This window comes from Heteronotia binoei, chromosome 2 (assembly GCF_032191835.1).
Source record: "Heteronotia binoei isolate CCM8104 ecotype False Entrance Well chromosome 2, APGP_CSIRO_Hbin_v1, whole genome shotgun sequence".
NCBI lineage: Eukaryota > Metazoa > Chordata > Lepidosauria > Squamata > Gekkonidae > Heteronotia > Heteronotia binoei.
This window is the reverse complement of record NC_083224.1, coordinates 126,502,871-126,568,446: the sequence shown is the minus strand read 5'-3', so window position 1 is coordinate 126,568,446 and position 65,576 is coordinate 126,502,871. Positions and strand designations below refer to the sequence as shown.

Sequence of the window (65,576 nt, the reverse complement as noted above, 5' to 3'; positions counted from 1 at the left end):
GCCCTTTCAATGACAACCTCTACCAGAGCTATGGCTAACCGAAGGCTATTCCAGCAGGTGCAAGTGGAGGAGTGGGGAATCAAACCTGGTTCTCCTAGATAAGAGTCTGCACACTTAACCATTACACCAAACTGGAAGAAGAGGGAGCTCAGCATGGATGCCGTGCTGTTAAGTCTACCCTCTGAAGCTTCCATTTTTCTCCAGGGGAACTGATCTCCGTGGCCTGGAGATGTTGTAATTCCAGGAGAAATTGAGACCTGACCTAGAGGTTGGTCAAACTTGGAGATCAAACTTGAAATATATATTTGTGTCCTGAAAATGAATGCCATTGTTATAAAGCTGACACTTGGGCTGATGAATCAACCACAAATCACTGGTTAAATATTCAAGGAACAGTTTCTCATACAAAGCTCTCAGTGAAATACTGTCTGTGCTTAAATAAGTACTGCAAAGCTTTGGATAAATACTGTGCACATGAATCTCATCTTGAATCTGCAGCCCGCTCTATGAGAAATGTAATTTGCCTTCTTCAAACTGATAATGCTAGAAGCAAAACTGTCAAAGTCAATGAAAACTATTCCACTCATAAGTTGTTTGAAGACTGCAACTCATCTTCTTTTTCAGAACAACACTACATGAGACTACCAACTGAAAATTCTGGGGAAAAAGAAATTCAGTGAAAGAACAAATAACAATAGGAAAGTTTGTAAGGAAATAGAATATACACTCAATAGAAGCTTCACCAGATGGTAACAATAACAGTTCAAGATGTAAGTTTTTTATATGTACTTCACAAGTGTAATTATGAGACCAATAGTGCATGGAGAGGAAATAGCTTTTTGCACAAAAAGGAAGACCACTATTTTGCTTGTCTCCTTTGGCAGTAATACAGCCCTTTCCTTGACGTTGCTTGTGAGGGCTGTCCAAAACTTTAAAACTTATTTATATTGGACATAACAGCAATTAACAAAAGAAACCTTGCATTTCATGAAGCCTCAGAATGGAATGAACTTCACAGAAAAACATGACAAATAACCAGCATGAGATATTTAGCATACATATGCAAGATGAACAGATACACAAATGGAATAAAACAAAATGCCTGCCTAGAGCGTCACATTCAAACACCTGAAATACTTGTTCACGATTGGATGTGAAATACATAACTGGAGCAATGAAGATATACTTCCTTGGCAAGCAACTTGGAAAATGACTGATATTCCTATTTGTTGGAAGTGGCAGAGGAAAGGTAGAATTTAGTGCTGAAGGCTTGTTGAATCCCTGGAAGCATGCCATACAGCTCTGCAGTGTGTCTTTGCTACACTGCTGCTAGCTAAGCATGAGTTCAGTCTAGAGAAAGTGAAAGGCCAGTTACCTCCGTTCAAAGCAATTACTTTTAAGATGAGCCACCTCAATATATTTCATGCCGTGCTCAATTCTTTCCCTGAATGATGCAGTGAGACTGGGGGTGGATTATTGAGCCTGTCATGTTCTCAGGGTGCAGGTAGGCAGGAGTCCAAAGCCAGCCCAAGGTCAAAGTTCAGGAAGTCAAGCAGGAGCCAAGTCACCAATGCAGAATCACAAACTGGAATCAGAAGTCAATGTCCAAAAGCCAAAAGGTCAGTGTGCCAAGGAAATCAAGCAGGTCAGGATCAGGAAGGAGCATGGATGCAAGCCAGAGAATAGATCTGTTGCTTCCACAAGGTTACCAGGTCCTGGGTGGGAGCTAGATGGGAGTCTCAATCAGCCTGCTCCCTGGGTGGCAGTGACTCTGCAAGAACTCAGGGCTGAGAGATCTGAAGCATCGGCGTGCCTCATGTCTTCGCTCTGAAAGTTCTTTCCAAAGCCTGTTTCAAACTCTTGAGATGGGAGGAGGAGAGCTTGGAGGAGATTGATTGTCAACAGCTGACACTGGTGCCTGGAGAGTGATTGATGGGTCAGCTGCTGTTTGTTCAGCTGAGGAACTGACTGGCAACTCTTCCAGGTCTGTTAACCCTTCCAGCTCCTCCTCGTCAGGGCATCCACCCACCCACCCACCCATCCGCCCGCCCGTCCGTCCATCCATCCATCCATCCATCCATCCATCCATCCATCCATCCATCCATCCATCCATCCATCCATCCATCCATCCATTATATAAGGAGAACACAAGACAATGCTGTGGCAACTTTATTGCATTCTACCACTTTATCTATTGCTGATCCATCCCCACCCCCCCTTGACTTGTGAAATTACAGGGCCAAAGTGCCAAAGCCACAAGCAAAGTGTTTTAAGGTGCCCAAAGTCCATGGTGGTGTTCTTTTGTTTTAAAGTTTCTGCTCACTACATTTTTTCTTTTCTTATAGATCAATGATGCAACTATAGGAAAGAAAATGAAGAGCAATTGCTATGGCTTCAAAGAAGAAATATGTAAGAAAGTAAGTAAGATTCCCTTCTACCACAGAAAGCAGGAAATGATTAATTAAAAGCCAGGGCCCAGATTTACCATTGGGCCTGCTTGTGGCCCTGTAGGGAGGGTGGGGGAGAGCAAAGAGGGCAATGGTGGCCACGGCAGCTCTTACCAGCAGAATGGGGAGGAGGCTGGGCCACAACAAGCATGGGAAGCTTGGTCCCTTCCTGACCAAACACTGGGTCTATCTCACAGGAGAGGGCTGAGGGCTGGGGGCAGCCAATAAGGCCACTTAAAGCGCTGTGCTACCACATCTCACCATTTGGGTTTTTGGCCATCCACGCTCCCCTTCTTTCTTGTTGCTTCTGTCAGAGGAAGGAATTTCTGCTTCTGTTCATTTTCATACCTGTGTCAAGTACTGCAAGTTCTTCACCAATCAACACACCTTTAATTCCATTAAAGGTATTTAATGAATAAGCAAAGACATGACAGTCAAGCAGGTCTTGCTGAAACGGGAGCCAATGGTTCCTGTCCATACAGATATACTTCGGGTCTTTCCGTTACATAGTTCAAAAGCCAAAGTGCCAAAATCTACCAATCATCTCCCCCCCCCCCCCCTAAATAATGCAAGCCCCCTTAACCTAGCAGAAATGAAACTTGTGAGAGTCTGTGAGACTCTCTGTGAACCAGATAACTTCCGTGGCCTTGGAGGCTCAATAGCTAGTTTGTGTCGGTGTAGAAGTTAGCAGATTTGTGAACTGGCTGTGTCTGCCTCTGCCAGTTCATTCGATGAGAAATAGTTCAACACAGCCAACTCACACTGTGCTTCTTAAACTATTTACAAGGTTTATTATACAATATATACAGCTCTCCAACATAATGCTCCACCAGACGATCAATAATAGTGAGAGGATATTTGGTTCAGCACAGTCCGTTGTAATGTGGAAGCCAGTGTGTGACTTCTCAGCAGGGGCATTTTAGACACAAACCAGCAGCAAGACCTACCATGCAAAGTGCTCTGCAACTCTAATGTTTTTCCCTGTAAGATAGCAATTGTCAAAGATGACAAATGAAGCCATGATTTGTGTTGTATTTTGAATATTCTTTGAGTGACACACATAAGCACAGTCTGCCAAGCTGCATTTGTTGAGTCTCAGTAATCTCTGTACCTAATAAAATGGATATTAAATAGAGAAAAGCTGGGCAAGACAATGGGATCTCTCACTCAAAACTGCCAACCTGCTAGGTCCTTTCCTGAATCACTTTCGTATGAGGCTGAAGTTAGCCATAGTTACCATCAGACTGTCACACCGCTGAACCGCAGACAAGAGACCTTGTCTTCCACTTGCTCCAGGCCAGGTGCTTTGGCATCATAGTAGATCCTTATAGAAATCCACACCCATGACTAATACCAGGCTAACTCCCATCTAGACATCCTGAATCAAAAGTTACAGAAGTGGGACCATAATAACATGATGATGTAGCAGTATTCTTTAGCAGTGGGTCTCATTGGGTTTTATTGTGATTGAAATGGGAATTCAGCTCAGAAATAAATCTATGTATGGAAAAATCAACTGGTACAGAAAAGTAAAATAAATACAAGTGAATGCAACAATGAAAATACTGCTAGAATACACAAAAAGGACAGGAACTGATATCTGTTATCTAATTTTGAGGTTGATTCACACTCCCTATCCCATATATCTGATGTGGTCGTTCATTTTAGATTCCATTAAAATAGTTAAGCTTCAGGTATGAACTATTTGGACTTTTCAGACAGTGGCTCATTTCAGACATAATGTGAAACTGTTGCTTGTTTCAACTATAGTTAGTTTATGAAACCAGGATTCAGCAGATGATCCCATAGATTCTGGTTTGCTTTAGCAAAAACTAGCTTCAGACCTTTACCTTCCCCTACATATAACTTAACAGACCTGACTGCTGTCCCAATCTGCATTTCAGAGCCCGACAAAGGGCAAAGGTCTCACTGTGACCCAGACTCTTATCATTATCAGTAAGTTTATTAACATTTTAGTCCAATTTTATCAGAATTTATTAATTTAATTAATTTATATTTATTAGATGCCTTTTTTCCTTAAAGAGCTCAAGGCAGCTTACAACATAGAAAAAATACATAAAATAGAATATATACAAAACATGAAAACCAAAAATTACAATTATAGTTTAGGACTGCTAGTAACCTTAACTAAAGGTGTTCATAAATAAAACCTCATTCAACTGCCTCCTAAAGACTGAAAGTGAGGGAGCCAGCCCTGGGGAGGTTGTTTTATAATTGTGGGGCTGCTACTAAAAAAGACCTATTTGCTGTACCTACCAAACAAGCTCTTTTGGTTTATGGGAGAGTCAGGAGGGGTTCTCCCTGGGACTTTTAATTCCTGGCAGGAAATTATGGGGCAAAATGTTCCCTCAGATACCCCAGCCCCAAGCCATGCAGGACTATAAAGATTAAAGCCAACACCTGGAATTGGGCTTAAGTGTGAATCAGTGTAATTGCTTGTGACATTGGGGTTACATGTTCCCAATAGCTGCCCCCAACTAACAATCTAGCTGGAGCATTATGCAGCTTCCAAAAAAGGAAAATTAAATTCAGTAATCATTGCAGAATCTTAAGGTTTGTATAAAGCTAAGAGACCACATTGTGAAAAGGAGTCATCAACTGCAAGGGTACACTAGTGTTTGGTGACTTTGCAAGAAAACCAGTCTTTTCTTGATTACATCTATTCTGATTGGTGCTTTAATGACTGAAAAAGAGTTACTCTAAAATTTGCTCCAGTAGCTGGACTTTATGGTCAACAGCATGTTATAGTCATTAAGAGCACATCAGACTGATTCACAAAGTAGCAATTTTTTTTTGCTATATCTATGTTAAGTTTGACCTAAATTCCATGAAAAGGCCTCTTTTCAGCACATTACAGAAATTATAGTAGTGTCAGATCTATCACAAATGTAAGTAGTTTTCTTGAGTTATATATGAAAATGTAATCAGTGTTGTATTTAACTATAACTATTCTATGGTTTCCCTAATTTAATATAAAACTTGGTACTGCAGAATACTAAATCAGAAACTTCAAAATCCAGCTGCAAACATTGGGAAAATAGAAAAATAAAAGAGCCTGCAGCTAGGTCTGCATATTCTTTCATTCATTTATTTGATGATGGGAAGAAAGAATAATTGTGAGGAACATCTCAGGAAGAAGCTCTGTTTAACAGGGTGGCTTTAAAAATGAATATATTGCTAACAATATTTTCTTGCATACACACAGCTTACCTTCAGTAATGCAGGAAAAATCCTTGTGCTTTGGGGATAGCTGCTGATGGCAGCAACTTAAAAAAACCTGCACAGCTAGTCAGGTGTCCTTCTGTGCACAACTCCTGCCTGGCACTGCCCACTTTCTAAAAACACATAGAGGGTATCAGGAAAGGTACCAGTGAGCACCATGGTGCCCATGGGCATCACACTGGGGATCCTTGATCTATAGGGAGGGAAAAGCCAAATTCTCAAACATATTGCAATAACACAGACTGTCCCGCATCCCCATCCAACAGATGTTTGGCCATTTTTTTCTGAATACATCCAAAGGAATAGATCTTAAAATTGGTTCTTTGGTGAGCATTTAAGATTAATGATTAAACTTAATGCACATTTTAAAATTTACAATCCAGCTCTGCCTTGTTGATCATATTTAAAAAATCCCTCATATCCCTTGCTTTCTACCTATTATTCAAATTAGGGCCTATTCAAATATAGTATTTCTGAATTATCATGACTCTGAATGGTAGTTGTACAGAATCAAGCTTATTATGACTATGAATACTGACTGCAAACTGGTGCAAACACATTTGGCAGGCGAAATATACTTCTGCTGCAATCACTTGTTTAATTCAGTATCTTATATCACAGTAGAATGGCTTGGGCTTGTCAGATACTTAAACTGTAGGCCAGAGTGACCACTTGAGCAACTGTGGAAGGCTTTACTGTTCCATAAAAATTATTGGTGAGGAGGAAATCCTAGCCCTTAGAAAAGACCTTACTTGTCAGGTGATGGACCCCAGGAGCAAGAGACTTCAGCATCTTTCTAAGAGTTTTATTTTCTTCCAGAGTTTTTTGTCTTGTTAAATAATTTCTTGAGCACTCTGTTTGAAGGACTTTTGTTTTGTAGAGTGGACTTGTTTAATGAGATGTGGATTGAGTAATTTACCAGTACTTGCTACTGCCGGAGACATAGGATTTGAACGTTTTGTATTAATAGAGTAATTGCATATAACTTCACATTTACTGTTGTACAATATATATAAAGTTCACTGTGATATAAGATATTGAATTGTATGAGGAGTGCATTTCCCTGTGTTTTATATAGCTGAGTACACAGGAGCCCATATTTGCTATTGTTTGCAATCACTTGTGTGGCATGCCTTGGCTCTCAGCCCATAGCCACTATCAGACGCAGGCAGCTATTGAATGGCATTGGGGCTAAACAGTAACTGTAATATTCATTTCATTCTGCCCTTGTAAGCCATTTTTGTACCTGCCCAGTAGGTAAAATCAATTCTTCCCCAGGGTTAGGTCAGATTGTTGGGTCAGATAATTAATGGTGCAAGGAGGTACTGACTTCCATAAGGTTGTCTGAAAATGTACATGCACAAAATAACCTCATCTACAACAGGAACTTAAACACCAAAAAATAATACTGTTTTCAAAAATATACTGCTTATTTATAATCACTAGCAGACTGATTAATTTGCTCGCTGCTTATTTATACAATTGGCTGCCAAGCAGAATGTAGTGACTATAGGTACATAGGGGGAGGGGGAAACTAGATTTCCCAGTGCCTGGTGAGAACAAAGATGTGTGAATACTATCAACTGCCATCTACTGAGCTGCCTGAATATACTAAATGTAATCTGATTAACAGGTTCAAGTCGCTCATAAACAGTCAAACCTCTAGATAAGAAATCAGTTCCATACCTGTGAGCAGCAAGCAGAATCTGAGGGGAACTGCCTGTGTTAGAGGACCTCTTTATGACATTGGGCAACCTGACTGGGAACACAGTCTTCAGACTAGTGACATAAAGTGTTGCTTTACTCTGATGGAGAGACTCTCCATACAGTCCACCTGAGCCATGTGGTATGGTATCTTATTTATTTATTTATTTATATTTAGACTTATATCCCGCCCTTCTCACCGAAGTGGCTCAGGGCGGCTTACAACATTGTAATTCACATAAATTCAGCTTAAAAACATTTACATAGTGTAACGTACTCGAAGCGGAGATGAGAGTAGGGCAACATAGTTTATTAGGAGCACGTTGCAAGAGAGAGAGCACGCGGGCCAGGCCCCGCTTATATACAATTCCCGGTACAGCCTACTGGGTCGGTCAGGCCAATCCTGACCTGTTGAACTACCCACCGCAACTGTTGATTGGCGGGTGATTCCGCGCCCTGCGCTGGAGGCTTCTGGGACAGCCCAGTTGCCTCTGCGCGGGGCGCATGTTGTTACTGATACACTACACCCCTCCCCCCCTAGTTAAGGAACATAGTCCTTGAGATACGCGGGAGGTCGGCGCTCCCGGGTGGACCGTCTAGGGAGGTCCGGTGGGGGAGGCGCTGCTTCCGCGGTTGGTGCTTCGGTGGCCCATGGTGTGGCCGGAGGCGGCGGGGCTGGCTCAGCGGGTCTTTCGGGCTCGGACCGTTCTGGTGTTCCCTGCGTCGGCGTGATGGGCGTTGGGGCCTCGTCCTCAGGTCGGCTCTCGGTTGGCCCCTCCCCAGACCACGCCTCTTCTGTGTCCGCCGGCTCCTCCGGTAGCGTGCGGCGGCGCAACTGGTCTATGTGCCGCCGTAATACCTGGCCCCCCTCGGTTGATATATCATAGTGGCGGGACCCCGTCACTCGTAGCACTCGGCCCGCCACCCAATCAGGCCCCCTTGCATAGTTCCGGGCATAAACTGGGTCGCCCGCAAAGAACCCCCTGACTGCGTCCCGAACCTCGGGGCTCTCGCGGGTGTCTGACGCCCGGTCGGGGTGTAGTCTGTCCAGTCGGGTTGTCAGCTTGCGTCCCATTAGGAGCTCTGCCGGGCTCACCCCTGTGACCGGGTTGGGGGTGACCCTATTGTCGAAAAGGAATGCCGCTAATCGGTGGTCCCAGTCACCCTGCACAATTCGGCCCAGGGCTTCTTTCGTGGTGCGGACCATCCGCTCCGCCTGGCCGTTGGTGGCTGGGTGGAAGGGGGCAGATCTTATGTGCCTAATCAGGTATCTATGGAGGAACGCCTGGAAGTCTGCAGACGTGAACGCGGTCCCGTTGTCTGAGACTATGGTGTCCGGGATACCGTGTGTGCATAAGACCCTGCGCAGCGCTCGGATTGCGGCGGCGGATGAAGTGGACCCTACGGGGATGACCTCCAACCACTTGGTGTAGGCGTCCACTATTATCATGAAGATCTGCCCCTGGAATGGCCCCGCGAAATCGAGGTGGAGTCTCGACCATGGTTTCCGGGTTGACTCCCACCTAGTGGTGGGGGCGCTGGGAGGCTCGGGCCGCGACTCTTGACACGTTTGGCACCGTCGGACCCAGCTCTCTATCTCCCCATCCATCCCCGGCCACCAGACGTAGCTTCTGGCCAAGGCCTTCATTCGGACTATGCCGGGATGGGTCTCATGTAAGGATTCTAGGACACGCTTTTGCAGCGGGGGCGGAATCACCACCCTACTTCCCCATAACAGGCACCCCTTGTGGGCTGCTAGTTCCTCCCTCCTGGTCTTATATGGCTTGAATTCTTCCCCCATGTTCCCCTCCGGCCAGCCCCTCACCACCCAGTCGAGCACCCGTGCTAGTGTCTTGTGTTTCTGGGTGGCCTTGGCGACCTCCGCTGCGTGTAGGGGCGGCTCCGGGAGGCTCTCCATTAGCATGACCTGGTGTGCGGGGGCGGGGTCTGGACCCGTTTCCGGAAGCGGCAAGCGGCTGAGTGCGTCCGCGTGACCCATAGCCTTGCCGGCCCTGTGTACCAGTGTGTAAGTGTAGGAGTTGAGGAATTGGTTCCACCTCAACACGCGCTGCGACAGTATTTGGGGGGTTTGACGGTCGGGGGCCAGCAGACCTAAGAGGGGCTTGTGGTCTGTAGCTATGGTGAACCTCCACCCATACAGGTATTCATGGAACTTGCGGACCCCCGCCACGATTGCCAGAGCCTCCTTGTCTATTTGCGCGTAGTTGCGCTCGGCTGGTGTCAGTGTGCGGGAGTAGTATGCGACCGGTACCTCCCTCCCGTCGGGGAGTTGGTGCCCCAGGACTGCTCCCACCCCGTATGGCGACGCATCGCAAGCCAGGATGATGGGGAGGCCCTCGTCAAAATGGTGGAGCACCGCATTAGACACCAAAACATCCTTGACTGCCTGAAACGCGGCTGCTTGGCGTTTGCCCCAAACCCAAGGGGCTTTTTTGTCCAGCAGGCGGTGCAGGGGCTCTGCTAGGGCCGCCTTGTGGGGGAGAAATGAATGGTAAAAGTTAAGCACCCCCAAGAAGCTTTGTAGCTCCGCTTTGCAGGTGGGGGCTGGCGCTTTCACAATGGCTCGGGTCTTTTCTTCCGTTGGGTGGATTCCCACTGCGTCTACGGCGAACCCCAGGAACTCCACCCGTGGGACCCCCAGCAGGCATTTCTCCCTCTTGACTTTGAGCCCCGCTGCCTGGAACCGGCGGAGTACCTCTCTTAGGCGGTTGCCGAATTCTTCGGGGTCCGGGGCGGCGACTAGCACGTCATCAAAAAACGGCTGGACTCCGGGGATCCCTTTCAGGAGAGCGTCCATTATACTCTGGAAGATCCCGGGAGCGACGCTAACCCCGAATTGAAGCCTCCTCACCCGGAAGGCCCCCCTGTGTGTCACTATAGTTTGGGCTTCCGCCGTCTTAGCATCTACCGGGAGCTGTTGGTAGGCCTGTGCCAGGTCCAGCTTCCCGAAGATCTTGGACCCCGCTAGGGCAGCCAGAACGTGGCTCACCACCGGCACTGGGTAGGGGTTATCCTGCAGTGCCTTGTTTATCGTGCATTTATAGTCTGCACAGATCCGCACCTCCCCGTTTGGCTTGATAGGGGTTACGATGGGGGTCTCCCAGGTGGCGTAGTCCACGGGCTCCAGGACTCCCTGGGCTGTGAGGCGGTCTAGTTCGGCCTCTATTTTTGGCTTTAAAGCGAACGGGACCCTCCTCGCCTTGAGCCGAATCGGCCTGACCGTGGGGTCTAGCGGTAGGGAGATGGCCGGCCCTTTGTAGCTCCCTAGAGAACCATCGAACACGTCAGGGAACTCTTGGCATATCTCCCCGAACCCCCTGGGTGTTAGGGTTTGCCCCACCCCTTCCAACCGGATCCCCAAGGGTTTGAACCACACCAGTCCTAGCAGGGTGGTAAGCTGGCGCTTTACCACCAGGATGTCCAGCGGGCCGTAGAAGGACCCCCGCTTGACTTGCACCCACGCCCACCCCGCGATTTGCACCGGATTCTTCTGAAAGTCCCGGAGTATGAAGATCGCCGGCCTTAGTTGCAGCCGCTGGGGGGGACACAGCTTCCTCAGGGTTTCCTCCGCTATAATGGAGATGGAGGAACCAGAGTCCACTTCCATTTGGCAGGGGTTCCCTTCGATGAGGACCGCCATTTTGATTTTATCGGGGGTGGAGAGGGGCAAGTTCAGTACCTGCAGGGACGTGGAGTCCGTGGAGTGGAACTCCGCCGACTCGTGATGCGTGGTCGGCCTCCGTCGGTTGGGCTTGGCTCGGCAAGCCCTCGCAATGTGGCCCATTTTTCCGCAGCTCCGGCAGTCCCAGGTCCGGTACCGGCAGTCCCGCCTGTCGTGGGGGTCGCCGCAGCTGGCGCACTTGGTGGCCGGGACCCTCTCCGTCGCTGGGGGTCGTTCGGCCGCTCGGGGGTGTTGGGCGGCTCTGCTGGGTGGCCCGGCTGGGCGGCGCAGCTGGTGGGCTTCTTCCTCCTCTGGGCAGTCGTGGTCCAGCTCCCCGTGGTGGGCGGCTTCTGTCCGGGCCTTGGGGAAGGTCCTGGAGGTTCTCTCGAATGCCACCGCCTCGCTGAAGGCGCTCTGGAGGGTGAGCTCTTCTTTGGCGAAGAGCTTCTGCTGGAGCCTCTCGTCGCGGAGGCCCCACGTGAATCGGTCGGCCAGGGTGTCTTCCAGCTGGGGGAAGTTGCAGTTCCCGGCGATCTTGCGGAGGGCCGCCAGGTAGTCGGCGGCCGATTCCTCCACTGCCTGGTCCCTTCTGTGGAACAGGAACCGACGGGCCACCCGCGAAGGCTGTGGCGAGAAATGGCCGGTGAGGAGTCTGATGATCTCCTCGTAGGACTTCTCCGTGAGGCGGAAGGGAGCCGAGAGACCCTTGGCAATCTCGAACGTGGCTGGCCTGCAGACGCTCAGGAGAACGTCCCTCTTCGTGCCGGCGTCGGTGACCTTGTTGGCCCTGAGGTAGAACTCGACCCGCTCCGCGTAGGACTCCCAGCCCTCGGGATTGGCGGGGTCGAATGTCTCGATGCAGCCGGTGGTTCCGTTCTGTGTGGCCATGGCGGCGGCGGTCAGGACTCGTGGTTGCCCTAGATCTCAGTGGTAGCCGCTGAGGCTAAGATCCCATCCTCGTCGCCAGTGTAACATACTCGAAGCGGAGATGAGAGTAGGGCAACATAGTTTATTAGGAGCACGTTGCAAGAGAGAGAGCACGCGGGCCGGGCCCCGCTTATATACAATTCCCGGTACAGCCTACTGGGTCGGTCAGGCCAATCCTGACCTGTTGAACTACCCACCGCAACTGTTGATTGGCGGGTGATTCCGCGCCCTGCGCTGGAGGCTTCTGGGACAGCCCAGTTGCCTCTGCGCGGGGCGCATGTTGTTACTGATACACTACACATAGTAAAGTTAAAACCATAATTAATAAAACAGAACAAAAGTAGGAATAAAAAACCAGCGGTCTGTAAATACATTTTTAGTGCCATCCAGAAAATATTCTCATTGTCAGTTAGATGTTATAGGCCTGCCGGAAGAGGGCTGTCTTACAGGCTGAGCTATCTTACTGTGCTGAGTCACTGTCATGTAGAATCAGGGAGGTTCCACGCCTAAGTTATGATACTCGAATTCATATGTATACGTGCCATGGTCTGCTATGTTTATTATTATTAGCTTTACAGCAGATAAATATACTAGTACAGTCAGACTACAAATGTTCTTAGGAATTAATATGATAACCAAGAAATCATTTATGTTAAGAAACTGGAGAATATTCCACACAGATTAGTAATTGCAATACACATCAATCTGCATGCTATTTTATCTGTTGTGTTAAAAAAAAATTGGTAGTCATGGAAACATGCTCACATTCAATCTGCTTCTTTTTTAATGCCACTTCTTATACCATTACACCATTTGTCCTTTTCTACTAGTGAAGAAACTCTGTTTTCTTTCAGCCAAAGAGGCTCATTAACTGCTGGATGAAATGTCAAATCATAGGATTTTATAACGATCCTATTCCAGCCTCTTCTAGGATGACTCACTGGAAAATCTTTGCCTGTGCTCTTTGCAAGTAAACTTGCTCGTTTGTGTTTAAAAAAAAAAAAAAAAAAAAAACAGGAGGAAAGGTAACTTCCAGCCATTTCCATTCAAACATTTGATGAGCAAGAGAGATACACTAGCATCCAAACATCCTATAGAATCTTACCTTCATTGTAGAAGTGTTACTTATTTGACAGCCCAATATTAAAACATTATAGTGGCAAACCCCACTCCCAAGAACAACTTAGGAGACTAAAAGTTATCTAACACATGCTTCACAGGTTAAATTGATACTTACCCATCAGCTCTGCTGCAATTTTCAATTTTTATGTCAAAAGCCCTAAAATTTATCATTTAGTTACATCAACCAGGGCTAATATAATAGGAAAAAACCTGAGCTAAACCTACCAGGTTCAATACTTATTTTGATATCTAATGCATTTCTATACTGAAGTCTCACATCCAGGGCTTTTTTTCAAGCAGTAACGCACAGGAATGCAGTTCCAGCTGGCATGGTGTCAGGGGTGTGTGACCTAATATGCAAATTAGTTCCTACCGGGCTTTTTCTACAAAAAATTGTGCAACACAATGGTGATGTCAGGGGTGTGGCCTAATATGTAAATGAGTTCCTGCTGGGCTTTTCTACAAAAAAAGCCCTGCTCACATCTATTCAATATTCATTGTAAAACCAATACAAAAGTCTACAAAAACACTAAGGTCACTTCATTTATTGAAATCTTTAATAGCAGTAATACAAAAGCAAATCTATAATTTAAACACATCATATAGTAATTAACCTGAGTAACTGCTATCAAACAGAGAGAAAGGAAGAAGTTTGAAGAAGCTAATCCTTCTGAAAAAGCTGAGCAAATAAAAATGTCTTTACTAGAGCTGAAAAATTATCCAATTCAAAGCCAAGAGAGGATTATAGTGAAGGTGCCACAATGGGGAAAAAAGCTCTGCCTTTGTTAGTCACTCAACTCCCTTCTGAGGGTATTGGTAGTGGTTATAACATAACAATTGGGCAAACTTCTATGGGAGCAGGCAGTCCTACATGATACATCCTTTTAGATCTGGGAGTAAACACTGCCATGAATATTTGCTGAATAAAAATGCTGACTAAAGATCAGGGGCCAGCTGGAAGAAGGGGAAACACCCCGATGAATTTCAGAGTCACTTCTAGTCTGGCTAGTTGACAGTGAATAACCAACAGCTTAATCCTGAGCTCTGGATACCAGCACATAGCCAGTGCAGCAATGGGAATAGGTAGTCACTCTCCTAAACTCTCTTAATCAGGGGTCATTTTGTAGAAAAATAGGTTGTGGAGCTCATCCAGGGATTGTTATGCAGCTGCACATACTATTCAATGGACAGGGAGGTAGAACTCTCAGAAGGACGAGGTGGAACTCTCAGAAAGGCTCAGGAGCTGTGCTCCTGTGAGCTTCCACTGAATCTGAGGCCTGCTCTTAATAGAGAAAAGTAATGGCAAAACAAAAAACCCAACTCCAGGAAGTCAAGATAGCCTCAGAGTACTAGTGCAGAGCGCATGCTTACTTCACGCCAGCCATTTGTAACTTTTTTGGACAGCTGGTCTGGTGTAGTGGTTTAGAGTGTCAGACTAGGATGTGGGAGACCCAGATTTGAATCCCTATTCTGCCATGGCAGCTTACAGAGTGATTTTGGGCCAGTCACATGCTTTCAGCCTGACCTACCTCACAAGGTTGTTATTGCTGGAGTGAGCACATCAGCATGCCTGGATATTGCGAGTATACGTCACTCTAGGTGTGTATAGATATAGGAGTTACCTCCTTGAAGGGGATGCCTCTCTTTGTCTTAACTTAGGAGCTGTCCTCTGATCCCTCTGCTCTTTCTTGTCCTTTCACTCTCTCTTAGCACTATTAGATTATATTTTTAGACTGTTTTTAGATTATTTAAATACTTAATTGTTAACTGTATTGAACTGTATAATCTTGTTTTATTGTTTTAATATGGCTCTTGCCATGTCCTGTAAGCCACCCTGAGCCTGCCTCGGCAGAGAGGGCAGGGTATAAATAAATTATTATTATTATTATTATTATTATTATTATTATTATTATTATTATTATTATTATTATTATTATTATTATTATTATCTTCACATGGCCTTCCATGAAGACACATCTCTCTTCAGTCTCTCCTGTAGATACAATGCCCTCATACTCCCAAACACACAATGCTGGATGTTGGCCATTTGTGATGGAGAAATTTTCTTTAAATTAGGCTTCTTTCTCTTCCTTTGACTGCAACCTGAATGTGAACTGGATCTACTTGAATCAATGTAAATTTACTTTTTTTTTGCAAGGTACTTCTTGGGAGATTTATTTACTGCACTCAGTAAACTTCTATAACTCGGCAAAACTCTACTATATTAACCAAATATCCCAATAGTTGTTAGGAGAGGAAAACAAGTATGCAGCTTTGGGTTTCCATTGGGAAGAAAGGAAGTATATAAATGAAATACTGGAGTATAAATTAAGTAAATAAATAAACAGATATTTTTGCTCTGCCCCTGGTGTAATACATCTTCAAGCCTTCAGAGCCCTCCATGCTTTTGCCAGGACTGTTACCTCAAGGTCTCTTGACCTCTCTGTGTGTTATTGCTAAGTTCAAGCTATCTGCTTTTAAAACTAGAAGAAGGTTTACCAGGTTTTTTTAACCCTCCCAGCAAGGAGCTTCTGTCTATTTCCTGGCTGTTCCTCCTGTTAAGCGCTTCTGTGCTAAAAAAAATTTTCCTGTTTGAGCCAATTTCCTTCCAGGTTGGCCTGAATGGTTGGTTCTGAGGTTTCTCTGACAGCTTCTATGGGGCTAGGGGAATACAGTGTGCCACTAGGATTCCCAACTCCAGATTCCCAACTTCCCGGGAAGGGACAGCACTGGAGCATAATGCCATAGAGTCTACCCAACATACCAGCAATTTTCTCCAGAGGAACATCCTCAGTATAGTCTGGTGATCAGTTGTAATTCTGGGAGATCTCCTCGTCTCACCTTGGGGTTGGCCATCCTATGTGCCACAGCCACCTTGCACCCACCTATGCATCCATAGAACATAAGGGGAGAAAGAAATACAACAAGAAATACAACAGCTTCTATTATAAGAAGGACATCGTAGTAGGAATCCTGTAATATGTTAGATGCAGAGATATTAAAGAAAACATTTGGCTGAGGTCTCACAAAAACAAGGAGAAAAAGATATGGACACCCTTGCTGGTCTCTGTAGTACCAAAAGAACATTATGATCAGGTGCACCCAGGAAATATAAGGCTCCTTGCTCCTTCCTATTGAAAGAGATAATGGCATTGGTCTTTGACATACTTCCTAATATTGCACCAAACCCTTCCCCACCACTGCTTTTGGCTATTTTGAAATGCAACATTTTGCAGTGAAAATGAAGGTCTTGTTATGACTGCTTTAACCGATTCTATATTTAGTTCAAACAGCTGTATACAAAGGAAATAGGACAAGACAAGCTAAGAAAGGAATGAAGTTAGGAAAAATAATGATGGAGACACAGTTAAGGCAGATCAGTGGGGAGGCATCATTTAAATCAGTGTTATATTTTTAAGAAACCATTTGGCCTGGACTTGGGGCAAGAAAGAAAGTGGGGAAAAACTAGAATCAAGGGATTCACTGACTTCCTGAATCCCATGTAGAATTTAGGAATCCCCCTTCTCCTGGACATTGCAGTGGACTTCTGTGTTGGAAATCAATAAGTTCTTGCCGCAAGATGCTAGATGCTTTATGGTTCATTTATTATTCTCAATTATACGTTGAAGTACAACATCATGGAAACTGATAATGTTGTTAACAATTATCCTTAAGGATAATTATCCTCAAGGTTGTTACAGTTCTTCTCAAATTAAACATTTGTGCTGTTGGATTCCACAATCCCTGTTGACTTTATTAATGTAACTTTTGGGTGGTTTCCCTTCTAAAGACTAACATATTCTTTTTCAATATTAACAAAAAATAACCTGCACACTGTCCATCCATTTTTATACACTTACTTCTAAATACACTTGGTTACAACTGCCCCACAAGTCCAACTGATTTCAGTATGAATTACTTCCAAGTAAGTATGCTTGTAAGTATTTAGTTGGTCACATTACTGACACTGAGAAGTACCAGCATAATAGTCAAATGAGTGGGAGAAAAAGGGTTCATTCATACACACACTAAATAACGTGCTTTGCAACTGGACTTTTACTGTGTAAAAACAGCAAAATCCACTTGAAAGCAGACACCATATGAAAGCACCCAAAGAGAGAAAGGTGTGATAAGTATCCAAATAGCTTTCGTCTCCCCCCCCCCTTTTTTCTTTATCAAAATGCAGCTCTAAGGGGTTGCAAATCTGATTGAAGCTCGGATGGGGGATTCACCTCTGTGTGTAAAAAAGATAGGGTAGACTTTAAGCTTTCATTTCTGCCATTTTTCCAAAGGAAGTTGCTCACCAGCTGCTTTCCCATCCAGATATGGTGGGGGAGAGACATATGAGTAGCTAGGAAGCAATTTGTATCAGAAAAGTAGAAGAATGGGAATGGAAACCCCCCCTTTCCACACCCCTGCTTCAGTTAGATCTAAAATTTCATTTTTTAAAAAAGTTCTGCATTTCATTATTTCAAAAGCTATCCAGGGGTTGATCATGCATCTCCCAGTGTCTGGCTCTTAGCTTATATTCAGACTGCAGAGTGGTTCTCAAAATGCATGATTCATAAGAACATAAGAAGAGCCCTGTTGCATCAGAAAAATAGCCTATCTAGTCCAGCATCCTGTTCCTCTGGATGGCCAACAACAGGGCACAGAGGCCGAGGACTTCCTTCTATGTTGCCTCTTGGTTCTGGGATTCAGAGTCTTAGTGTCTCTGAATATGGAAGTTCCCTTGAGTCCTTATGGCTAGTAACCATGATAGACTTACCTTCCATGAATCCCCTTTTAAAGCTGTTTATTCCTATGGCCATTACTATATCCTCTGGCAGTGAATTCCACATTTTAATAACTCTCTGTGTAAAGTAGTAATTCCTTTTGCCTGTCCTGAACCTACTGCCCATTAACTTCATTGGATGTATTTCAACAGAATTTGAGTTAGTAAATCATCTTAAAAACCATGCTTTTTGGATATCAATGTGCACATGACATAGATCATTTCCCATATTTACAGAGTCAATACGAAACATGATGAGAAATGTCTAATTTATGAAGCTATTCCTGATACTTCACCAGCATATCTTGTGAGAGGGAGGCAAGAAGATTAACTTCTGAATCTTAGCTTTCTTGAAATGTTGCCTTTTAAAATGTAAACTGTTCATAAGGGTAAGAAAGGACTTTTACTGCATAATTATTTCCCCCCTAAATGTGTGTGCATATGTTTAAAAGCGCTGTGAAGCCTCAATAGGTTTTTGATTTGTTATTTTTATGAACAAGCCTGGGTACATTATCTCCTAAAACAATCTACCAGCTGTTAAATGTTTGCTTTTACGATTCAGAGAGCTTCAGCTATAGAAGAGACATTTAGCTGCTTTTTGTGTAGCAAGGCTGAGAACTGCAAGTAAAATAAAAACCCAAGGCATTTGGTTTGCCAAGAGATCAAAGAAACTGTGGAACTTTGATGCAAAGGATCTACATCACTAATTTTTTCAAAGGTGGCATTACATGAAGAAAATGGAGGAGGGATAGTATGTTGTTCTTACCTTATTGAGGTCTACACATGAAAATACCCTAGACAATATGGAAGTGCAAAGAGAATGGTAAGAAGTGCACAGTTCCTAAGGGGCTTGTCAACAACCATGATCTTTTACAACTCAGAAATAATATTTGTTTGTGCCCATAGCTCGCAATGTCAATTTGGTAGGCATTGGGCAGTTGTATCAGGCTTCAGTGGTTCCAAGTGCATTACCAATGCCACCGTCTCCTATATATATAGCTGTAATGTGTCTGAATCTGTTGACTGTTAGACAAAGTACTACAATTGGGATTGGGCTATCAGGTAGTTTTTACACTAGCAATGAAAAGTTATTAAGCAATATGTTCATAAAATGAAGTGTGCTTCTGTGCCTTTCAAATAGCCGAAATATAGTATTAAATTCTGGCATTTGCTGTTCTTTATAAATACCCTGTATTTGTGAGGTAATTCTGCAGAACATTAAGTCCTGTGTTTCTTTAGTTGCCATGGTGAAATTTCATTTTCTCCCTTCAGTTACAGAATAAGAAGTTGTTTCTGAAACTCACATTAATTGTTGCAGTGCATTCTAAGATGCTAAAAAATATCTGTGAAGAGACAATGATCTCAGCTTGCAATAAACAAAATCCTTTTATCAAAACTTCAACAAATCAAATATTATCTTTTTAAAGCATCTAAGAATGTTAGGCTATCTGGCAACAGTCATGCAATTACTGCACTCCAAAGGTTGTTCTCATTGCTAATCAAGCTAAGTCCCTTTCAGCATTTCTCAAGCCACAGACACAGAGCCTAGGGACACAACTATCTCTTCCAAGAGTGCAGCCCCGCAGGGCTGGCTCGCCCACTAGGCAAACTAGGCAGTTGCCTAGGGTGTCAGCAGGGTGGGGGTGCTGAAATTGGCCCTCCCCCCTCCCCATACCTTAGACAAATCCCTAGTTTGCCTCTTCCTCTGCTTGCCCTCATCTTCCCCTCACCCATAGCTTCAGCAATGGAGAAAATAGAGGCTTTGCTCTGCAGCTGCTATGCGACTGAGCAAGCCTTTCAAAGCAAGCTGTAATGCCAAAGGAAGCAAGAAAGAGGGAGAAGGAAGCAGATCAGCCAGTTGCTCGGGGACCTGATAGGAGCCCTCCAGGGCCTGATTCAGCCCCTGGGCTGCATGTTTGACACCCCTGATCTAGAGGCCAATCACTATCTATTGTGACACCTAAGCTTGCACAATGGGGATGATCTCTGGAGCTGGAACAGGTTTCTGCAAAACAATCCTTCTGGCTTGGACTGTATTGTGTAAGTTATTGCTTTGGCTGTCTGGCAAGATGAGTCTTTTGTCCAAGTGTGAAGATGTGACTGTGCTTCTATCATTGATCATTGGCTCCTCCATGGCATGTTCAGAGTATGTGGGGCTCGTGTCTCACCCTCATGGCACTGGACAAGAACCAAAGTTGTTGTTTTAGGACATTACAGGAACATGGCTTCTAGGGATGCTGCTTACTAGCACTGTCTTCAGACGACAGGGACACAGTTTTGGGCAGCTCTGCTTGGAAGCGCGACCTGGAGTCCTTTCCTGGTAGTAGAAGCTCAAGCGGTCATACCAACATCAGGAACAGACACATGAACTGTCTGGAGGCTGGTTTTCTGGAACTGCTGCATAGTTCACACAAGGCAATTGTCCATACTGGGCTGCCTTTAGCCCCAATACTTGGTGTCCAGAAAAGCTGAATGTCCATATAGTTTTGTCTTTCAGTCCATGGTAACCAAAAATCCTGCAAACCTAGCACTAAGGCCAGAGTGAACACAGTCCATTAAGAGTGATAACAAGGGGGTCTAGGGCTAACAACATTGGCCAGCCAGATGTGTCTGTGAATCCAACTAGCAGTGGGGAAAGCAGCAGCTACCTCATATAATTGTCTCCAAAAACTGGAATTCAGACATCTCCCTCTGAACATGGAGGTTCTATATAGCCATTATATCTAATGGACCTATATCTAATCACTCATGGACCTATACAGCTCCATGAATCTATTTAATCCTTTTAAAAAAAGTATTATAAGCCACTGGATGTTACCTCTTATAGTAGTTTATTCAGAAATTAATGATGCAGTGTGTGTACTTCCTTTTGTCTGTCCAGAAACTATTGCTGATCAAGTTCCCTATGGATGAACTGTAATAGTGAGGAAGAAAAAAGTCACCTTTCATTGTCTTGACACAATTTGTTACTTTATGCCTCTACCTTTGCATAGTTTACATATCTACACAAGCCATTATAGTTGTGTAAAAGAAGGAGGGGCAGCTTTCCTCACCTCTTCTCAGAAAAACTGTTCCTGCCAAAAATGCCCTTTTCTTCTGTCTATTATATTCTGGAAAACCCCCTTGTTCATTGAATAAGCCCCCAAGGATTCCCTAGATCATCTATTCAGTTTGCATAGCTTGTGCCTCTCAATATTTGTCTATAGCCATGAGTCTAATTTGGCAATTTTCTATTTATATTTGCATATACATGCACTACTATAGCATACACTTTTTTATATCGGATTAACTGGGCTTTAATGGAAGTTTGATACCCACAGCAGTGAAGTTGTATTTAAACAAAAACCCATTGCTTGAACAGTGCTTAAAATGTAATTAAATCACTTCTAATTATTGTGAGGGAGTAGTCACTAATTTCTGATCTCTATTTTCATATGTGCTTTAGCAAAACATAAAACAAGTTATGTTTTAAAACCACAAATACAAATTATAGTCACATACTTAAGTTTGAGTATCATCTTTTTAAATATACTATTCTGTCCACAGTATGAATAACAGTTTTCTATTCTGCATTTAAGTATATTTTAACTCCCCAGTCAGGATAGGGGTGAAGAGGAATGAGATTTGAAGGGGGGGGCACAGAAGAATTAGAAGGTGGTACAAGAGAGAAATGAAGGCATCTTAGATTGATTGATGGGCTGGGCTTAGCAACATCTCACGATTGACAAGTGCCTTGTCTCTGTTGTAGCTACAAAAGTCTGCAGCCATGGAAAGCATTCTACAAAGTTGCTACTTTAGAAAACACAGCAAATGGTACCAGAAAATAAGAGTTTTTGACTATTTGCTGTGATCTGCCTTCCCTGCACTGCTAGTGGTTGCAGTGCTGTACTGAAAGTAAAATAAAATGCATTCACTTACTGCAGGATGATCCCATCAAAATGACCTGAGCTCAAAATTTTGTACCTCCAGTTTGCTCCCCTTTCAGCAGTCCTGGCTTTTCCCTAGCAGAGCCAACTGCTTGCCAGTGAGAATTTTGGGGAAGGCCCAGTGCTAGATCCTCCATGTAATACATGAAGGCTAGTTCATCTGCTGACAATGCAATCCTAAACAGTTACATCTTTTAAAGGATAAGGCCCTGCTGTGGATGCAGTACTGGGAAGGACTGGGACTTTCCCCTGAAGCAAGATAAAAAAAATTTCCTTCACATTGTGATGGTATTGAAATTGTCCCTTTTCTCTGTAATAAAGGCCACAGAGACTAGGGGAAGCATCACCTGGAAGTGACATCACATCCTCTCCAAACTCTGTAACCCCCCTCTCCTGGTATTTGCTAAGGTAGTGTTGGGAACTCTACTTGGGGCACTAGATCAATAGGTGTATTTTGGTGCAGGAATAGTAGAGTGTGAGCAAAAAATATGGACATTTGCAAAACATTACAGCCACTCTTTTGTCACTGAAATTACATCCGCACCTTAGAATAAAATTGCAAAAATGTTTGAATATTGAGCCCTGACTTGCAGAATGGTGGTTTGAAGAAAAACCACCTTAGATACACCTACAATAACTTCTGGCACTATAGACATAATTGTTAGTTATCTGAAAATATCTAAAGGTAGGTGGTTAAAAGCACTTGCTTTCATGCTGCTTGTTCAATGTGGCTTATTGTCACAGCAACGGTGGCCCCAATCACAAAACCTCTTTCAGTACCATGGAGACTGTCAAAAATAACCATAGAAGCTGTGCAAATGGGAGGGGGAAATCTACTCTTTGCGACTGAAATTAATTATTTTGTATGAAATATAAATCAAGAAAGTAAAAGGTATAGAGTTCAGATATATGTATACACTTTCACAAAATATATTGAAGTGCAAGACTAGAAATCCCAGCAGGGTCCAGTCAGCCTGGCATCTATACGTTTGGTATTGGTATCAAGGAATTTGAAATGTTCAATGCTATGCCTGGCTAACTCATTAAAAAACAGAGCTGATGCTTTAAATTTATACTAACTCATGAATTGATACCAAGAGCAACAATCAATACTTGTTGCTACTTAACTATGGCAACAATGTTAATGATAGCATTAAAAGGAATCCAGTTTCATCAACTATTCCAAAATAAAAATAAATCCAGGCTTCAAATCACAACTTTAAAATACAGGATTTCCAAACATACATAGCATTCATAAATATTCCATAAAATGTTTAGATGTTTCCCTGGTTGGATTGATTGGCTGATTTTCCATAACTGAGAGTCTTGTATGGAGGAAGCAAGTCTTTCTCTAGTGGAAAGAATCTTCCTCCAGCAGAAGGATGCAAACTGTTATCTTTAAAAATGTGCTCGCTTTATTATTTTAAAAACATCAACTTATTTTACAATGTTGCCCTAAAGTAATTGTAATTTCTAATCCCTTGATCATTGTAAATGTTATCAATGGCCTATTATGCATGGGTGTTTTCCTTCACTTTCACTGTGCATGTCCATCAGGTTTTCTTTGCTGTTCTGCATTGATTTTCCTCTCTTCAGTGTCCAGTTTGGTTTCTGGTCACTGTTTTCCTGGATTTTCCAAGACTGCTTTTGTACTGATTTCCCCATATTTCATTTCATTTCCAAGGTAATTCAAAAGCATACAGATTCCTTTGGATTCTTTTCTTTTGCTGCCCCTCAAAGGTCACTCCCCTGCCCACATTGAGGTCATTCCACCCACTCTGTGCCTTCCACCATCCTCCTCCCTTCCTTAGTGTGCGAGCTTCATTTTAAAGCAACAGGGGAAGGGGAGTTTAAAAGGAGCTGCATTAGGTTTAGTTCCCTGCTGGTATTGAATGAGGGATTGGAGAGGAGATAAATCGCAGTGTCCCCAGGGCCAAAAAAAAAAAAAGGATTTCAGTGCTGCATTCAAACAAAATAAAGGGGAGAGGATCATCAGTGTAGAATGAAATTGACATGAGATATAAAGGGGAACAGATACTGGGATGGTAAACCTAAAGGTTTGAAAACATTTTTCCCTTTTATGTTTCAGTGAACAAAGTTCAGGGGCAGAACCATTTTGGTAGCCTCTGGAAGCCTAACATTAAAATGGCAGCTGAGCCACATGGATTTTCTTCAAACTGCCAGACTTAGGAATTGCTTGGTATCAATCCATCAGTGAAAATACCCCACACACTTTTTTAAAATTTAGTGGTACAACTGTAAGATAGCTCTCCAGAGCTTCTGCCTGAGGACTCCTCCCCCATACAAATTGCAGCCCTGTGCAAAGCATGCTGGAATTGAAGACAACTTTACACAGGCGCATGGGCACACACACTGCCAACAACACAGCTTGCAATGCCAGCATCAGTGAGTTCTACCATGCATTCTGTGCCCTTAACATGTTCACCCAGATTATGAGATTGTGGGACTTTCCCCCCACCCGTTAAATCACAGCTTTTCTTCCCACCCACAGCAAGCAAAACCACTACAAAATACTCATTTTGGTAAAACATCTTTTTGATGATACAGCATATTTACAAAGAACAAAACAGTGCATTTTTAGCTGCAACAGCTGCACTTATTTGACAGAGGATCTTTGCAGACACAGCCCTTGGCACAGTTGGTGCAGCCAGTTGGGCAACAGGAATGACCTTTTTTTTTTTTTTGCAGCAAGTACATTTGCAATTTTTGCATTTGCAGGAACCAGCACAGCTACAAGAACTACCAGTAGTGCATGGGCAGTCCTGAGAATGAATCACGCTTAGGGGCTGTTTTGCAGTCACTGTTGGCGGCTTATACAAGATGAGCAGAGCAATCAGCTGTTCGAGATTGTGTGGTTCTTTCTCATTTTCATAGTGGCTGATAACACAGCAGAGAACTCCCTAGTGCTTGGCAATATGGAAAACAGGGCTTTGCAGCTGCTTGTCAGTTTAAAAAAAAAGTTTCATCAGGTTTCCCCCACTTTGCCTGCATTCCTTTTTGTTCCCTTTCATTCAACAAACTAACACTAAAATGCAGATGTAAAACCTGAACCACAAGGATTTAAATGAAAGCTGTTTGCTGGACACTACTGTGAAGCAGCGATAGGGTAACTGCATAATTTAAAAACAACAACTTTGGATGCCACCCCCAACAGTCACAAGTGCGTTTTTAAAAAATTGTAGCTGCAGAATAAATACATCAGAGAAAAAAGAATGGTGTATAAGGCCAGCACACAATCCGAAGTCAAGTTTACAGGCTTGCTGCTTGGATAATCTGCAGAAAATTGTGTGTGCATAATGGGCCAATTCCTTTTTAATTCTGCAGTGCTGCATCTTTAAGATCTTTTTTCCAGCTTGATTTAACAATTATGACATAACATGGTTGTTGCTGTAAGGTTTTGCCTAGAATCTATCACAGGACTTCTTGAGTAAATGCAAAAGAAGCTCTTAATGAGAAATCATTCAGCAAACACTTGTAGCAGGTGCATGCAAGACTACTTGTATTACCAGGCTAACAATAAGTGAAAGATACAGTCCAGATATAGGCTACAGGTTAAAGGCTCATCATTTCTCTTGCCTAACTCTTTCCCACTCAAAAGTCTTTGAATTGGTTCCTAAACCGTGGTGTTATTTTTCTCCAAGGTCACATTCCAGCTTTTCAGACATTTTCAGTTGGTACCAATCTTCCGTTCTCAGAAATAAGAGATTAGGCCTTTGCTTCCCACAATAAGTTGCCCCTATTTATGGTCTTATACATTACCACTCCTAGTCTACATAAACTTATAAAAATATAATTAATATTTAAGGTTAGTAAATATTGACATAACACAAATGTTAGTACAGTCATGAATACATGTACATAAATGCATATCTGGATACATGGAATGATGGGATAGTGAATATATGGAATAATGGAATAGTAATTATATGAATATGTTTTGGAACAGTCAGCAATGACAATAATATTAAGAAAATCAATAAGCTGTTACTGAACCACAAGACTGAAAAAAATCCTTGTAAGGAACTTGTACCTGACAGTTGCAGACTTTAATCATTTAGCACAATTCTGTTTGAAAATCCATCGATTTGAAAGCATTAATCTATATGCAAAACTTTCCAGTACCCCTCCCCAAATTTTCAATATGTATTGCAATGTACACACACATTGTTGTTGTTAAGTCGCAAAGTTGAGTCCGACTCTTTGCGACCCCATGGACAAAGACAAGCTAGGCCCTCCTCTCTTCCACCATCCTACTAAGTCTGCTCAAATTCGTAGTTGTTACATCAGTAATGCTGTCCAGCCATCTCATCCTTCCCAGCAACATGATCTTTTCCAGGGGTGCTCCCTTCTCATTTGGTGGCCAAAGTGTTTGAGCTTCAGCTTTAGCATCTGTTCTTCCAGGGAACAGTCAGGGTTGATTTCCCTTAGGACTGATTTGATCTTCTTGCAGTCCAAGGGACTCTCAAGATTCTTCTCCAGCACCACATCTCAAAAGCATCTGTTCTTCTGTGCTCGGCCTTCCTTATGGTCCAGCTCTCACAGCCATATAGTACTACTGGGAATACCATCGCTTTGACTATACAGACTTTTGTTGGCAGGGTGATGTCTCTACTTTTTTTTATACTGCCCAGATTCACCATAGCTGTCCTCCCAAGGAGCAAATGTCTTTTAATTTCATGGCTACAGTCACATCTGCAGTGATCTTGGATCCCAGAAATGTGAAGTCTGTCACTACTTCTGTGTCTTCCCCTTCTATTTGCCAAGGTGTGATGGGGCCAGATGCCATCATCTTCGTTTCTTTGATGTTGAGTTTCAAGCCTACTTTTGTGCTCTCCTCTTTCACCCTCAACAAGAGGTTCTTTAGGTTCTCCTCACTTTCTGCCATTAGAGTGGTATCATCTGCATATCTGAGGTTGTTGATGTTTTTCCCAGCAATCTTAATTCCGGCTTCTGCTTCATCTAGGCCAGCATTCCTCATGATGTACTCTGCATATAAATTAAATAAGCAGGGTGACAATATACATCCTTGTCAAACTCCTTTTCCTATTCTAGACCAATCAGTTGTTCCCTATCCCGTTCTGACTGTTGCTTCTTGACCCTTATACAGGTTTCTCAGGAGACATGTGAGGTGGTTTGTTGGGTTCACACACAATCAAAGGCTTTAGTGTTTGTTGGGTTCCACACAATCAAAGGCTTTAGTGTAGTCAATGAAACAGAAATGGATGTTTTCCTGATACTCCCATGCTTTCTCCATAATCCAGCGCATGTTGGCAATATGATCCCTAATTCCTCTACCTCTCCGAAAACTCTCCGAAATTTCTGGTAGTTCCCAATCTACATACTGCTGAAGCCTAGCTTATAGGATCTTTAACATGATCTTGCTGGCATGTGAAATGAGTGTAATGGTGCGATAGTTTGAACATTCTTTGGCATTACCCTTCTTTGGGATTGGAATATAAACTGACCTTTTCCAATCCTGTGACCACTGTTGCGTTTTCCAAATTTGTTGACATAATGTGTGCATCACGTACATACACATGGTACACACACATACCAAGTATAATTCTGTTACTACAGTTGCCAATAGATGCAGAGTGAAATAAGACCATAAGAGCCCTCTTGGCTGAAAGTGAAAGTCTTACATTACGTTTCCCAAAGTATATAGCCAACTAGATAGCAGCAGCTCCATCCTATGCCCCTTTGCTATTGTTGGTTAGAGACTTCAACTACCATTCCTTCTGCTCACAGTAAGCTGCCCAGAGCCCGCTTTGGAGGGGAGGGTGGGGTATAAACCTTATAAATAAATAAATATACTGCCAGCACACCATGGTGGGCAAACATTTTCACTCAGTTGCAGCCCTTTCCCCCCACAAAAAAACATCCACAGGAGATCCTTCACAGTGCAAAAACATCTTCACAAAAATTATTCCATTTTACCCAACCAGTATAGGTACATACAAGAAGGTGGTGCCTTCTACTTTGCAGACCCTGAAAATATACGACAAAGAATTCCTTGAATCCTTTGGGCCTTTCAACTAGCCAGTTGTGCTAGAAATACTGCAAAATTGCCAATCATATTAATTGATAGTGGCCATGGAATTTTGCAGCCAAATATATATTAATATTGGCTCCATTTCTGTGAATAATCATATTAGTTTTCTTAAAAACACTTATTGAAGGTTTATGGCCTTTAATTTTTATGGTAAGGATTTTTACTTTTACTAGTGAATGGAACATTACAATAAAAAGTTTACAACCCAATTAAAAAACACCCAGTGATAAGAGATTAACAGTTTTATTATTTGAGGTCTAGTAATAAAGGAGTTTTTCCTCTATGTTGATAGGGCTGTCTTTGAAAACAGTCCAGAAGCTTTTGTTTGTCCCAGAGGCAGCAGTCAGGCTATTGTAAAGGGCAAGGATGCAATGCAGTGCTGAAAGATCTGTCCTGACTGCTCATTTCTTTCTGGGCACTATTCTAAGTGTTGGTTCTTACCATTAAAGTTCTAAATGGCTTGGAGCCATGGTATTTGAGGGACTGCCTTCTCCCATATTATCCAGCCTTAGCTCAAAAGTCCTGCTCTCTGTGCCTCTGCCTTCAAAGGTGACAATCAAATTATGTTATGCAGATCTGGGAGAATGAACAATAGTTGGAGCATTTCTGGGTGTCAAGGTTAACCTTCTTCTGCCTGGCAGATTCTCTGAGGCCAAGACTCCAGTAAGCAAGCCATGACTATGAGGGATCCCATTCCAGTGGATGAACGCATGGCTATTGCAATCTGGTGGCTCTCCAACACAGTCAGCTATAGGTTTGTGGGCCAACAGTTTGGCATAGCAAGGTCTACTATTGCTGGGATTGTTGTTGAGGTGTGTCTGGCAATGGAGTTAGAGCTACTGAGTTGAATAGTTTGTCCTGGACCACCAGAAAGTATGTCCTTTATTAATCCAATGTGACTGACTGCCATCTCTTCCCCTGACAGAAACTGGGTTGAGTAGATGGCAGTGTGCAGTCTGCCCTCCAGATGCCACTACTTGGCAATAATGCTTAAGTTGTTATTTGATGTGTGGGCTGGGTAAAGATACAATCTCCTTTATTTGTATGCTCTTAGCACTCATCCTCTCTTCCATTTTCATTGTGCAGGTGATGAGAGACTTTGCTGCGTTTGGTTTCCCACAATCTGTGGGGGCTACAGACAAGTGCCACATTGTGACCAGCAGGCACCAGTAGAGCAAATGGAGGCCTTCATAAACTAGAAGAACTTCTACTCAGTGCTCCTACAGGGGATAGTAGACCATCATAGCCACTTCATCGACATGTGATGCCCACATTCTTCATTGCTCCAGTATCTTCAACATAATGGAGTCTATGTTCCTGGAAACCCAATAGTGATCATAGCAGGTGTCCAGATCCCACAGCTCATAGTGGCTGATGTGGCCTACCCAATCCATAGGTGGCTCATCATGCCATACACCAGTGCTTTGAATCTCCAACAGGCCCATTTCAACCTTTAAGTAGGGGCAAGTTACCCTGTTAGAACTGGATTTCATATTGTGGCCCAGCATTCTGTTGTGCTTGAGCCATAGGCCCTAGGCCTTGGTGTGGCACTCATAAGCTTTGTGGTTATGTCCCCTTTCAGCCATGGGCCATGTTCTCATAAATGTTTATGTTCCAGTGACTCTGCCTGAGGGACTCTTGGACCTTCTTCTCACCCCATACCGCTAACAAGTTCAGGGTTTCATCACAATGCCAAGAGACTCCATGAATAGTCACCATTTTAAGATTTTTTCCCACTGCAGGAAGGCTTCACATTACACTGGGCCCAGATGAGGAACATGGCCTCAAAGGGAAGCCTGGGCTAGGGACTATTTTCAAAGCTGCCCCACTGACACAAACAAGAGAAAGGGTTGTTTGGAGTTTACCCTTGAACCACATCCCCCCCCCCGGCTCCTGATTCCCACCCACCCCCCAAAAGGCACAGAAGTGCACAGGTGTACATGTATGTGGTTATGTGCATATAGCTTAGGCGGTGGGGAAAAAATGGCACCAAAAAGGGACACTTCCCTTCTGTTGCAGCTTGATTGTACGGTGGAATGATCAGACATCATGAAAGATATGGTAGATCTGTCTACCCCAGACATTTGCCATTGTCAAGGAATTCATGCCAAGAGAGAGTTGAATATAAGAGGCTGATCAATGGAGAATGGGAGGCAGATGTTGCTGTCTGTGCATTTCGGATATGGCAGGGAACAGCGACGCTGCCAGATCAAACAGCTCATCTGATTGCAACCCAGATCTCATTGTCAAAGGGAGAAAACTTGTGATAGCAACAAGTATCATGCACTTGATTTTTCTGGCTGCACAGATAGCAGTGGTAATGTCTGAAGCTGTACTATGTGATGAATATTCTAGAAAGGTTTCTTACAGTGCAATCCTGAACAGAATTACACCCTTCTAAGTCCCTTTAAGTCAATGGGCTTAGAAGGATGTAACTCTGTTTAGAACTGCACTGTTAATTATTAGTTAGGGAATTTATGCAATTTTAAAAATGACATTCAAACATCTTTTGAAATCTCTTCCTACCTTAACTTCAAAGGATAGCAGATTCCTTAGAGAAAGGGATGTGGATATATTTTGAATGAGAGGCTGGAAATTTAGGCAGATGATTCAGACTAGAGAAACAAACTGGTTTTAAAAATCTGGCACCAAGACTGAATCTGCTTCATCAGGGACTGTCCCATTGCTCTATGGTAAGTGGAACAATGTGGCCCAAGTGAAATACCCAGCCATGATGCCATAACCATACGACAGCATGAGGAATATAAACAGGATCCCCAGGAGTCACCTAAAGTGCTTTAAGCATGAAATCCATCTGTCTAAGTAAGTGAATGGGGAATGTGTGCCAATGTTTGCCAAGGCACAGTCTATTTGCTTTTGGCATCATTTAACAGTTGTATTTGATAGACAAGATACAGCTAGAAAAAATGAATTGCAATTTTTTGACTATGGATCACATGCCTAAATATACACCTTGGTTGGCAGTTTCTTTACTGTATAATCCTGTGCAGAGTTACTCCAGACTAAATCCATTGATTTATTCATGAACTGCAGTGTTAATTAGATTCATAAGTATGAATCTATCTATTCTGGAGGCCCCCAGAAGGGATGTGGACAGAATAAAGCAGGTTCAGAAAATAATTACAAAGATGATCAGGGGCCTGGAGACCAACCCTTACGAGGAAAGGCTCAGAGACTTGTGAACGTTCAGTCTGGAGAAGATGAGGTTGAGGCAAGACATGATTGCTCTCTTTAAGTATTTGAAAGGCTCCTACTTAATAGAGGGCAGGGAGCTGTTCCTGTTGACAGCAGTAATGGGTTTAAATTACAGGCAGAGAGGTATCAGCTAGATATTAGGCTTTTTTGTGTGTTTTTTACAGTAAGAGTCGTTCAACATTGGAATTGGTGGGCTGGGAAGGTGGTGAGCTCACGCTTACTGATAGTTTTCAACAGGGCTTTGTTTGTAGAACAAGCCCAGCAGGAATTCATTTGCATATTAGGCCACACTGCCTGATATCACCTTTGTTTTACATAGGGCTTTATTGTAAAAAATCCCAGCAGGGACTGATTTGCATGTTAGGCCACACCCTGTGACACCAAGCCAGCCGGAACTGCGTTCCTGTGTGTTCCTGCTCAAAAAAAGCCCTGGTTTTCAAGCAGTGGCTGCACAAACACTTGTCAGTAATGCTTTATGCTGAATCTTCATTGAGCAGGAAGTTGGACTAGATGGTCAGTATGGCCCCTTCCAAGTTTATGATTCCACTACTCTATCAATTTATATGTTCACAAGAAACTCTAGAGAACTGGGATTTATTCCCCACTCCTCCACATGCAGCTGCTGGGTGATCTTGGGTCAGTCAGTTTTCTAAGTAGAGTTGCCAGGTCCAACTCAGGAAATATCCAGGGACTTTGGAGTGAAGTCAGGAGACTTTGGGGGTGGAGTCAAGAGCAAAGTTGTGACAAGCACAACTGAATTCCGAGGGAAGTTCTGGTCATCATGTTTAAAGGGATTGTGCTCCTTCCCTTCCCTTGAAATAATGGAGGATGAGTACCTCCTGTAGGGGCCCATAGAATTGGACCCCCAGTCCAATCTTTTTGAAATGGGGGTGGGGTTGAGGAGATGCACCAGATGCTATGCTAAAAATTTGGTGCCCCTACTTCAAACAACAGCCCTTCCTGAGCCCCAGATGGAGACCAGTCTTCATAGAGTATAACGGAGTGCCTAGCAGACATTCGACCCCCCCCCTCCTTCTGATAATTCTAAAGGGGGTGTGTGTCTCCAAACCAGGGGATTCCCTGTCCCCAACTGGGAATTGGGAACTCTATCTCTTTCAAGAGCAGTTTTCAAAGAGCTCTCAGCCCCATTTACCTCACAGGGTGTCTGTTGTGGGGAGAGGAAGGAAAGGAGATTGTAAATTGCTCTGAGACTCTGAGTGAAGGGCAGGGTAGGACCAGAACCAATGGATTGAAATTAAACTAGAAGAATTTCTGGCTCAACCTTAGAAAGAACTTCCTGACAGAGTGGTTCCTCAGTGGAACAGGCTTCCTCGGGAGGTGGTAGGCTCTCCTTCCTTGGAGGTTTTAAAATGAAAGCTAGATGGACATCTGACAGAAATGCTGATCCTGTGAATATAGGGGGAGGTATTTGTGAATTTCTTGTATTATGCAGGGGGTTGAACTAGATGACCCTGGGGGTCCCTTCCAACTCTATGATTCTATTATTCTAAATACAATCTCTTCTTCTCTTAAAGTGTCCAGTACAGAAAAGCTACACTAGATAATATTTACAGACATGACAAGCTGCAGGAACTTAATGCTTAATCTGGGTTGTGGAACTCAAGCTATATTTATGGAATAGGTATTTAAAATAATCCAAAGGATGTAAACAGTATCTTTAGTGCCTTACGGTATGCCACTGCGTTTATTATATGAGGATGATATTAAAGCAGGACATCTTTTACTTGCTCAAGCTTTGTAATGATCAAATGCCACTCATCTTTGAAGGATTTTCTGGTTTTCTTAACAATAGGTCCTCTTTGCTCGGGGGGGGGGGGGAAGGATTAACAGGAAATGATCAGAGAGTGTGAAATCCATGCAACCAGGTTCATAGCACAGATAATGGTAGCTTGTGACATATCTGCACAGGAGAGGAGAAAGCCCATTGGCCTGGTTAGGGCACTGTCAGGCCTCTTCTCCACTCCTTCCTTTTTGTCTAGGATTGTGCTGCTGCACAGTAAAACCATCCCAAAGGGAAAAGAATATTGTATATAAACTAGAAGTGCAATATCCTCTGGCTTTGACATGTGGCACAGTTGGCAAAAATGCTGCTACAAATGTATGTACTCTGATCATAGATGGCAAAGAGCTAGGCCCACTATTGAGAGCAGTAAATTATCTGATACCGATTTCACACACAACTTACCCCACGGTCACGTTGCTGTTCTCTGCGCAGCATCCGTCAGATTTCCCACTATCTGTGCTGGAGTTACAGGAAGTGTCGCAGCTTTCGCGTAGCAAACGTAAACTGCTAAAACCCAGTTTACGTTTGCTACGCAAAAGTCACGACACTTCCTGTATCTCCAGCGCAGATAGTGGGAAATCCGACGGACGCTGCACAGAAAATAGGAACGTGACCGTGGGGTAAGCTGTGTGTGAAATCGGTCAGAGTCTCACAGCAGAGGGTGCCCACTGCCCAGTACAGAGCTGTAGATGGAAACGCAAGTTCTAACAATCTCCTTGATATCTCCTTGGACTTATTGTTTAGGCACACCTAAAACAAAAATCCTTGTATGTATAGTGTCCAGGAGACACTGGGGCTCAGCCATTGTTTAAACTCAAGTAGGAAATTAGATATTTTATTATTTGAAATTGGCTCATCCTCCTATAGAATAGTTGCTAAATAAGCTAATGATGGAAGACATGAAGAATTTCTTCACTAGGCATTTCCATTTGCCAGGCATCAATTATCAACAAAGACCACTGAATTTTAAAGTATGAGTTTACTGCCTCATCTGCCACAGTGACTGAACTTGACAGAAGGTGGGCATGAAAGTCTTCAACAGAAAAAGGACAATTACTTAAAGTTCAGTTTGAAGCTTTTATATTGCATAGCATCACAAAGACACAGTAGGAGAGAATAAAGCTCTGCATTAATAGTACACTGGCAGAAGTAGTAGGCTGACAGAGCTCAAGACTGAGAATATTCTAACCATATATATCTCACAAGAGCTAGTGTGGTTTGCCAGTTAATTACTGGAGGTGGACCAGGGATAGTGCCATTCAGACATAAAGATCACTCACTACTGCTCAGTCTAATCAGCCTTGCATGGTTGGTCGTAGAACTGGGATAATCCCCAGGAGTGGATGGATCCTTTTACTTACTTGAAAACTCCCCAGTGGACTGCTACTCTGAGGGCTGCTGGTGGTCACAAAGGAGTAAAGCTGAGCCCCAGATGTGCTGGTGGTGCAGTGGGGGATGCTCAGTGTGGACCCAGCCAATGATCAACATGGACTTGTCCAATGCCTCTCCCCATGCTGCCACGCAGGTAGGCCTACATGGTCATCACCACTGGCTGAGTCAAAACCTTGAAGACTGAGTATGCTGCCAGTGTTGCAGGGTCTGTTTGTCTCAGCATTCCCCTATGCTGTTTTAACATTGCAATCTGCTCCTGTGACTACAAGCACAAAGCCGGTAAAGTAGGATTGTTCTTCCCCCAATCTAGGAGTCTGTTTTCTGCAATATACTTTTTGTATTTCCTGTTCTCATTTACACTGTGTTAACTCAAACCATTTTGCACATCACTTCACATTGTGCAAATGGTACTGGAGAGCAGAACTGTTATTATTATTTATTGAATTTATAAACAGCCCTCCCCCAAAGGGCTCAAGATAGTGTGCATCATTATGAAACAGTTTGTTGTTGTTCAGTCGCACAGTCGAGTCCGACTCTTTGCGACCCCATGGACAAAGTCACGCCAGGCCCTCCTGTCTTCCATCATCCTCCACAGTCTGCTCAAATTCGTGTTTGTTACATCAGTAACGCTGTCCAGCCATCTCATCTTTTGCTGTCCCCTTCTTCTTTTGCCTTCTGTCATTCCCAGCATCAAGGTCTTCTCCAGTGAGTGCTTCCTTCTCATTTGGTGGCCAAAGTATTTGAGCTTCAGTTTCAGCATCTGACCTTTTCAATATGTATTGCAATGTACACACACATTGTTGTTCAGCTGCACAGTTGAGTCTGACTCTTTGCGACCCCATGGACAAAGTCAAGCTAGGCCCTCCTCTCTTCCACCATCCTACTAAGTCTGATCAAATTCATAGTTGTTACATCAGTAATGCTTTCCAGCCATCTCATCTTTTGCCGTCCCCTTCTTATTTTGTCTTCGGTCTTTCCCAGCATCAGGATCTTCTCCAGGGAGTGCTCCCTTCTCATTTGGTGGCCAAAGTGTTTGAGCTTCAGCTTTAGCATCTGTCCTTCCAGGGAACAGTCAGGGTTGATTTCCCTTAGGACTGATTTGATCTTCTTGCAGTCCAAGGGACTCTCAAGATTCTTCTCCAGCACCACATCTCAAAAGCTCTATTCTTCTGCGCTCGGCCTTCCTTATGGTCCAGCTCTCACAGCCATACATTACTACTGGGAATACCATGACTTTGACTATACAGACTTTTGTTGACAGGGTGACGTCTCTACTTTTTACTGCCCAGGTTCACCATAGCTGTCCTCCCAAGGAGCAAATGTCTTTTAATTGCATGGCTACGGTCACATCTGCAGTGATCTTGGATCCCAGAAATGTAAAGTCTGTCACTACTTCCATGTCTTCCCCTTCTATTTGCCAAGGTGTGATGGGGCCAGATGCCATCATCTTCGTTTCTTTGATGTTGAGTTTCAAGCCTACTTTTGTGCTCTCCTCTTTCACCCTCAACAAGAGGTTCTTTAGGTTCTCCTCACTTTCTGCCATTAGAGTGGTATCATCTGCATATCTGAGGTTGTTGATGTTTTCCCCAGCAATCTTAATTCCGGCTTCTGCTTCATCTAGGCCAGCATTCCGCATGATGTACTCTGCATATAAATTAAATAAGCAGGTTGACAATATACATCCTTGTCGAACTCCTTTTCCTATTCTAGATCAATCAGTTGTTCCCTATCCCGTTCTGACCGTTGCTTCTTGACCCTTATACAGGTTTCTCAGGAGACATATGAGGTGGGACTCCCATCTCTTTAAGGACTTGCCATAGTTTGTTGTGATCAAAGGCTTTAGCGTAGTCAATGAAACAGAAATGGATGTTTTTCTGATACTCCCGTGCTTTCTCCATAATCCACCGCATGTTGGCAATTTGATCTCTAGTTCCTCTACCTCTCTGAAACCCAGCTTGAACTTCTGGTAGTTCCCGATCTACATACTGCTCTAAATCCTAGCTTGTAGGATCTTTAACATGACCTTGCTGGCATGTGAAATGGTTGTAATGGTGCGATAGTTTGAACATTCTTTGGCATTACCCTTCTTTGGGATTGGATTATAAACTGATCTTTTCCAATCCTGTGACCACTGTTGCATTTTCCAAATTTTTTGACACAGTGTTTGCATCACTTTAACAGCATCATCTTTTAGGACTTTGAATAGCTCATCTGGGATACCGTCATCTCCTCTCGCTTTGTTGTTAGTAATGCTTTCTAAAGCCCATTTGACTTCACACTCCAGGATGTCTGGCTCAAGGTCAGCGATATCACTGTCATTGTTGTCAAGGTCATTGAGATCCTTCTTGTATAATTCTTCTGTGTATTCTTGCCACCTCTTCCTGATTTCTTCTGCTTCTGTTAGGTCCCTACTGTTTTTGTCCTTTATCATGGCCATCTTTGCATGAAACGTTCCCTTGATTTCTTCAATTTTCTTGAAGAGATGTCGTGTCTTCCTATTCTATTATTTTCCTCTATTGCTTTATCAAACATACAGCAGAGTAAAACATACAATAAATAATTAATTGAAAATAAAATCAATAAATCATCAACATCATCCAGACAGTTGATGGTGTGCATTGTATTTCTCTCCTTCCATAGGGCAGACATAGACCAGACATGGTAAAGGCCATGGTAAAAAGGCCATGGTAGAAGGCTGTCGCTGTCCTCAGCTGTAGGCCTGGTAACATCTCTGGCTTAACATGCCCTGTGGAACTGAGCTAGGTCCCACAGGGCAGGGATGTCACTAGGCAGAGAGAGGGCCAAAAAAGCCTTGGCTCTAGCTGATGATAACAGGATGTCTTTTGAGTCAGGGATCACCAGTAAATTTTGGCACAGCTCTTCACATTCTGGCACAATATGTGGCACAGCTCTTCACATTAAATCCAAAAGTTTAAGAAGTGTCTGCTGATGACTGCACATCTGAAAAGGGACATCCTTTAGTATGACACAAGTAGAAGCTGGGCATAGTTTCAGAAGCCGTTGCTGACTTTCAATTTAGCTTTAATTGAAACAATTAAGGTACAGCTTGGAAATGCCTGGTCACAACAGCCTGGAGAGACTCATAGTGACACTCTGCATGCTGGCTTGTCACTGGTGATGTAGTCAGACAGCTCTGGAAAGGCCTCCTCCATATGGAATCATTTATTTATATTCTCATGCCATAAGCCCACACAGGCCTTTTTGGAGACAACCCTCCTGTTGATCATTCCTCTGACTATAGAAGAGCAGAAGGCTTTAGCCAAAGCTAATAGTTAGATGTTTGTGACAAGAGAATTACTTTTTCATTTGTTGAAGCCAGCATATGTTCCACATGCTGGCCCCCACAGTAAGCATTACTTGAATATCAGAAGAAGATGGACCAAACACCACTGAATGGGCTTTCATTTACTATATTTATTTATTTACCTTAGATTTATATCCCGCCCTCTTTGCAAGCAGACTCAGGGCGGCTTAACAATCATATTAAAAACAACAATTTTCAGTTACAAATTTTAAAAACGATAAAACTTAAACAATTAAACAATTTAAAACTACATATTTGGTGCTATTCAAGAATTTTGGTATAGGTGAGTCAGATTATGATGAAGTCATAGTTCTTCTGATGATCTGTAAGTGATCCTTCTGATGGTATTGCTCAGTAGCATAGAGTGGCAGCCTTCTCCCACTTAGTTGTTATAGGTCTATCAAAAAAGTTCAGTTTTACAGGCCCTGTGGAATTGGAAGAGATCCCACTGGGCTCTTATGGCCTCTGGGAGAGCATTCCACAGCATTGGTGCTGCCACTGAGAAGGCCCTGGCCTTAATTTCCCAGTGCCTCTGGATCTGGTAGTGCATCTATGACAGTTGTTAAGAGTGGCATGCCAATTTGGTGTAGGGTTGTTTCATGCACAATGAGAGCCACCATGGTACAACTCCTAGTGCCTTGCTTGTGGGAAGCCTGGACTCACTCAAAGTCCTGTGCAGCTATGTGGTTTGCATGTATTTTATAATTTTATTAATTTTAACTACAAAAGAAAAGAGCAAAAGCAATGATACATAAAAAGGGGGGTGGGAAAGGGCATTTACAGAGTGTGAAAAAACCGAAACAGAGAGAAGTACAAATATATCAATTATAATTAGTACCCAAATAAAGTACCCAGATCATTCTACCTGCAAGTATAAAGTTCTCCCTATATTTTACCATCTTTGTCTTTCATTATAGAAATTTTTTACTAAACTAATACTAGCAATATAAATCTAAACAATTCTTCTTGAACACAAATAGGTATATATATATAAAAAATCAAGCCATCTCAACACAAAGCTGTCTGATTTAGCTTAACCATGTTATAAGGACAAACTAATTTGTTGGTTTAACAATATCCTTATTAAAATAAGCACATAAAAATCATATCTTTATCCTTAACAAATTAAAAAAGATACAACATAATAATTTATCTCAATATAAACAGTTTCTCCAAAGGAGCATATTAGAGACAAATCTACCAGATTACAAAATAATTGTGCTATCTGCCTTTTTAATAATTAATCCAACTCTTATATCAATATGAGCAATTTCACCAAATAAACATACTAAGACTATATCTGCTATGTAAAAATAAATGTGTTGTCTGCACTCTTTAGCATTAATCCAAATTAACTGTATGTTTAACTAAAATTGTAACAACACCCTTTCTTCCTTAGGATCTCCCTTAGTCTTTTAAAATCACATACCAATTCATTATTAATAATTCCATATTTGTTTACCCACAAGGAAAAGAATCCTTCTTCCCAAAATTTTAAAACTTTTGGATTCCTTTAGTTTCTATAGCCATATTACACCAGAGAAAACCAATTTAGTGTAACCCAGACCTCACACTTTGCCTTTTAAAATTGCATGCCAGTTCTTATTGAGAGTTCCATATCCAACTATACATGAAAAGGGGAAAAGTTCAAGACTCCTTCTTCCTGAAAGATTTCCACATCTTAATTTGTTGGCCGGGATGCACCTTGTCTCGTCTCAATGTGGCCTGCCCTCTCGTTAATGGGAAGAAGAATTCAGCACCATTTCCTCCTCTCAGCATGACTTCGCTCAATCTTAATTTCCGGTCTTGTTTTGTAACTGCGCCATAAGGATCCATTTTGGTTTTCTTTTGTTCGTTTCAGAGCGGCTCACTTCCCCATTCTAATTTCACAGATGTCACCAGAATCTCTTTAGCACTCAGCTCCTGTAGATTTGAGAGTTCGCTAGCTTTCAGCATAAAAGCTCCTATTTGCTTTCTAATTAGCTGCATTAATGAGCCAAGATCCTGTTTCAGATAAGTGATATTCCATAAGATATCTTTTTTATAAGACATTTCGCTTGGCAGTGTCATTTTTCTCTGTCAGCAAACTCAGTCTCTTAATTCAAGTTGAAAAGTAGCTTAAAGATCCAGTTAAATCATCATTCCAAATCAGCTCCAGCTGAGATTTCAAATGTTATCATTTCAATTGCAGTCAGACGATAGGGACAGATCTCTCTAGAATATATCTCATTTATGTTCAGATCATATTGCAGCCAAATAACAGTCTCTTTAATATCTATCCAATTATAATCCGGGTCAATTTAAGTATTTAATTACCCATACTTAAGATTGCTCATAGACTTTTTGAGGCCTCATTTACAAGAGAAGTAGGCGTATAATCAGCCTCTATCCCTTCCTTTGAGCTAGCCGCTTGTTGTTATGCGAAACGACCCATCCAGTGGTATTGAAAGCTTACTTACTTGCCAAGAAGAATTGTCACGCTAGAAGTAGAAAGGCGATACATCAAAGGCTTACTGAAAAGAGCGGAAGAAAGCAGTCGGGCATTCATCTTTTTCTGCTGCTGTGCCAGCTATCATGGCGGCAGAGCCTCAGGACATGCAAGAAGCACAGGAGCAGCTGCCTCTGTACCCCTAGCTCCCTGCAAAAGTTCCATGCCAAAGAAAAACCCCTCCAAAGTCTTCCTATGGGGACGCCACATCTGTGGCGCCCCTCCAACCACCTGATTCAAAGGTGCCGCAGGAGGACGATTTGTGGACACCCCTGAAGGCAAGATGACGTAACCTGGAAGCTCGTGGTTTGCTAGTTCTGCTGCTGAACTTCAAATGAAAGATTCATAGTAAAAATATCTGCAGTTTGAATCAGAGGCCAGAATCTTTCAGAATTACAGAACAACTTCATGGTGGCTTGTTTTAGCTCCTCTTCCTTCCATAAGCCCTTACTACAACCTTCTTTTTCTCTCCCAAACTTGCACAGTGGTGGCAGTGGCAAGAACTCCTGCTGCTGCTAAACCATAGATGATACTGCTCTCATGCATAACTGTATCCAGGGCTGCTGGGAACTCAGCAAACTAATTGCCTTAGATGCCACTGATTTAGGCCCAATGGAGGAAAAATGATAGGCATTCCCAACTACTCAGTAAGTTTTGGAAGGAAAAGTGTACAGTGGTGAAAAATCTGCAGACTCTTTCATTCCCACTATGTCATTTATGATATCCTTAGGAACATTACGGTGCCTTGATTCTTAGTAGGTGCAGATTTTAAATGATTTAATTTTGAGCATCCATTATACACTCATCAAATTAAACTGTGTTAATCAGAGGTGCAAAGTATTGAGTTGAGGGGAATTCTCCTGCTACTGAAACTTGTCTAGTCTAGCTGACCTTCTGAGGAAAGACAAATACACTGGTAAGAAATAAGTATCGGCACCCACACATCTGCCTTCAATTTTAGTTATGGGAGAACTCATGTTCAGGGATTATTGGGTTGGATGCAAACAGATTTTCTGGGACCTGCACAAAGAAAAGGCTTGTGAGCCAGGGGTTGTAGTAAATAGGGAGAATGGGTGAGACTGAGTGAAAAAGCTGGCTGGATCCAACCCATCTCCTCCTCTTCCATTATCTACTACATTCTAGTTTTGATCTCATAATCTCATGGTTCTCCCTACACTACTTGTATAATTTCCTGCTCACTTTTTTTTTTGGAAACATGGAAAGCTGACTAGGGATATCAAGTCACCTTTTGGAGAGACTGGAAAATACTTCAAGATACTCAAGCATCTGATCTGAAAAATAGTTGAAATGTCTTTCTCTTTGGCTCATAAAACCACCAAGCATATTGTTCTTGTTCTGCAATTCCTTTGCCTTTTACCCAGCATGACTCTTTATCATACTATCTGAAAACATTGGCTCATGGTACATCTACAGGTTCACCTTTGTCTACCCTAAGAGGAGCAGCCTTATATAACTTTGGCAAGTGAGGAAGGGGAATATTCTGTTCCCTTAAACCACAGTGACTGCACTTGATCAAACTTTTCTGTGCTATATTTTTTGCATTTGAAGTGCTTAACCTACTTTCTAACTTTTCCTAAGCCTAATGCTGAACTGAATGTCCTGGTGATGCTTTTACTCTTTTCCACCTTCAACAGTATACTAGGTTTAATTGGGACTCCTCTGAGACTTTAGAAATTGCCTGTGAACTGAATGGTGCTTAAACATGAAGCATGATTCCTTCCTGATTGAAAATACTCTATTGGGTTTTCAGCTGTAACTAGGTATTTCAGAGTTCTATGCTAACTTTAACTTTGGGTTTAGTCTTTTTAATTACTAAGTTGATGCAAGCATGCACTTAATGGAATTCAAAAGCAAAACCATACCTCACTCAAATAATTTAGTTCCATATATTCCCTGAGTTGGATCCAAAGGTGTTGCTTTTGGATGAGTGGTGGAGTCTTCCCCCACACGAGACTTCCACTGGCTTCTTGCACTAGAAGTCTCTTTGCACCAGAGAAGGGCTTCATTGTGAGCAGAATGGAGACTATGGATCCAGCCCAGTACCTGTCATTCTGCAACTCTCAGTTTTACTAGGCTGACCTGGTAAAAATGAAACATGTTATTGGAGGAAAATAATTGGAAAGATGTTACTGGAGAGTCTAAATTAATGTACTGACCATTTTGTTCTTCTCATCATGAACCTGGCAATTCATCTGACATTATGATGCCCCTGTCCACTTCCCTCCCTTAGAGGTAAGGTTTTCCTTCTGTTTTTCTTTCCTGACTGAGCCACATTTGTCTGTTTTCATCTTTCCTGAAGAACTCTGGCTATCCCACCTTGTCAAAGTATAATATTTTGGCTGTTTGCTCAGCCCAGGAACCTGAAGGAAGGAATAGGAACCCCCTTTAACTTATACAAGTTAAATGGTACTTGAGAAGTTTTTATATTCCAAATTAACAAAAAAATTATTCAACATAGAGGGGAAAGGTCAGGTGAAAACAGGGGTAAAATTTCTGTGGTAATTCAATATAGATAATTCTGAGGTAAAATCAGTACATGCACAAACTTTAGGTCTTATGTTTCAGGCTAATGAGAGTTTCTTAAGCTATTATGTAGAGAAGTTTTTGTTTCAGTGTTTCCCCAAATATTCCAGTACACTTTTTGAGTATTCTCTGACTCCTTTGGTTTCCAGTAGGCTGGTGCATTAGACAAAGCCCTTTTCTTGAAACTAGTATTCATCTTGAGTTTTTAACTGACTCTTAAGGTCTCTAAAGGCAGTTTCTAAGCACATCAGACCAGAGATTTCTTTACTCTTCAGAGTTAACTCCTTGTTTGGATAGTGGATCTTCTCACTAGAAGATCTATCTCCTCTCTTTGCCTGAATGGGAGTCTCTAACTACCCACTTATCCTTGCTAACTTTCGCCAGTCCTGCTCTCTGTCAGGACTGAATTCCAAATGAATTCCCCTCCTTGTCAAGATGACTCTTGCCATTTTTATACTTTCACTTTCCTGTGTCCCTGCTTTGCTGTGCTGCTATCTCTATGTAACAGTTACCACATTCCTTTCTGCCTGGTCTCAAGAAGGGGCCTAAGAAAAACTTGGGGGGAGGGACTGCTGCTTCCTGCTTTCTTTTGAAAATGTAACAGTTTAAGCCAGGGCTATGAGAGAAGGGCAAAAGCCCACCAAAGCCAGTTTTCGCAAGGTCCGTCCTGCCTTAGACTGTCATGTGTCAATAAATAGCTTCTCCTTGAATGGACTGCTTGTGATCACTGAACTGCTGGGGTTTTGACACTCCTCAGCATAAAGGTCTAAAGTCTCCCTCTGCTCAGCTGATGATAGCCAATCAGATTGCTTGGAGTAGCCCGACGCTCAAGGCTCTCTGTTTCTGCAAATTAACCCTTCACAGTCGCTCAGCTATTTGCACAGCACTTCTAAGGTTTTAAAAAGTGCAGTTTGTCACTGACATCTTTTCTGCTTATTAACTCTTATTGGCAAACTACTTGAAGAGCAGTATGAGGCTTTTTTTGAAAAGACACAGACACAAAATCACTCATACTTATGAATCACTGAATTTGAAATAACAGGAAAGTGTGTGCTAGGGAATGAGTGCACAAATTCCACATCTTTCTCCTTTCACACAATACTTTAAATCAGGGGTCATTTTGTAGAAAAAGAGGTGCTGGAGCTCATTTGCATAACTAATTTGCATAAGCCACATGCCCTTTGATGTCACCAGAAGGTGTACTAAATTATATCAGCTCAGCATCTACCTTAAAATGCTTTTTGAATTATAATTGTAATAATAAAACCTTACTCCCATCATACTTTTAAAAGTTCTTTCTCCTATGTGCACAGTAGCATGATAAATATTTCCATCTGTCTGGTTTATATGTTTTGGTTACTTCCCCATTTTTTTGGACATATTTCCATCTGTCTACTTTATATGTTTTGGTTACTTCCCCATTTTTTTTGGACATATTTCCATCTGTCTGCTTTATATGTTTTGGTTACTTCCCCATTTTTTTTTGGGGGGGGGAATATTAGAAAGTTTGCCAAATCTTAAAATTCTCACAGGGAATTTGAACAATGGAGCAAGTATTTTTTTTGGGGGGGGGGAGTAAGAAAGAAAGAGCACAGTAAAATTTAGCGGTTCTGAAGCTCCACTCCTGTGAGCTCCTGCCCAAAATGAGACCTGCTTTAAATGCAAAGATTTAGAAACATGAGTCCCGATGCCTTGGGTTCAAAGCAACATCTGAAAAATCATCCCATAGAAATTGTAAGGATGGTCTATATCACATTTACTTTATTTATTTATTTATTTGGTCGATTTATATTCCGTCCTTTCTCATACGGGCTCAGGGCGGATCACAGTTGTTATAAAACAATTAAAACACAGTAATAACTCAATGATATACCAATAAAATACTACAAAAAATATACATAGGCGAGCAGGCACATATTTCAGATAAAACAGGTATTCCAACTCGTAATTTTATAGCCCATTGTCGGGGAGGGTAATAGATGGTATAAGCAGTAGAATGGAGAATGAAGGGATGTCTGCCTGCCTCAACCAAAGACCTGGTGAAATAGCTCCGTCTTGCAGACCCTACGAAACAGAAGTAAATCCGATAGGGTCCGGATCTCCACAGGGAGCTGATTCCACCAGGCCGGGGCCAGGACCGAAAAAGCCCTGGTCCTGGTCGAGGCAAGCCAGACGTCCCTTGGGCTGGGGATGGCCAGAAGGTATTGGTTAGCCGATTGCAACAGTCTTCGGGGCTTGTATGGGGAGAGGCGGTCCCACAAGTATGTCAGTCCCCGGCCGCGTAAGTCTTTAAAGGTCAATACCAAAGCCTTGAAGCAGATTCGGTACTCAATTGGTAACCAGTGAAATGTGCACAGCATCGGCCGACTGCCTGCTCGTAAAGGCAGTCCAGTTACTAGCCATACAGCTGCATTTTGCACCAGTTAGAGTTTCCAAATCAGCCTCAGGGGCAAACCTGCATAAAGCGAGTTACAGTAGTCCAATCTGGAAGTGACCGTTGCATGGATTGCTGTAACTAAGTCATGGGGGGTCAGATAGGATGCTAGCTGTTTGACCTGCCAAAGATGATGAAATGCAGATCGCGTAACTGCTGTGACCTGGGCCTCCATGGAAAGGGAGACATCCAATGTCACACCCAGACTCCTTACTTTCTGGGATGCCACAAGAGGAGCAGCATCCAGGGTGGGGAGATGGATGTCTGATCTTAGCCCCCCTCAGCTCAGGTACAGGACCTCCATCTTAGCTGAATTAAGCTTCAGCTGGCTTAACTGCAACCATCCAGCCACAGCTTCTAGTGCCCTGGTCAGATGTTCCAGGGCAGCATCTGCATGGCCATCCATCAGCAGGTAGAGCTGGGTGTCATCTGCATACTGGTGACAACCCAGCCCAAAACCTCAGGCAATCTGGGCAAGGGGGCGCATATAGATGCTAAACATCATTGGCAAGAGAACAGCTCCCTGTGGCACACCACATTCGAGTGAGTGCCGCAGGGAGATCTGATCGCCAATTGCCACCCTCTGTCCCCGATTACAGAGAAAAGAGGAGAACCACTGTAAGGCTTCCCCCTGAACTTCTATATCAGCAAGGTGGTGGGTCATTAGATTGTAATCAACCATGTCAAACGTTGTCAAAAGTTCTAACAGTAATAGCAGCGCTGACCCGCCTTGATCCAGATGCCTTCTAAGGTCATCAGTGAGGGCAACCAAAGCAGTCTCCGTCCCATGGCCAGGACGAAAGCTGGACTGGAAGAGATCAAGGGTAGAGGTATCCTCCAGGAAAGCATCTCAGAAGAACTGTATGTAAAGTATCTCAGAAGAATTGCATGCTAGATGTAAAGTTGGGAGTTGCCAAAAAGATCAGCACGCACAACTATATTTAATTTTAGAAGCGTTAACTTCTTTCATATGAGGGGGATTGTGAAGAAGAAACTGAAAAGAAAGGTAAGAAGGGTCGAATCCCTATGGAAAGATTGGAGACTATTTAAAACTACAATACTGGAAGCTCAGATAAAATGTATACTGCAGGTTAAGAAAGGCAAAAATAGATATTTTAAAAAGGCCTGCAAGGTTAACAAACAAAGTAATGGAAGCAGTGAAAGGTAAGAAGAAGAGCATGAGACTGGGACAAGGCTAGTGGTGAATCAGTATAAGTTGTTCAGGGTGGTGAGAACCAGGGAGGACTGTGAGGCACTCCAAAGGGATCTGTCAAGGCTGGGTTAGTGGGCATCAACATGGCAAATGAGGTTCAGTGTGGACAAATGCAAAGTAATGCACATTGGAGCAAAAAAATCCTAACTATAAATATATGTTGATGGGGTCTGAACTTACCAGGAGAGAGATGTTGGAGTCATGGTAGATAATTCACTGAAAATGACATTTCAGCATGTGTCTGCAATTAAAAAAATATGCTATGCTGGTGATTATTAGGAAGGGGATTGAAAACAAATCAACTAGTATGATAATGACCCTGTATAAATCTGTGGGGTGGCCTCCTTTGGAATACTGTGTGCAGTTCTGGACACCACACCTCAAAAAAGATATAGCATTGGGAAAGGTGTGGAAAAGGTCAACTAATAAGGGGATGGAACACTTTCCCTATGAAGAAAGGTTAAAGGGTTAGGGCTCTTTAGTTTGGAGAAATGATGACTGAGAGTTGACATGATAGATGGGTACAAAATTATGCATGGGATAGAGAAGGTAGAGAGAGAAATACTTTCCTCCCTTTCTCACAAAATAAGAACTTGTGGGCATTCAATGAAATTAATGAGCTGTAAGCTTAGAACAAATAAAAGGAAGTACCGTACTTCTTCACCCAAAGAGTAATTAACATGTGGGATTCACTGTCATATGAAGTGGTGGCAGCTACAAGCATAGACAGCTTCAAGAGGTGATTGGATAAACATATGGAGCAGAGGTCCATCAGTAACCATTAGCCACAGAAACCTCTAAAAACCAGTTTCCGTTTGTGGTGTGAAAAGGGCAATGATAGCTGCAGCCCCAGGGCAGATAGTGTGAAATCGGAAGGAAGCCCCGCTGAGAAGAGGAACGTGAGAGCAGCGTAAGGTGAATGGAAAATCAGTCCCAGTTTCTGTTTGCTGTGCAAAAAAGGTGAAGCTAGTTGCAGTCCTGGGGTAGAGAGTGTGAAATCCAATGGAAGCCCCGCAGAGAAGAGGCGCATGAGAGCAGCATAAGACTAGTGGGAAATTGGTCTGAATGTTCCCAGCTGTTAAACCCTGATAGTGTTCCCATCTTGTCCTTGTCCTTGTGGAGGAAAAAAAACTTTTACATTTTACATATTGGATCTTTTGAATCAGATCTAAATCTATTTTTCTGTGACATGCATTTTGTCATTAATGACATGCATTTTGTCATTCCTCTGAAGACTTGCATCAGGCCCAAAACTATATGCAATGAGGGCCAAATGGGTTAATTTCTTGTTTGCACCACATTCACACATAAAGCAATTATGTGGGATTAATTAATGTGGGATTTTAAGTAAAAGGAGTGTGTAAGAGACAGACACTCAATAGCCCTATACATTACCCCACTGAGATATATTGCCTCTATTGTTTCTCCATTTCCTGTTTAATTCTACTATCATATCCAGGAAAGAAGAAGGATGGCTGGAGTCACAGTGTGCAGACAAGTCAGAAAAGGGATGGGGACAATTAATGATCTTCTTCTGCATGCATCCGACATGGTGATAGAAATCTTTGAATTCTCCTCTTTCCTCCATTCAATCAGATAGCTAATAATTTAGAGGAAAATTATTCAAAGCACCTCTTGTTCATTTTTGTGACAAATTATGTGCTTTTCAGTTTCAGGATTGAAAAAAATCCATTGGTTTTGAATATTCTCTGTAATGTAAAAGCACTGGCCCACCCCATTCCAAATATTTGTGATTTCTCTTCAGTACTGGTTTATATGTTTATTTGATTAATAGATTTTATTGCTTGTTTTCTTTAAGTTTGTACAACACTCAGACAGCAGGTTTTTTTACTGTAATGTCAGAAGTGAGTTATGATGACACTATGGAGTTTTAAAGACCAGAAATATTTGGAGGTGGTTTGCCATTGCCTGTCCCCACATCACAACCCTGGCCTTCCCTGGTGGTCTCCCATCTAAATACTAAGCAGGACCAACTCTGTTTAGCTTCCAAGATCTGACAAGACTGGACTAGCCTGGACTACCCAGGTCAGGGACAGAGAGCTTTACCGCTGAGCAATATAGAAAGTAAATAAATAATGCAGAAAGTTGCCATAATTTTGTTCTATTGATCAATATTTTCTTTTAAAATTTTCAATATTTTCAAATTTCTTTTAAAATTTTCAATATTTTCTTTTAAAAAGAAAATAGGGCAGTGACTGCTTTGAACACAGGTAAGTAGGTAGGTAGACAACTTCTTTGGAGCATAGTAACTGGTATTACAATGCTGTCTTCAGAGAAAACACCAAGAAAAAGCTGCATCATCCTTGTGGTGACTACCTCACTTCTCCCGCAGATAAATTTCCTTGCAGAAATGACTAGGAAGGAGCCAGTGATAGAAAATATCCATCTTCCATCCCCTTGAACGTGTGTAGCCAAAGGATAGGTGTTTTATGTTGGCCTGAATAAATATCTTGATACTTTCCCAATGGAAGACCATGCCCTGAAATTGAGATAAATTCATTTTGAGGAATTCAATGTCTGAGGACATTCTGGAGACAATTCTTTCTATGCATTACATTTTTATCCTACCCTTCCACTTAGAGAACCATATAGGATTGTTCTCTCAGTCTTTTTGTCCTCACATAACAATGCTATAAATTAGGTTAGCCTGAAAAAGTATGTCTGGCCTCAGATTACCCAGAGAGCTTCATGGCTGAGCGAGCAGTTCAGCCCGGGCGTGTCCCACCAGTTAATCTGACACTCTGACCTCTATAACACAATGGCAGATTCGCAACAAGGCAAGCTTGGTATTACCTTCAAGTGCAGATTCTGTGATACTATTGTATTCTCCTTGAAATCCAAAGACTGAGGGTTTTCACATCATTTCTGTTTCTAAAACACTATACTTCGGGGCTTTGAAGGGAGGCTGGCTGAACACCTCTGTTCTCTGTGTTCAAAGTGGCTAGTTTTGGATGCTGAAAATTCCCTCTCTGGGATTCCATGTTAAAGAGTTTTAGTGGCAGGCTTAGTTTCTAGTCTGCTCCCCTTGCCTCAATTCTCTCGTTTGGGTAACATGACAACAGGCAAATCTATTATTTATATATATATTCTTCAATTAGAAAACCCTCATGAAGATGGGGGTGGGGGGAACATGTATTTGCAATGCATTGCAGACAAAATAAATCACTTAATCAGTAAATAAAGAAATTAGAAATACTCAGTCATGTTTTTTTTTTAAAAAAACCCCAACATATTGCAGCCTTTGTATTCTTTACAGAATAATGTCGTAACCTACATTTTATGTATATCAGGCCCCTGATGCTGACAATGGACTGAAAAACCCTGATCTCTTATCACTTACAATACATTCATTTTCACAGCTTCATCTGTGTCATTTTCCAAGCAGTTATATTTTGTTATCATTTCTGTGGAACATCCACACCTCAGAGAACATTAACAATTCAAATGCATCCAAGCACTTTCTATGTATAAAATTCATCTGATTAAAATAATTAGAAAGAGCCCAGAGCATTGTTAAAGTCAGACATAACTGTAAGTATTGTCAATATGCAAAAAACTGCAAAAAGTAGATTACAGCGGATCACATATCTTAGCACTTATAGGGCTAAAGCACCTTTAAAAAAAACTTCTGCTGCTCATACATTTTCAAGGCCTCTCTTAGTGTATTCTTTACAAAATCCAGAGATTCTTCCCCTCACTATTTACTAGTTTGGTTGCTCTCAAATACTTCTTAGATTTGGTTCCTTTGCTTTTATGTCTAGTCTACCATGTTTAAAGAGTATAAAAAACTAAAAGTTCTTTGGAATAATACTGGGAGCCTGAGGATATTTTCAAGCATCATGCCTAATAAGAAAATAATAAAACTAATGACAGTGGAGGGACCACAAATCAAATCATATGGCACATCTTTTGAGTCCAAGATTAGGTTTTGCCGCCAATCTCAACGGATTTCCCAGACTGAAACTCTTCTAGTTTCTTCCACAGACATTAGTGGTTCACATTGACTTCTGTGGGAAGAGCTAAAATTGAGAAGAAGATGGCCAGTGGCCATTTTCCCTGAATCTCATCTCTTTTCCCTGAATCTCATCTCTTTCCAAATTTACAAATTTGTTAAATAGAAGGTGTCACACAGCAGGGGCCTTCTACTGGCTGCCACCACTCTGGTAAGGGTCTACATGGGAGGGCCTCAAGCACCCAACTACCCCTGTCTTCCTTTTTAGTGTTGGAGGCTTCTGCTTGGAAAATCAATTTTATATCCCAAACAGTTCAATGGATTGTTGGATCAAAATGAGATCTGAGAGCTTTTTAGTATAAAAGCAAAAGCATAACTTTATTTCTATAGGGATGGGGAATTGGGATGGAACAACAAGAAACACGAAGAGCTACATCCTATCACTATGAAAAACACATGGCTAAGAATGCAGATCATTCCTTCTTCTGAACAAATTAAAAACTAATAAGTCACCAGGCCCAGATGGCATACATCCAAGAGTTCTGAAAGAACTCAAAGGTGAACTTGTGGATCTTCTGACAAAAATATGTAATCTTTCATTGAAATCTGCCTCCGTTCCTGAGGACTGGAAGGTAGCAAATGTCACCCCCATCTTTAAAAAGGGTTCCAGAGGAGATCCGGGAAATTACAGGCCGGTCAGTCTGACTTCAATACTGGGAAAGCTGGTAGAACCATTATCAAAGAGAGAATGAGTAGGCACATTGATGAACACAAGTTATTGAGGAAGACTCAGGGAAGATCTTGCCTCACTAACTAGAGTTCTTTGAGGGGATGAACAAACATGTGGACAAAGGGGACCAATAGATGTTGTTTACCTTGACTTCCAGAAAGCTTTTGATAAAGATCCTCATCAAAGGTTCCTTAGTAAGCTCGAGAGTCATGTGCTAAAAGGACATGTTCTTTTGTGGATCAAAAACTGGCTAATTAATAGAAAGCAGAGTATAAATGGGTAATTTTCGCAGTGGAAGATGGTAAGCAGGGCTCAGTACTGGGTCCCGTGTTCTTTAACTTGTTCTTTAATTATTTGGAGTTTGGAGTAAGCAGTGAAGTGGCTAAGTTTGCAGATGACACTAAATTGTTCTGGGTGGTGAAAACTAGGGAGGATTGTGAGGCACTCCAAAGGGACCTGTTGAGGCTGGGTGAGTAGGCGGCAACATGGCAGATGAGGTTCAATGTGGCCAAATGCAAAGTAATGCACATGGGGGCCAAAAATCCTAGCTATAAATACAAGTTGATGGGTTGTGAACTGGCAGAGACTGACCAAGAGAGAGATCTTGGGATCGTGGTAGATAACTTACTGAAAATGTCAAGACAGTGTGCGATTGCAATAAAAAATGGCCAATATTCCCTCTAAGCTGTAAAGTCTTATGAGCAAAATTTCTACTTCATGAGCTACTGGCATTAAAGTTGTGAGCCACTGCATAACTTAGCTTTTTCTGGGCCATTTTTCTTGAGCTAAGACAAAAATGTGTGAACTGGAGGTTAAAAAACTGTGAGCTAGCTCACACTAACTCAGTTTAGAGGGAACACTGCTCATGGCACATATCCCCTAACCCTAATTTCATTTCCTCTTTCAGGATACTGCAATTTAGGGACTTTTTATCCTTTGCAGATGAAAAAGTTCTTGACAAATGTTGATGGAGTTAGTTTAGGGTTGGCAGGTCCACTCAGAAAATACCTGGGGACTTTGGAGGTGGAACTGGGAGACCTTGGGGGGGGGGGGTGGAGCCAGGAGACTTTTCGATTCCCTAAAATAAATACAAATACAGCAGTATAGTTCCTCTTAATACAGTCTTCATTTCCTCATTCCCCAGCAGCTGGCTGCACTTCTACTAAATGAAGGTGAACATGTACACACACACATTCACAAAGTGGCCAAAATAAACCCACTTTGCAAGCACACACTTTTGTGATCTCACTAGGGCAATTTACTCACTGGAGCTGCTGAATGTAATTATCTGCTGTACTTCAACCAACTTCTTCAGACGAACAGGAATATGAAAGCAGAGCTGCCTAAGGGGTGGAGTTTTCCTCAAAACAAACAGAGGGACTCTGCTCACTTCTCTTCCTTTCACACACTCACCAGAAGACCCACAGGGCTCTGCCTAGTTGCCCTGCACATTCAGTGTTCCTCTTGGTCTCTCTAACCACAGGATTTAAAGGCACACACTCAGTCCAAAACACAGGCAGATTGCAGGCTTCTTTTAAGTCTGCACAGATTTAAAGGCACATGGTAGCATTTGGAGCAGGGTTTTCCCCATAGGCCAGTTGGCTGGTGGCAGGAAGGAGCCTGCAAAACCACAAGCTTAAGTTAGTTATGATCAGAAGAAATGTTTTCCTTCTGATCTTAATATTACCACAATGTCTTCTTCTCCAGAGGATGTTTTAATGGTCACAACTCTTAGAGCAGAAGCGATCTTGGATTGATGGAGATGGGAAATTAGGATCAAGATATATTACTCATACTGTGTGTCTCGAACTTAATGTTGCCCTCTGAGATACAATGGTTCACTCTAACCTCTGTGGGAAGAACTAAAATCGAGAAGGTGAACGGGGGCCATTTTCCCCAAATCTCAGTTGTTTCCTGTTGGAAATCCACAAATTTCTTAAATAGGGTTCAAACAAGCCCAGCCAGAAAGTATTCCCCTCCCAATGATTATCTAGTACTTGTTTGCAAAAGGTGAAGATTTTCAGTGCTGTTCACTGCCCAAAGCAATATCAAGGTATAAATCACTTCAAAATCAAAACTTTTGTGAGATTTTAAAGAAGATCATTATTTTCATGGTTCATACTAATCATATTGTCTGAACATGGTCCTGAACACCTAATGTACAGGGCCAGATCTACATATTTTTTGAGGGGGTGGCAAAACCAAAAAATGGCGCCCCCACTCAAAAAATGAAGGGGCGTGTGGGCAATTTGACACACACTCTCCATTTAAACACCCCATCAGGTGTTTGTATGGGGAGGGGAAGCCTCAGCAGCTCTGGCCCTAGAGCGTTTTGAGCCCTAGCCAAAACTAATTTTGTGCACCCCTCTGCAGCGCCACACCAGAGAAGGGGTTTAAAGTTTAAATTCCCTTCTCTAGAGTTGTGCAGCAGTGGCAAAAAGATAGGAACCTAGAATCATAGAGTTGGAAGGGACCTCCAGCGTCATCTAGTCCAACTCCCTGCACCATGCAGGAAACTCACAAATATCTCCCCCTAAATTCACAGGATCTTCACCTGAACAGTAAGAGCGTTTTCGCACTGACCTTTTACTGGCGCGACCACCCTCTTCACACCGGAGGATCTGCGCGGATTTCGCACAAGAAGCGCCGGCGCACCCAAAAGAGCCGGCAACTTCCGTCGCGAAACCCGCTCAAACGGAAACCGCCAAGAAGCAGGAAAACATTTGAGCGGCTTTTGCGACGGAAGTCGCCGGCTCTTTTGGGTGCGCCGGCGCTTCTTGTGAGAAATCCGCGCAGATCCTCTGGTGTGAAGAGGGTGGTCGCGCCACTTGAAGGTCAGTGCGAAAACGCTCTAAGAGAAAAACCCAGGTTGGTTTTCCCTTCCCAATATGGCATGCATTTCTTTCCAGGGATCTGACGGCTGTTTGTATTTCTTTAAGTGCATAAACTGTTTGGGATCTGCAGCAAAGAAGCATACATACTTGATACTAATTGCTGAGCTATGTGGAACTTACTTCTGAGTAAAGGTTCAGGACTCTCAGCTGCAATTTTAGGTCCCTCTCCTCTAGTCTCATTAAATTCAGTGGGACTTTCTTACAAGGCAGTATAAAATTTAGAGAGCTTTTCATCTTGAAAAAAACTGGTAATAATATTCATAGTTTTGTTCCTGTATAGGGTGTTGTACAGACTAACATAAGGCAAGTCTCTGTCCCAACCGAGGAGGTTACAGCTTTCATTTTGGCAAAGAGGGAGAAAGGGGGAAGAACTAAGGATTGCAAGGGACAAGTAAGCGAAAACGCAAAGTGTTTGCAACTGGATACTCTAAAAACTGGGTCTGAGTAAAAGTCAGATCTACATGGATCTTCATGAATTCATATGCTTTTTACATTGAAAGGAAATCAAAGCACTATTATTCTGTAGATCCTGTCTTAGACTGTAGGCAGGACCACAAAAATCATGCTTCCACAGATTCGTGGCTCCTCACCACTGCAAAAACAGGGTTCCAAAGCATGGATCCTCATGAATTCATATGATTTTTATGGTGAAATGAAATGAAATCAGCATCATGCTGTAGATCCTGTCTTAGACTATAGGCAGCACCAGAAAAATCATGCCTCCATGAATCTGTGGTGCCACAACAGTGGAAAAACATGTTTTTATTGTCTGCAATGAGTAGGCTGGAGTAGGATTCTGAACAAATGTAGGCCCACCATTTGTCCACCTAGGGCAGGAGCACCACACTCAATTTCCTGCATCTTGAGGAAGTGAGGAACAACAGAAATATAGCCTCCACATAGTGACTCTCTATGAATTACCCTTAGGGTCTATGCTAAAGTCTATAGACACTTAATAAGGCAACAAGAGAATCACATTCTTCCCAAACTCTCTGGGGGCCACCCCACAAATCTCCCACCATTTGCTGAGACAGTGTTGGGAACCCTAAGTAGTCTGGTTAGGATTGTACTGTTTGTTAGTGTTAATTGTATTATTGGCAGATTTATAAAATGTCAAAGTATAAATGAGTTCATTTTCTACAAGCTAAACTGCAAATATAGCCAATACTAAAGAGAAAACTGCAATCTGCTGCATCCTCTACTACCTTAGCATATGCATTTTAGTTTTTGTGATCTGAGAAGTAAGCAAAAATAAAAATTGAAAATAGAAAACACAAATTTAGTACTAAATAAAGGAAAGTTATTTAAATGAAAACTGCCACAATAGAACTAAAATGCATTTAAAGTTCATAACTTTGAAAATACTGCTCTTCAATAGTATATTAGCATCATACACATTTTAATAGCATATTAACAGTGGACAAAATTAGTGACTTTTGAACCATAACTATATCATTGAAAATATATTTAGCTACATAGGAATGATTATTCTTTTTGTCTTCCACAAACATCTTTACACTACACATTCTTGAGTAAACCTTGTCTTTGAAAAATATTCCTCTAACTGCCCAAGTGAAAATATTTCACAAGAACTTTTTTCATTTCTCCTGCAAATTTCCATATTAGATCATGGTGAGAAAAATTGTCATGCCCCTCCCTCAATTTTTTTTGTTTATTTTTATCTTTCATAATGAAAAACGTTTTTGTAAAATTATTCACGTTGCAACATGGAAATATATTCCACATAGTTTCTGTTATGGTCTTGTCCATTTTTACTGAAGGTTTATGTCAGGAAAAAAAATGGCTTATTTGAATCAGAAAGCCTGTCTCAAGTGGTAAGAGGATCATGATATGGGGTTGGAACAAGTGGTAAGAGGATCATAATACGGGGTTTTGTTCCAACCCCTTATTATGATCCGTTTTCCATCAGGATAGATTTATATAAGCGGGTTTGTCAAGTGATAAGAGAGCAGAAAACTGAAGCCGTGGTGGGCTGGAGGAGCTCTTCCTTTGTACAGTACATATTCCATTACAGCATTAAAAATAATGGTCCATAGGATTTAGCCCCAAATAAAGCAAGAGGTCTTATGCTGATCACAGTTAACTGGTTCCATTGAATTTAGCTATAGTAAACTTTAAATGGGCTTAGCCACTGGCCAGACATGTCAACTTCTGACTGTTTCCAAATTGACTTCCAGAATATATTTCCATTTTCTTTCATTAGTACACATTAATAATTATATGACATCATGTCCTGGATAGATTCATTAGGTTTATGAGTCTTCTGTTGTTTACATTTTTAGCTTTCATTTGCATATTATGTCACTGCCTCCAGGTTTTCTGTAAAAGGGACCATCACAACATTGCCAAGAGTATTTCTCTGGTTTCAGTACAATAAATAGAAGTTTATAGCTTGGCTAGAAAAAAGATATATGCATGCGTAGGAGAAAGCCATACATGCTTACGAGAAAGCCATAAATACTTACAGCCACAGGCTTTCTTCTTGCCACAGCATTCCAAGAAGCAAAACTTCAGCTGTACTAAATTACTTGGATCCCACTGTCTGTTTCCAGTGATGGAAGGGCACTTTTTCATGGAAGATTTTTGCTGATTCCCTATCTCCAGATCCTATGGTAGTCCCGTGACCCCCTAGAACAGAATTTGGTGGGGGGGGCTCAGTGGGCTGCAGTGCAGGGGAGGGGATAGTGAAATCCTGCTGCATTAGTTGAGTTCCACTCATAGACCTCATAGGATATAAGCCATTTTCATGGGCAAAACATTTAAATTTTCTTTTTTAAAAAATCAAGCTACCCTTTGTATAATAAAAGCCCTTTTGTGGTGGCAAAATAGAACACCCTGATTGACTGGGACTGTACTGCATCAACCTTTGGCCTGTCAAACCATCAATCCAGGTCTGTTGTGTTCCACTGGCTGGGGATTGAGGCCCTGCTTCACAGAGGAGAGAAAAAGCCTTCCCTTGATTGGCAGACAGAGGAGGAAAACTGCCACAGAAAGCCATCTCTCAATTGGCTGAGGGCTCCTGGGTCTTCCTGGTGAGTGTGTAAAAGGAAAAGAAGCAGCAGAGTCCTTGTGTTCATTCAGAAGAAAATCCCACCTCTTAGGCTGCTCTGCTTTTGTTTTCCTGTTAGTCTGAAGAAATAGGTTGAAATATATCAGATGGTTAATTTAGAGGCTCCAGTAAGTCAATTGCTGCAATGTGTGTGCTAACGGTTTTTAATTTGGCTGCTGTGTGTTGTGTGTGTGTATTCAGTTTCATTTAGTGGAAGTGCAGTCATCTTTTGGGGTATGGGCAAATGAAGACTGTATTCAGGGGAAATAAAATGCTGTATTTGTATTTATGCTTTTAGAGGAATGGGAAAGTCTCCTGGCTCTGCCCCCAAGTCTCCCAGCTCCACTCCAAAGTCCCCAGGTATTTTAAAAGTTGTACCTGGCAACCCAACAATCAAGCTTGGTTCTGTCAGTAAAGGGTGGGGAGGAGGCCCTTTCCAGGCCTATTTTGGCCTTTGAGGGAAAACCTATTGCGGCCAGTCCTGACTAGGGTTGTCAGCTCCAGGTTGGGAAATTCTGGGATATTTTGTGGTGGAGTCTACAGAAGCCAGACTTTGGGGAGGGGAGAGGCCCCAACTGAATATAATGTCATAGCGTCTGCCCTCCAAAGCGCTTATTTTCTCCAGGGGGAAAGAGATTTATTGTTTGGATTTTAGTTGTGATACCAGAAGATCTTCAGCCTCCATCTGGAGGTTTTCTACCCTAGGCCTGGCAGCACCCTCTGGGTGACTTGATGCCACCTGACTGGCATGACTAAACTAGGTCTGGCTGCTTGCTTCTGTTCAGCAGCAGCCCCCTTATGACAAACACTGTGACATGGCAGTCAGTGCTTCAGAGCAGGGTCTGCCAGACTCAGGTTCTTACTGTGGAAGCTGATTGAGTGATTCTGGACCACCCATATACTTTCAGCCTAACCTACCTCACAGGGTTGTTGGGTGGATCAAAAGGGGGAGAGGAGACTGATGTAAGATGCTTTGATCCCCACTTTATAGAAAGATTGTTCTTTTCCTATGTAGAATCTGAAGGGAGGGGGAAGGAGGTAGAAAGGAATCTACCCTCATCTCTTTTGCTTCCCATCCCTTCTTGCTTAATCTCCCCGCTTCTCTGATAATCTACCCCATATTTCTCCACTGTCTCAGTTTCCCTTCCCAACAGCTGCCTTCTTGACATACCTTGCCTCCCTTTATCTTTCCCTTCCTTCCCCAGCTGCCCCCCCCCCCCACCGACCACAACACTCACCCACAGCAAATTTCTAGTGCCCATTGTATTTTCCCCCACAACAGGCCTTATTACTAGTAGCTGTATATTTCCCTAAAGTTACCACACTTACATTAAAAAACAAAAAAACCTGGGCAACCTAATTTGATGATCTCAGTGGACAATTGATCCAGTTAAGAGATAATAGATAGGATTTCATTTGTTGATTAAAAACATTTCTATCCTATTTTTCCATCTTCATAAGGCTAAGTTTGGCACCATTATGGCAGGTCATGGGAAGCCGCAGCCTACCAGGTTGCCCAAGGACCAGCCCAGGTTGGAGATAGCAGGCCAAAGTGTTGTATCTGCCATATTCAAAATGTCTTTAAAGATTGTATGATGTAGGCTGTGTCTGTATTAGTTTTCAAACTGCAATTTTCCCTTTATATACCCACAAAGGAGAGACATACTTTTAAAAATTAAAAAGGCATTAATAGATCATTACAACAGGCCTAGTACATTGACCATCCTCACAGTTCTCAGCCACTGGTCAGTCAAGGCAGCATAGCAGAATAGCATTCTAGTCTTACATGAACTGAGATGGACTATTTCTGAACTGAGTATTCTCTCTTGACTCTTATTAAAAATTCATACCAGAATTTTTTTTTTAAAAAAAAATTGTGTTGCTTCAGATTTCATCCCATTTAGACATTGTTCACTTGGTTACTGAGATATTAATTTGCTCTAACACAGGTCATATGCAAGTGTGAACAATATTTAGAACTGTGTTGCAATATTTACAGAGAATATTAATATTCATTGGATTTTGCAGATGCAAACGCCTTTATCTGAATCTATTGCCATTTTCAGTTTCATAAGAAAGGCTTTATGGACACTTACAAACCCAATGAATTGTGCTAATATATAAAATTTGAAGTTTATTATAATTAATGTAATTCCATCACTTTCTGAAACAAATCAAAGAGATGAACCAAAGAAATCTGGGGAAGGTTTTTATTTGAACTGAAAAGTCCTGTTCACGTAAACCTTAATTTAAAGTGAAGTTGGTAGCTGTATAAACTCCTGATGGCAAGGCTAATTCAATTAGACTAGGTTACCACTGGGGAAACATGATAAAGTGAGGATAGAAGATTATGTTTACTGCACATTCGTGGGAGTAAGCCCCAGTTAACAAACCCAAGTGAGATTCTGAGTAGACCTGCTTAGGATTTTTCTCTTCACATTTTCTCCTTCATTCATATTTCTATGACCTCAATGAAAAGTTGCTGTTGCAACTGATCTGATTATCTGATACAAAAAAAAAAGGGCACCTCCTGGAATAATTATATAAAGAGGAAGAAATTATACTCACTATTAATATAAAATGCTTAACAATTACATATAAATGTTATGCATCTATATATTTAACTAATAATACAAAGTGAGCAATGTGTAGGGTACATTTTAAGACAAAAGAATCTTTTTAAAATTCTTATATTAATCTGTCTATAATTTATTGCTTCACTCATTATTATTATTATTAATAATAATAAGATTGACACTCCAAGAAATTGTTAAGAAATTAAGTGGGAAAGATATCATACTTTAGTGATATGTATCAAATATCAGAATTGTGTCTTCGACAAAGACAAAATGTAATAGCTTTTGATGATTAATGATTTTCTGATTACAAATCCTACCCCCCATTTTTCCTGTATCCCATTACCATAACAACAACAACAACAACTTTATTACCACAAAAAGTTTCTGTTTCCAAACATCAAATTTTCGCTAGTACTTCTGAGCCCAATTTAGTTTGCTGGGTTGAGGTTTTAAACCCCAACTTAGAATTGCACCCTTCTAAGTTCTTTTAACTCAATAAGTTTAGAAGAGTGTAAATCTGTTGTGCAAATGGTTGTTTCCTGGTCACTATAGGGATGCTTCCTTCTTTATGAATCTGTCATTATTGTCAGGTTAGAGGCTCTGTTCCGCAGTAATAATAATAATACCTTTTATTTATATCCCGCCCTCCCCGCCGAAGCAGGCTCAGGGCGGCTAACAACAAAGTTCAATAAACATAGTACAAATGCAGCTGGCATACACATGGGATGCAGTCTGGGATATATGTGGGATACACACACACATGCACACACATCTGAATGTCTTTAGCCAATAAAAGACATACAGCTTGAGTCCAGGTGAAGGAGGAAGGAAGGAAAATGTTTATTGCAGTAACCGAGAGCAGAGCTAAGCTACAGTCATCATTACCAAGCTGCTCTGAAATTTTTCAAAATGGTTACAATCTTATATACCCTTGATGACATTCAGGCACATGTTATAATATACACATACCAATTGGCTGCAACCTCCTGCCCAGGGCTTTCTTTGTTGAAAAAGCCCAGCAGGAATCATTTGCATATTAGGCCACATCCCCTGACACCAAGCCAGCTGGAAGTGCATTTCTGTGCATTCCTGCTCAAAAAAAGCCCTGTTCCTAATTTCAAAGTGAGACCCAGCTACACACTACTGATACACTTTGCCAGCGTGGCATTAGTCCATTGGTAGAACATTATGGCATAGCAAGGCATTAAATATTCATGCATCTACCTTGACCAGATAAATCCATTTTGGGCTATAAGAACCCCCTACTTCTCTATTGTTACCTAGAAACACAGTAGAAATACAGAAAGGCATAGTGCAAGGTTGTAGAGAAGATTGGTATGTTGGTACTCTTCTGCCTTTTTTGTCTTCTCAGTCAGGCCTAGCTGTATGTTAATCTTTTAAGTATGTTACTTAAGTGTGGGGGGTGGGGGGCTCCTTCTGGGTGTCCTGCCCCCCCAGGGAAAGTGCATGCGCAATACATCGCCTCTCCTTTCCCGGTGTAGTGAACGCTGCGTGGTCACTGTCTGGCTATGCCTGCAGATGGTCACTGCAATGGCCTCTCCTACATTACTGCATCCGTGGCAACACCTTCTCGCTGGTCCCCCCCGTTTTCACAGAGTTTGCCACGTCATGGTGCGACCGAATGTCCGGCGGTATAACCGGATGGGCAGGTTGGGCTCACCAACCTGGCCAGCCAAGAGAAGGAAAACTCTAACATCAAGCCCGGGCAGACAGAGCTCATTAATGTAACATCTACCACCTGGAGGACTCGCTGCCGGCGTCCCGGCTTACTGGGCCATGGCAGATGACCCCATGGTGAAAGGGTGGAGCCAGTACTGCGCACACTGCGCTTCACCTAAAAATTCCTCTGCGCAGGCCTGAAGGGTATCCACATCCACAACCCACAACATACCAAGTCCTGCAGCGATGGGCAAGGGGCGAAACGGCAGGTGGAAGATGCCACTGGAAGCCGCAGTCCCAATCCTGTATGTAGGCGGTTCAGGGTATTGGTCGCCTGATGCTGACCCGGAGACAAAAGCATTTTTCGGCAGCACCCTGAACGACCAAGCAGCCCTATTTAGGGACAGCACTGCTTGCTCCGTATGGAGAGGGGCCTAGAAAAGGTGGCCTAAACAAAGCTTGTCTTCTCCCCCCCAGTTGGCTAGCCACGGTCAACAGGCATCCTTACTTGTGGTCGAAAAATAACAACAAAGAAAAGGCATGCACCTGCCTCACAAAGTGTGCAAAGACTAAAGCTTGCATGTTGGAACATCAGAACCATGCTTGACACAGTAGACAGAGGTCGCCCTGAATGACGCTCTGCTCTAGTTGCCCATGAACTTCTCAGGTTGAATATCGACATAGCAGCTCTCAGTGAGGTCCGTTTCCCTGAGGAAGGTAGTCTTCAAGAACACGGTGCTGGCTATACCCTCTACTGGTCAGGTAAGTCAAAGGCTGAGAGCCGCCTTTCTGGCGTTGGCTTCATGATCAGGAACTCCATTGCCTCTAAACTCAAAAACCTGCCAACAGGTCACCCAGATCATATCATGTCTATGTGCCTCCCACTTCAAAACAAGCAGCATGCAACCCTCTTTAGTGTGTATGCCCCAACCCTTCAAGCAGATCCTGCAGAAAAGAACAAGTTCTATGCTGATCTACGTAACCTCATATGGAAGACCCCTACAGAGGACAAGGTGATCATCCTTGGCGACTTCAATGCCAGAGTAGGTAAAGACTCGGAAGCCTGGAAAGGAGTACTTGGCAAACACGGCATTGGCAACTACAATGATAACGGGTGCCTCCTGCTAGAATTCTGCTCGGAGCATCAGCTCACCATCACCAACACTCTCTTCCAGCAGAAGAACAGTCTGAAGACAACCTGGATGCACTTACGGTCCAAGCATTGGCACCTTATTGACTACATTCTGGTGCGCCAGAGAGACCTTCGAGATGTCTTACACACCCGAGTAATGCCCAGTGCAGAATGTCATACGGATCATCGTCTTGTACGATACAATCTCCGTCTTCATTTTAAATCTACACCCAGGAGAGGCGGTATCCCCCAGAGGAAGCTTCAGGTTGGCAGCCTTCAGTCAGCCGAAGTTAAAGCTGCCTTCCAGGCAAAACTCCAGTCAAGAATTGAGGACCCCAGTTGCCTCACAGATCCTTCTCCAGAAGCACTCTGGGAACACCTAAAAACTACCATCCTGACCTCTGAAGAAGTCCTCGGGTTCTCCACAAGAAAGAACAAGGACTGGTTTGACGAGAACAATCAAGAGATCCAAGAATTACTGGCGAAAAAGAGATCTGCCTACTAAGCACATCTTGCTCAGCCCTCCTTTCCCGGGAAAAAAGCAACCTTTCACGCTATATGTAGCAACCTCCAGCGCAAGCTTCGAGACATTCGGAACAAGTGGTGGACCAAGCTTGCAGAGAGAACCCAGCTGTGTGCAGACACTGGTGATTTAAGAGGGTTCTACGAAGCCCCGAAGGCAGTATATGGTCCATCATATCAGGCTCAGAGTCCCTTGCATAGTGCAGACGGCCAAGTGCTTCTCACAGACAAGGCATCCATACTGAACCGGTGGTCGGAGTATTTTCAGGTTCTCTTCAGTGCCAACCGCGTAGTTCAAGATTCAGCAATCCACCTCACCCTACTTCAACCAGTGAAAACAGAGTTGGATGTGATCCCCACCCTAGAAGAGACTGTTAAAGCCATCAAGCAACTGAAAAGTGGCAAGGCAGCGGGAGTTGATGGAATCCCACCAGAGATCTGGAAGCATGGGGGCATAGTACTACATAGCACACTTCACAAAGTACTTGTCACCTGCTGGGAACAAGGCAAACTACCACAGGACTTTCGCGATGCAATCATCATTACTCTACATAATAACAAAGGGGAAAAGTTCGACTGCTCCAACTACCGGGGGATAACCCTGCTCTCCATCGCAGGCAAAATCCTTGCTAGAATACTCCTGAACAGACTGGTGCCCACCATTGCAGAAGAACTCCTCCCAGAGAGCCAGTGTGGCTTCAGAGCTAACAGGAGCACCACAGACATGGTATTTGTTCTCAGGCAGCTCCAAGAGAAATGCAGGGAACAGAACAAGGGTCTATATGTGACTTTTGTCGACCTTACCAAAGCTTTTGATACCGTTAGCAGGAACGGCCTGTGGCAAATCTTGGAACGTTTAGGATGTCCCCCAAGGTTCCTCAGTATGGTCATCCAGCTACATGAAGACCAGCGAGGCCAAGTCAGACACTGCAACGATCTTTCGGAGCCCTTCCCAATAGGCACAGGTGTAAAGCAAGGCTGTGTTCTCGCGCCAACTCTCTTTACGATCTTCTTTAGCATGATGCTTCAAAGAGCCGCAGTAGATTTAGATGATGACGATGGTGTCTACATCCGCTATCACACCGATGGCAGCCTGTTCAACCTGAGGTGATTAAAGGCCCTCTCCAAGACAATGGAAAAACTTATCCGAGATCTACTGTTTGCTGATGATGCTGCACTTGTCTCCCACTCGGTATCAGCTCTGCAGCATATGACGTCCTGCTTTGCAGAGGCTGCCAAGCTATTCGGCCTAGAAGTTAGTCTGAAGAAGACAGAAGTTCTCCACCAGCCTGCACCCCAGGAAGATTATCACCCTCCTTGCATCACTGTGGGTGAATCAGTTTTGAAGACTGTCCAGCAGTTCAGCTACCTGGGGTGCATCATCTTCTCAGACGCCAAGATCGACAGGGAGATTGACAATAGACTGGCAAAGGCAAACCGTGCATTTGGCCGACTGCATAAAAGAGTGTGGAGCAACAAGCATCTGAAAAAAGGCACAAAGATCAATGTTTACAAAGCAGTTGTGATGACAACCCTCATCTACGGCTCTGAATCGTGGGTACTATACTGTCATCACCTGCGACTCCTTGAGCGCTTTCATCAGTGCTGCCTTCGCACCATCCTCAACATCCACTGGAGTGACTTTGTGACCAATACTGAAGTCCTCAAGCGGGCGGAGGTTACAAGCATCGAGGCATTGTTGTTGAAGACGCAGCTGCGCTGGGCAGGGCATATCTCCAGGATGGAAAACCACCGCCTTCCCAAGATTGCCCTGTATGGTGAACTTTCCACTGGCCATCAAAATAGAGGGGCACCAAAGAGGAGGTACAAGGACTCCTTGAAGAAATCCCTTGGTACCTGTTGCATTAATCATCACCAGTGGTCTGACCTAGCCTCAGACTGCAAAGCATGGAGGCACACCATCCACCAGGCTGTCTCTTCCTTTGAGAACGCACGCATAGCTGGTCTTGAGGACAAAAGGAGATTGAGGAAGAATCGTACTGCTACAGCACCAACCCCAAATCAGACTTTTCCCTGCAGCCAATGTGGCCGGATCTGCCTGTCCCGCATTGGTCTTGTCAGCCATCAGCGAACCTGCAGCAGATGTGGACTATTGCATCTTTCTTAAATCTTCGTTCGCGAAGTCAAGCCGAGAGAGAGAGAGAGATGTTTTTTAAGTGTGCTTGTGGCCGTCCCAACTAAAGTTGTGTTCCACAGTGCGGGCACTCAATCAGCATAGCCCAATGCAGCCCAGAACTCCTGCACTCACACGATCTGCTGGCCTCAGCCTCCACAGCAACCAGAATTACATGTGCACGCCACGACGGCAGTTGCAGATATAACATTTTGACAATCCAAATGGCAATCTGTGATCTAAAATATGAAAGAAAGTGCAGAGGCAGGCTTCTGAAGTAGTAAAAGAAATTGGATTTATATTGCGCCCATCATTCAGAGTCTTAGAGCAGTTTATAATCTCCTTCCCTTCCTCTCCCCAATACAGACACCCTGTGAGGTAGTTGGGGCTGAGAGAACGCTCAGAGAACTGCTCTTGATGTAACAGCTCTGAGAGAACTGTGACTGACCCAGTGTCACCCAGTGGCTTAGGCAGGGCTAGGGTGATTTGGTAAATTGAATGAATGAATGAATGAATAGCTGCATGTGGAGGAGTGGGGAATTAAACGT

General features: G+C 42.8%; 1 pseudogene; it reads right to left on the bottom strand.

The window, feature by feature from the left end:
- Positions 1-24,359: 24,359 nt before the first annotated feature.
- Positions 24,360-31,139, bottom strand: LOC132567347 (metallothionein-like; annotated as a pseudogene).
- Between the last annotated feature and the right edge of the window lie 34,437 nt (positions 31,140-65,576).